Source organism: Littorina saxatilis, linkage group LG12 (genome assembly GCF_037325665.1).
Source record: "Littorina saxatilis isolate snail1 linkage group LG12, US_GU_Lsax_2.0, whole genome shotgun sequence".
NCBI lineage: Eukaryota > Metazoa > Mollusca > Gastropoda > Littorinimorpha > Littorinidae > Littorina > Littorina saxatilis.
Genome location: NC_090256.1, coordinates 3,861,303 through 3,918,220, shown reverse-complemented (window position 1 = coordinate 3,918,220; position 56,918 = coordinate 3,861,303). Strand labels below are relative to the sequence as shown.

Below are 56,918 nucleotides of genomic sequence, written 5' to 3'. Positions count from 1 at the left end.
GGACACGACTGCTAATGGCCGATTTCGAAGAAAAAACTAGTCTCGGCCCGCTCAAAATAACAATGACCGAGACTTTCAGTAATTCCTTCGCGTGACGTCTAACCCTCTTACGCCATAATGTGACGTCTTCAAATGTTAAAGTTTCTACCACAGACATATACATACATACGCACGCACGCACGCACGCACGCACGCACGCACGCACGCACGCACAGACAGACAAAGTTTAGCATCGCATAGGCTACACTTACGTGAGCCAATGAGGGTGTAACAGTGCCGCCTCAACTTTTACAAAAAGCCGGATATGACGTCATCAAAAGTATTTATCGAAAATAAGAAAAAAACGTCCGGGGATATCATTCCCAGGAACTCTCATGTAAAATTTCATAAAGATCGGTCCAGTAGTTTGGTCTGAATCGCTCTACACACACACACGCACAGACAGACACACACACACACACATACACCACGACCCTCGTCTCGATTCCCCCTCTATGTTAAAACATTTAGTCAAAACTTGACTAAATGTAAACAAGTCGCGTAAGGCGAAAATACTACATTTAGTCAAGCTGACAGAATGAAACTGAACGCACTGTATTTTTTCACAATGACCGTAGTCCGCCGCTTGTGCATGACGGAGTGAAACTGACGAGCCTGTTCAGCGCGGTAGTGGTTTCGCTGTGCTGCATAGCACGCTTTTCTGTACCTCTCTTCGTTTTAACTTTCTGAGCGTGTTTTTAATCCAAACATATCATATCTATATGCTTTTGGAATCAGGAACCGACAAGGAATAAGATGAAATTGTTTTTAAATCGATTTCGGAAATTTAATTTTGATCATCATTTTTATATTTTTAATTTTCAGAACTTGTTTTTAATCCAAATATAACATATTTATATGTTTTTGGAATCAGAAAATGATGTAGAATAAGATGAAGATAAATTTGGATCGTTTTATATTAAAAAAAAATTATTACAATTTTCAGATTTTTAATGACCAAAGTCATTAATTAATTTTTAAGCCACCAAGCTGAAATGCAATACCGAAGTCCGGCCTTCGTCAAAGATTGCTTTACAAAAATTTCAATCAATTTGATTGAAAAATGAGGGTGTGACAGTGCCGCCTCAACTTTTACAAAAAGCCGGATATGACGTCATCAAAAGTATTTATCGGAAAAAAGACAAAAATGTCCGGGGATATCATTCCCAGGAACTCTCCTGTCAAATTTCATAAAGATCGGTCCAGTAGTTTGGTCTGAATCGCTCTACACACACACACACACGCACAGCCCAGACACACACACACATACACCACGACCCTAGTCTCGATTCCCCCTCTGTGTTAAAACATTTAGTCAAAACTTAACTAAATGTAAAAAGTGGTCCACACTAGGACCCCTTCCCTACTCTTATTTGCGCGGCGGTCACGTGGCCCCTGTAAAAGAAATGTTTGATCCGCCAAAAGTGTCCCAGATAGCCTCGTTGAGTGCCTTTCATGGCAGAGAAAGTTGGAATGAATTGACATGAGGATAAATGTTTTAGGTGAAATACGAAAATGTGTGCAATAACGATTTTGCAAGGTTTATTAAACCGAACTCTTTAACCTTTGGTAAACAGAGTGTTGTTAACGATAGACACACGCCGGATACAACTCGCGTACCTCTGGTTCGGAAATTTCGATATGACTTCAACAGGATAGAACATCGTGCACGGTATAGCGAGCAATGATATCATAGTGACTTGAACGAACACGCACTTCTATATTCTATTTCCTTGTTGAAAAGGAAGTCAGTTAGCTGTTCATATTTTAAAATGTTGTCTTTAAAACTGATCGAGTGGGACAAATCTAGTCAAATAATACTTTTAGGTCAGTGATAATTTTAGGGCCTAGCTAAGGCGGAGGAAGAAGTTTCAGACTAAAGTAAGAGAAACTGCCTCAGGGTAAACGGGAAATTTTTTTTAGCTTGCGAGTGTTTGTATTTTAAACTTCTGATTGAAGAACGGGAGAAGTTAAGTCGAGTAATACTTTTAAGTGCCGGGTGATAATTTTCAGGCCTAGTGGAGGTGTAAACAAAACTTTCAGTGCAAGACTGAATAGCTAGGCGCGGTACTGACAGTGTCGATGAACTGTCTCTAAATGTTAAAGGTATAGATAGACCTACAGGGTGACCCAAAACAAATGCAACCCTCAAATATGCTGATAACTTTTACATCTGTTGACCAAATCACTTTATATTTGGGAGACATAAACTTCAGCCTATGCATGACCTTTCCACAAAGTTCAAATGGTCTGATGATCTTTGTGCAACTCAACAAAATGAGGTCAGTTTGACATTGAGCGGTAGCAATACCTACCCAGGCTGATTTAAACCCTCCAGGCTTTTATCTTTACATTTAGTCAAGTTTTGACTAAATGTTTTAACATAGAGGGGGAATCGAGACGAGGGTCGTGGTGTATGTGTGTGTGTGTGTGTGTGTGTGTGTGTGTGTGTGTGTGTGTGTGTGTGTGTGTGTGTGTGTCTGTGCGTGTGTGTGTGTAGAGCGATTCAGACTAAACTACTGGACCGATCTTTATGATCCAAATTTACGTTCATCTTATTCTTCATCATTTCCTGATTCCCAAAACATATAAATATGTTATATTTGGATCAAGTTGCCATGAATATCCATAACAAACGACTAGATAGACTACTGGAAGTCAGTCAATGGCATGGAACGACAACAAGTATACGGGGATGGCAATTGCTTTTTCAGGGCAGCAAGCTTACACCTTGCCACTCGCGATCACTGTACTCTAAGGCAGGCACTGTGTGGCCACATGGAAAAAAACCGTTCTTTTCTACCTGGGATTTTTCAGCAACTGCCATTCAGCAAAGCAGGCTAGAAAAGCAATATCTTAGGGGGTAAAAATCAAGGGTCTGCCAAACCCGGCAAATGCAGAAGGCAGCCCAGAGATCCAAGAGTGGCTACTGTGATCATAACCCTCAGAATTTGTGAGGTACACATACAACCAAAACCTCAATCACTGAGAGGTACTTCAACTCAATCTGCCTCACATTAAGAGAGCAACAGCCCAACCAAGGGCAATATATACTCATCACCGACGGGCAAAACAGCCTTGACTACCGATCAGTCTCCACAATACGTTCACCTTCAGTGGGAACGCGCAGCCTTTACTATCAAAGCTACTGTGATCATAACCCTCAGAATTTGTGAGGTACACGTACAACGAAATCCTCAATCACTGAGAGATACTTCAATCTTCTCACCACCGACGGGCAAAACAGCCTTGACTACCGATTTCTACAATACGTTTACCCTCATTGGAAACGCTCAGCCTCTACTATCAAAGCTACTGTGATCATAACACTCAGATCTCGTGAGGTACACTACAAATCATACATAAACGATTATTTGTTTGTGGAAAAACAAAATAATGAGATGGGTTGAACAAACAACCACACCACTCTCCATACCTACCTGTACCATTAGTACACATAAAAATACGGATTCTGCATGTCAGGTTTATGTTCATGTTTTGTCAACTTTGATCCATATAATTATCAGTAAATTGCATGATTTTGCACACAAAACAAACAAAAAGATGTAAAACAATAACTGTATTTTTCGTTCATGTCATAGTTCTGGTACAAAAACTCAGATGTGATATTTTTTTAACCTAAAAATAAGTTAATCATGCTCACTACATTTTATTGTATTCTACCACAGCTTTCCCTTGAAATGCTCTGGCCTTGTACAATTATTTGTATGCCAAATTCACTTCAAACCACTACGCCATATCTTGCAGATGTAGGTTTGTAGCACAAATACACTAGCCGTGAGGGCTAAGTATGTTCATGCCACAACCCTACATCGTCATGGTGTCACTGAGGTTGTGGCAGGAATTACCTCCCTGTGGATGCCTCCACAGCCCCGGCCACAACCCTACATCTGTCACTGTATGGTTGTGGCCTCTGACTTTAAGAAGGGGTCAAGCAGTGTTTGTTTCGGCCACAACGGTCTATCAATTTTAAATCTGTTTTTCAAGTGTGGTTTTGAACTTTTTTCTTTTGTAAATACATGTACTTGTCAGGAATACAAAACTGCATGCTTGATGTGAAAATCGTTTCATTTGACAATAAAGCAGATTTACCCCGAGTGTGCAAACTTTTCAAGTGAGTTTTTCTGAAAGTGGGTTATTTCGCGATGTTTGGTTGTGGCTCTGAGTGGTGCTAGGAGATATATGGTTGTGGCTCTGAACAGACGTATTATCACTACCAACGCCTCCAGGACAGATTTGTGGTACACAATATCGTTTAAAAACGAGAAGGACGGTATCTTTAACGGGTCACAGTCATTGACATATAATTATGTTAACCAATGTCACGGTATGCCTTCGTGGTGTACAGTGGAAGAATACGCTGGTCTACGTCATGTTGCGTGATGTCTAAAGTTCGCTTAGTAGCAAGGAAGAGATAAACAGGCAACCAGAATGGGCTTAGGTCGACTGGCCTAAGCCCGTGCAATAACGTAATTCAGTAATCTTGTCAGCACAGATTATTGATCGATTTCTGCCGTCAGTAATTTTAAGATCCGTACAGTAATCAGCCTAGTGCCATGTCATCGTCCAAACACCCTTTTACGCAGTTTTCCATGACCCTCTCAGGTCAGCCGATTGATAAAATTGAAGAAGACCTGTTTCTAGGCAATTCATGTGAAGAGAATACAAGTATAAGAAATATCATTCTTGGATCAGTTACAGACTAGAGAGAGAGAGAGAGAGAGAGAGAGAGAGAGAGAGAGAGAGAGAGAGAGAGAGAGAGAGAGAGAGAGAGAGAGAGAGAGAGTGACAGAACTCAGAACTCAGAACTTTATTACATAAGGATAAAGGTTTTAGGCTTAGCCTAATCTTCCAACCTGTCCTTGGAACAGAGAGAGAGAGAAACTGAAACTGAAACTGAACTTTATTACCAAAGGATAGAGGTTTTAGGCAAAGCCTAATCTTACAACCTGTCCCTTATACAAACACTTAATACAGACGCACATAATATAGATAGTAAAATTGACAAGGTTATTGTTACTTACAGACGTACATAATGTAAATAGTAATAAGAAAGGGGTTATGGTTTTGTATACACATTCAAAAATGGGAAAATCAATATAGGGTGGAAATTGCAGCATAGTTGCAATAATGCATTGCATATAAACATCCAAAACAACTAATAACAAAAGGGAGAAAACAAATGTGGGGAGGAATTGTCCCAATCATTCGCATGTATATCATTATCAATACATACACATAAAGAACAAATCAAAATACAAACATAACTTGACTAAATGTAAAAAGCACTAAAATATCAGACATGAAAAGTGTTCTATTTACCCATTAAGCGGGAATGAAACTGGCGCCTAAACGTTTTCACAGAAGAGGCATTTCGGAGGGGTAGGGGTATGGAATTCCATAGAGACGCTCCTGAGAAGGCTAAACTTGACTTATACAAGTCTAGACGAGGGATGGGGGGAATCAGGTTCTGGGACCCATATCTTTTTGTGGCATGTCTGAAATGTGATTTTAAATATCCAGGAACATTATTGTTAATTACTTTGTACATAGAGAGAGAGAGAGAGAGAGAGAGAGAGAGAGAGAGAGAGAGAGAGAGAGAGAGAGAGAGAGAGAGAGAGAGAGAGAGAGAGAGAGAGAGAGAGAGAGAGAGAGAGAGAGAGAGAAAGAGAGAAAGAGAGAGAGAGAGTGACATTAGCAATTCTTTATTTAACGAGAGTAATAGAATAAGAAGTGATATGCTTTTTTGTACATTTGGCCCTCGCCCTTAAGAGGGACTAATCTACAATGGCTAAATAATAAACATACAGAGAAAACAATATTAATTAAGTGTAAACTGAAGTAAGAACCCATATTATTAGAGAGAGAGAGAGAGAGAGAGAGAGAGAGAGAGAGAGAGAGAGAGGGAGAGAGAGAGAGAGAGAGAGAGAGGACTGAGAGAGAGAGAGAGGGACTGAGAGAGAGAGAGAGACTGAGAGAGAGAGAGAGGGAGAGAGAGAGAGAGAGAGAGGGAGAGAGAGAGAGAGGGACTGAGAGAGAGAGAGAGAGAAAGAGAGAGAGAGAGAAAGAGAGAGAGAGAGAGGGTACATGTACGTGCAGGGACCTATATTATATAGGTCTATATGGTACGTGGGAGGGGGTGGGGGGTGGGGTGGTGGCCGTTAGGGGATGGACTTAATAATTCTAACTGACTAGAACACAAAAACGACGGTGACAACTTTTATGATGTTGAAACGGATTTATCTTATTTTAATTTGCACGGAAAGCTACCACGAATGCCTACTCATTTGATCGACAGTCAGTAGAGGCGCTAAATATTCGCAAATCAGTTCCTGATCTTTCGAGACAAGTTTGCTCATACGCTGTGTTGCCAACGGGGATTGGCGCTCAGCCAAGCGGGCGCAACCGCCCGAGTCATATAAAAGGGGATCTCCTAACTGGTGCATTACAGCCACTGACATTGACGAAGCTAGTATATGTGTGTGAATGTGTTGTTCGTCAGTGAGTGTAAGTTTCACAGTTTTCAATTGACTTGTTTCCACTGCGATTTGCGTTGTGACATTATTTGAGCCACAAAATAATCTCCACATATATTACAAAAATATATGTAAAAAAACATCGGTGTTTGGACTGGCAACTAAAAAAGAGGACTATTCACTGCTGAGACTGAACATATAATTAACATCACTGTGAAAGAAACAGCTACTGAGAGTGTTTCTTGGGGCGTCAAATTCAAGAGAAATCCTTTCGCCGGAGTAGTTTGGGCAGCATAACCGGGCAAAGTTCCTGAGGAAACCGAATTAGGAGACTAATCTTCAGTTTCCCCAGCAGAACTGTCCGATCGACCGCACGTTCGATTCCAGTTTCACTGAAAGAAAATGCCACCAAACCACACTCAGGTGAGAATTTGCGATTTGATGTCAATTAGTGTGTGTTGTATTATCAGGTGTTCTTGAATAATTATGTATCATTCACGGACAAAAAACCACTTCTGGACCTAAATAGGATATCTTGCTATTATCATTGTACAATATGATATATATTTATGTGATGTATGTTTAACAAAAAAAATTGTTGTCTGAGTGTTTTTATTGACACAAGCTTATTGTTTGAGCTCTTTATTTTTTTATTATTATTTTTTTTTATTATTAATGGTCTTATGCAAGTTATGGTAGGTTTCACGACAGTGGGAAAGGGATCGCCATGTCACTCATGACTTTAATTTACTCAGCTAATTATATTTTGATCGGAAAAAGTAAAATGCACTAAAACAAACACCTTACTTAATTTGTTTAAAAAGAAATGTATAAATACTGGTCTTATGAAACGCAAGAGGAAGGTAATTCTGTGTTAACGGCCGATTCGTCATTACATAAACGCCTGCTGAGGAAGAAATTGTACTAATACTGGAAATTCCAAAACTATAAATAGAAATTCTACCTTTTCGGATATTTCCGCTACTATTTTACCTCTTCGGATATTCCCGTTACTATTTTAAGATAAATACGTCACTGCAGAAATATGCATTGTGGGAAGTAAAGGATTGGCTGTTCCGCCATCTTGACTGTGATAGGATTCTTACTGGCAATGGTAAGAATTGGGGTTTAGTCAAATATTTGTTTCCAGAAACATGCAAGCCTACTTTTATACTTACTATCGATTCTTTATTTAAATATGTGCCAGTTATTTAATCAATATAGGCCAGCGTTTTCGGTTATAACTGGGATCTTCTGCAGCCTGGAATCTGACGATGTCTGGTGTTCATATCATTTCAGCTCACGATGAACCACTGCGAGGTGCCCCACGGGCCTATGAATCACAAAGACATCAGCCCACCCTCCAGTCCTCGAGTTTGTGGACATTCGTTTGAGGAGAGCTGGTCAAAACCTGTCGATTCGTTGGAAACGATGAAAGACGCAGGTTATGACTCGCTCTCCAGTCTTTCATCTACATCTTCTGACGAGGAGGACCAACAAGATAGCTTCTCAAGAAATGTTTCAGGTTGGTAGATTGATAATGCTGAGTGTGAAGGGATTTATCTCATGTTCTTACCTCTTCTTGAAATATCTGTTGCTGTCTAAAAAAGAAAAGAACATCAACATTCAGCACACTTTTTCATTCAATTCTCTGACTGTGTTCTTCATATTTTAAATATTTTGCTGTTTATTTGTGTGATCCTGTCTTTTGATGTCTAAATTGATTTGTTCAGTTGGTATGTTTTGTTATAACTTTTGGCAGTGCAGAATGTAGATCACCTTCACTGGCTTCAGTAAATTTATGTACAACTCTGCTGGTGTATTTGTTTTATAACTTAGTTTAATAATAAAATACATTGGTGGATGGAATCCATAGTATTGTAAAAAGTAACTACTTTGTAACAAATGGTTTAATGTGAATTGGAACTTTGCTTGCAGATGCATCCTTCAACGTCAGCATCGCAAAAGAAACGGTCTGTCAAATGGGCATCCCCGAGCATCTGGTTCAGCAAGTTATCGAAAACCAGCGGTTAGATTGTGGCAGAGAATTCACCACTACAATGGAGCTCTTCCTTGCAGCTGATGAAATTGCACAAAGCCCAGAGAAGCAGGCTCAGTTAGCAAGGAAACTGTACTTAGCTGAAGAGTTATTAGAGAAAGAAAAGCGAGCAAAAGAAGTTGTTCCGCCAAAAAATGGTCACTGCTGCGTCAGTCCTGAGTCTGCGAGGCTTTCTGCAGAGATGCCGAGGGTCGCAGCGCCTACCAAGGTCATGGACAAGTGCCAGCTGAAGGATCGGGTGCGACTCTTGGCCAGAGAAAACCAGAAGCTGAAAGACCGCAAGCTTTGCCGAGCCTGCAAAAAGGTTGAGCTTGCTACAAGTGGTATCACTTTCTTGCCGTGTGGACACTTTATCACCTGTGAGAAATGCTCGGAAATGTTTGATGATTGCTTGGCTTGCGGCAAGAATATCATGGGTACAGTCCGTACCTTCCTGTCATAAACATCTGTCATATTTTCCTCTGAGGTTTAAGCATTGCAGAGATAGCATCTCTGTGCTGGCTAAGGGCTCATTGTTATGTGATATAAATTTTTTCTATTTCTAGATCAACGCAGGAGTTTATCAGAAAATTTGACTAAGTTTAAAGCACAAATCAACATAATGCAGGAGTTGCACTTGAGCTCAGTAAAAGGGAAACAACTCACCGTCTGTAACAATACCCTCTCTACTTTTCACCAAAAGAGAAGCAGCCAGGCTTACATAGCAAGGCTTAAATGCATCCTGTTTTGAGTTGACCGTCGAAAGATCTTTTTCTCAGCTGGATGTGCTGTTTAAGTCTAGTTGCTAGTCTTGGTCAGAAGTTGCTAGTCTTGGTCAGAAGTAGCTAGTCTTGGTCAGAAGTAGCTAAGCCACTTATTGTAGGATCACACCCATGCAGACACATTGGTGGCATTTAAACTCTTATATTTTTCTGATAGAGCGCATACAGTTGACGGCATGTTCTAGGTTAACAGTCAAATCTTGCTTTTTCTGAGAAGTCAATCATGACATGGCTGTGAACAAATTTATTCCATATCATTTACAAGCAGACGAGCGTACAGCAGAAGAGTGTTTATGTTTCCGAAAGGTCTGAATAAACACTTATTTTGCTCTGTTGGTAGAAGTACTCGGGGCCTTTGCACCCTTCCTAACTACAGCATGCATGATATATATATTGAAGAAAGTTGGGTTTGTTTCTTAATCTAAAGATCAGAAATGGTTGTTTTTTTCCGAAAAGTCAGACTTCACAATTACCTTAGGTTGGTAGCAGTACACAGGGTCCTAGCACTAACTTTTTTATGAATGTTATGATTTTACGCTTCGAAGGCTCATTCATTGTGCTTGGAATCAGAACTGCCCCTACACAGTTGTTCACACAGTTGAATGAACTTTTTTTTCAGAGATGTTAGAAGGGGAAGCAATATGTGTGAACAAATGTGTTGGTGACAGATCAAATTCCAAGCACAAAGCTTAGACGCCTCAAGTCTTTGAAGTCAGAAAAGAATCAAAAGCCTGAAAGTTCACATTTGTTCTCTCCCCTCAGGCAGCACATTGTGGGGGATAAGCAGGGACATCTAAGTGGAAAGAAGTGGCTTTCTTCATGGAGAAAATAACAAGATAACCACTACTTTCTGTTAAGATTGGTGCTCAGCTTTCATTGCTTGTCGAAAGGCAGGGTAATTGAAAAACTGTGAACTGACATCAGACTACCTGTTAGTGTTAATGCACTCACTGATTGGGTAAATGTGTGTACACTGTACTTGAGAATGAGTAGAAGATTAACATTTGTACGATAAAGAACAAAGAATAAGTATACATTGTCAACTCAATTTCTTACAACCTACAGGTGGGATGGGGGAGGATATGTTTACTACAGGTAATTCAGAGTATGCTGTTACATTGGCACTTTTCCTCTGGTCTTGGAAGGAGGACAGGGGCACAATCAGTACGTCGGCAGAGATGTCTGTATCTGGTTGCCCAATTTTCTATGCTGTTGTTCGGTAGTGTCTCATACTGCCTAGTTTGTCCTGTTAGCATCTACTGATCTAGACCTCGCCAGAGGCAAATTCCCTTATTCTGGGTTGTTTCCCTTTTATGAGCTGTGCAGACTGACTCCTCAACATAGTACTTAGAATAATTAAAGTTCAGAGTAAAATTTACTTGAACTTAGCCTTTACTCAGTTGTGTTAAAATTCGTTTTATTAATTTTTTATTTTTTTTAAATGGACAGACATTTCTCTTTTTTCTCTGTATGGTTGAAATGCTTGGGAGTCTAGTTCTACAGTATTATGTTTTTGCAATGCAGTAATGAAACCGCTGCTCTTATACTAGATTCTTAGAATTAGTCTTACAAGATGCTATTGTTAGCAGACAATTTGATCAAAGAAGTGTAAGTTACATGTATTTATTCAGGGGATAACTGCTTATGTAGTATTCTTTCATGCTTCATCATGTAAAACAACTCATGGTATGATATGCCTATAGATGGTAGGAACATGTGCTACACAACATGGCATGGCTACCTTCCGTAGAATTGGCACTTGGGCAGAAATGTGCGTTTGTCATTTTGCTTAGGTTTCCTGAGTAAGCAAAAAAAATTCAATCATACCTAAATTGTTTCATTTTCACACTTGGTTTTTGCGAACCTTCATTATCTATTTGCTTTAAAGAGACTTGCACTTTCAGCATTGTTCTGGATGATGAAATTGCCTGCCGCGTGGTTCAGAGATGTTCTGCAATGACGGCTAGCAATTTATAGGGTTCGGATTGATTCCAATTACCATCCATTTAAATTCAGAGATGTTCTGCAATGACGGCTAGCAATTTATAGGGTTCGGATTGATTCCAATTATCATCCATTTAAATTCAAACAAGTTTGTCCAGCTAAGTGCAGTTAGAACTGCTTTTGCGGAAGTTGCAGTCTTCTGTGGGTCAGAGATGATCTGCAAATAATCTACAATGTAGCATTTGATGGGTAGTACACTTGCCACCAACAGCAATTTCCAACTAAAGTGTATTTTACGTTTTTGTTTGTTTCTTTGTGTGTTTGTTTGATTTTATTTTACAGTGCATAAACGCACTAAAATGCATTGTGCGTACGGGACAGAAATGTTCCTTTAAGGTGCGCGTTATTTCATTATATTTCTTTCTTATTTCTTTATTTCTTTATTTGAAATTGTGTGTTCAGACAAAAAATAATAAAGCAGTCACAGACTGCTACATTATTTTAAGCGAGACATAAATTTCAAAGAATATCAAGTACTTTTTGTTTGTGTGGTTGTTATTAGATGTGTGTCTGTTAAATACAAATATGGAAGAGGGTGGAAGGGTGTGTGGAGAGAGAATGGATGGTGTGTGCAGAGAAAGATGTCTGTATTTAAGGATCTTTTCAGTTTGGATTTGATCCAATGCATGCATATTTCTCTCTCTCTCTCTCTCTCTCTCTCTCTCTCTCTCTCTCTCTCTCTCTCTCTCTCTCTCTCTCTCTCTCTCTCTCTCTCTCTCTCTCTCTCTCTCTCTCTCTCTCTCTCTCTCTCTCTCCCCTTCCCAACACATGCATAAAAAGGTACACACTCTGAAATCAATATGGACTACATTTAATTACCATATTTTGAGCACAAATGACAGTAAAGGTCATCACATTCAACATCATTGTTGATTCACAGACCAAGGGCCATAGATTTCCCTCAGAAGTAACAGAGAGGGAAAAACATCTTGAAACATTCTCCAAGAACACAGCATGGCCCTTCACAGGTAAGATAATATTATACAATGCAATCAATATGTCCAACAACCTATTTCACTCCTTCACAGCAGTTGCACAAGACACACAGAGTCTGCCACAGAATAAGACTTAAAAAACCCAAAAAGTCAGACAAAAAAGCATAGTAAGTCATTCTGTTTGATGATGCCATCCTGAGCCATGTGGTGTTAGATTCAGATGGCAGAAATAAATTATTGGCATACTTCAAAATGCAACAACACATGAAGGAATTGAGTCCTAAACTAACATGAAGAGGAAAAGGCTTAATCACTTTATTTAAGATCAACACAAAACTAAGACACAAACTCCTTCCATACTTGCAAGAAACAAGATTCAACAACAATGTACAAATGCCAACATTTCTCATCTCTAATTATCAGGAACAGGTGAGAGGGTATTAAAAACAACAAAGCACAAAACAAATGGCATGAAAACCAGAATAGGGCTCTTAACACTACCGCTACATCTACAATATATTCATGAGAATAGGGCTCTTAACACTACCGCTACATCTACAATATATTCATGAGAATAGGGCTCTTAACACTACCGCTACATCTACAAAATATTCATGAGGAATGCACAGGAACACTACTATAACATACAACAGAACATTGAACCATAAAGAAAAAATACATCCTTTCACACAAAGAACAACAGAAGAGGCGATTCTTCAAGAAAGAAGTTATTCAACCTATCACTTCTCTCACCGGAGTTAGATAAAAGTTGATAAAATGCGCAAATGCCATTGATAAAAACTGCTGAACAGACTAAACTGAGAGATATTATAAGAGGGAAGGGGCAAACTGATGTCAGCATAAATGTTACTAATGTATCAGTCACAAGAGGTTGTGTAGAAAGGCTAGCATGTTTATGAGACAGTGCAACTCTAGCAAAACATGAAATGGGACTTGACTCGGTGAAAACCAACGTACAAATCAGTCTTTCTTTCTTTCTTTATTTGGTGTTTAACGTCGTTTTCAACCACGAAGGTTATATCGCGACGGGGAAAGGGGGGAGATGGGATAGAGCCACTTGTCAATTGTTTCTTGTTCACAAAAGCACTAATCAAAAATTTGCTCCAGGGGCTTGCAACGTAGTACAATGTATTACCTTACTGGGAGAATGCAAGTTTCCAGTACAAAGGACTTAACATTTCTTATATACTGCTTGACTAAAATCTTTACAAAAATTGACTATATTCTATACAAGAAACACTTAACAAGGGTAAAAAGAGAAACAGAATCCCTTGGTCGCCTCTTACGACATGCTGGGGAGCATCGCCATCGGGTAAAACATTGTGACATGGTATGGTACCACAAATGTTAAAAACAAAGCTAAACTCCACCGCATTGTTGCGACGGCTAGCAAGCTTGTTGGGCAACCCCAACGACAGCTGACCAGTCTCTACGAAGCTGCCATTAAGCGGAAAGCTCTCAAAATTGTCCGTGATCCGATCCATCCTCTCAACCCCTGTTTCGAAATTCTCCCTTCAGGTAAACGTTATAAGGTCCCTTTGGCACGCAAAAACCAGTTTAAAAAGTCATTCCTGCCTTCTGCAGTCACCATTTTAAATTCTTCTCGCATCACGTAGAGGCTGGTCGGCTGGGAAAAAAACAAACAATGTGTACATGTGAAGGTGTGTGTGAAATATTTGTAATGTGATTACTCTGCTGTGAAACCCAACTCCTGTGATATGAGAGGGTAAATTCACATAGTGCAATATCATATTTGATTGTATCCCTTTTATGTTTTATGTTTTATGTGTGTCGTCCTATACAATTGTTGTTATAATCGTTTACAGGCAGGCAGGGTGTGCCGAAGAAAAATTTCCATTTTTATGTAATATTTTAATGGACAATTAAGTGCTGTTATTGTTATTGTTATTGTTAAATTCTTCCCCCTAACCCGCGGGGGGTCCAACTGCACGTACATATTGGTGGTCACAGTCTGTCTGCAGAACATATACATGTACCTGAAACCTTTAACTTTCACCCTCTCTTTGTCATGCTGTTCTCTCTGTCTGTCAAGCTTGTTTGTCAATCTAGCTTACAATAGAAAACCTTTGGAAAAGGTACAAAACCGGAGCACTTGTACAGTCCAATTTGAACAAAAGTAGAATATTTCATTCAACAGCTACTGATTTCCTCTGAAGTGTGAAAAGTGCTTATGGACAGATTGTGTGTGTGTACTATACAAACAAACAAAAATCTAAAAGAAAGAAGAAAAGACTCAGGGTTTGATGACTTGAATGTGAAAGTCTTCTTTGTTTATCTCAGACAGGAACCACGCACAGACTACTGCAAGCTGGAGGTTTACCAGGGAACCACGCACAGACTACTGCAAGCTGGAGGTTTACCAGGGAACCACGCACAGACTACTGCAAGCTGGAGGTTTACCAGGGAACCATGCACAGACTACTGCAAGCTGGAGGTTTACCAGGGAACCACGCACAGACTACTGCAAGCTGGAGGTTTACCAGGGAACCACGCACAGACTACTGCAAGCTGGAGGTTTACCAGGGAACCACGCACAGACTACTGCAACCTGGAGGTTTACCAGGGAACCACGCACAGACTACTGCAAGCTGGAGGTTTACCAGGGAACCACGCACAGACTACTGCAAGCTGGAGGTTTACCAGGGAACCACGCACAGACTACTGCAAGCTGGAGGTTTACCAGGGAACCACGCACAGACTACTGCAAGCTGGAGGTTTACCAGGGAACCAAAGAGATCTCCACCCACCACATCCCATCAGTGTGCTTGGCTTCTCTTCTCACGCGCCAATGTGTTTCAGTCTTGAATGACGTATAGTTGAACCCCCGATTTCAGCCATTAAAATGGCAATGCAAGTTTCCAGTACAAAGGTAATGGCTGAAATCGGGGGTTCAACTATACGTCATTCAACATTTCTTACATACTGCTTGACTAAAATCTTCACAACAATTGACTATATTCTATACAAGAAACACTTAACAAGGGTAAAAAGAGAAACAGAATCCGTTAGTCGCCTCTTACGACATGCTGGGGAGCATCGGGTAAACTCTTCCCCCTAACCCGCGGGGGGGGGTGTATTAAAAACTGGGGGTAAATTTACCGATGTTATGCGCAGAAAATCTGAGAAAAAAATAAGGAGGGAGTCGGAGTCTTAAAATCAGGGAGTCTTAACCCTTACACTGGTGCAATTCTGTAACACATGTTACATAGCCACTGGTGAATTAACAGAGAAAAATAAAGAAAAACGGTCATATAGGTTTTCGCATCCATGGGAGGTAATCGGAACCGACCAAACAGACTGAGCCAGTAGCGCGACATATGTCGCGACAACCAGGTGACAGTATACGTAAAGTAGCGCAACATATGTCGCGACAACCAGGTGACAGTATACGTAAAGTAGCGCAACATATGTCGCGACAACCAGCCTAAGGTTACAAGGCGCATTCTACTGTACAATGAGAGCCCAGCAGGCTACCATATGAGCAAAGAGCCAAATGATGATGCTGATCCTGCCGATGATGAAGATGTTGATAAAATGTGACAAAATACTTTCAGAAGATAATCAAAGAATTGTTATTAAGAGGAAGGATGACAGATCAAAGAACAGAGTAGAGGTAGTCACGACAGGGAAACAGGTAAAGGGAAGTAACCCTTCACAGTCACAATGTAAGATATGCAACATGTCTTTTCTCATAATCACTGAAAATATATTATGAAAATTAGCAACAAGAAAAGTTTGTTTGTTTATTTGTTGCTTAACGTCCAGCCGACTACGCAGAGCCATATCAGGACGAGGAAGGGGGGGAATGAAGGGGGCCACTTGTCAAGCGATTCCTGTTTACAAATGCACTAACCCATTACTTGTGTCCCAGCAGGCTTTAGTAAAACTAAATTAATACCTACTGGAAGATTACCAGTTTCCAGTATGTTAAAATAGGCTTAACCTATATACTGCTGGACTTACATCAGAACACTAACAGATTAAACTATACATGAATCGCGAGACAAGCGGCAAGAGAAGAGATTTTTGGAGAAAATACAGGTGAATGAGCAAGAAGGCAGAAAAAAGAAAAGAATTCATGAAGAAAAAGAGAGCATGACAGGAAAGAGGAACCAAAAATCTACCTAACAGCAAACTAGAAAGCTCCTGCGGTTCCAAAAACAGGAGGGGCTTTTAATTTCATAACCGCAGTGCCCCACTGCGGGAATCTACAAGAAAAGAGAAAAGCTTATTTTTATTAACTCTACCATAATCATAAACATAATAACTAAATTATTAAACACCACTGGTTACGATTCAAACATTCTTCACCATTTTCACACATTACATTTACATGCATTAAATCTAACGCAACAGGTAACAGGTGTAATAAGCATAAGCTATGAGGAAACACATATAAGACAACATTTTCATGAAACAGTAACGATTTCACCTGCACATGAATGAAGAGTTTTCATGTACTCATAAGGCAGTTATTTTCGTCCAATTGGGACATGTAACAAGCATATATATATATGGAATTAACCGTTTCGTTTGTCACTTTAACAAAGGTAAAATAGGTGAGCAAAGTCAAAGCGTGCACCACTAAACCATTTTCTTGTCAATTTTAATTAAACAGCAGATTAAAAGTGTTATTTTTATTTATAACATCAACTAACCCCTCTCTTCCAAGACAAACCCCAGGCTAATCTATCATTAACAAATGTTACAAACAGGTTGTGTTACTATAGAAGGCATCCAAGTATTTTCCAACATCACATCTGCTTTTCAAGGACAATTGTTTTGGTTGAATTTTGACCTGTTTGTGGAGGTCAGCCTGACACTCCAGCTTTCATTCATGGCAAAGAACTGAATACAGATCATAGACCAAATAGCCTGGACCGCCAACTCGTCACGTGACCCTTCGAGGTTACGACTCTTGACTTTCAGGGGCGCGTCGCGTCCGGTTTGAAAGGCCAGCGATTCGAAGACAGTGAAAAGAAAGCACGCTCCAGTTATTTGTGACAATGGGAGGTGACAATGAACTGGATTTTCCAAAACTCCAAACTAAACTTAACAAAACTCATCGAAAAACATGTTCCATATGCACTTTTGCTGAGTTTATTTTAGCATTTTCAGAACTTACCTCGGCAACTTCAATTGACTATATTCTATACAAGAGGGGGGGGGAGGGGGGGGAGGGGGGGGGAGGGGGGGGAGGGGGGAGGGGGGGAGGGGGGAGGGGGGGAGGGGGGGGGGAAGGGAGGGGGGGGATGGGATAGAGCCACTTGTTAATTGTTTCTTGTTCACAAAAGCACTAATCAAAAAATTGCTCCAGGGGCTTGCAACGTAGTACAATATATGACCTTACTGGGAGAATGCAAGTCTCCAGTACAAAGGAATTAACATTTCTTACATACTGCTTGACTAAAATCTTTACAAACATTGACTATATTCTATACAAGAAACACTTAACAAGGGTAAAAGGAGAAACAGAATCCGTTAGTCGCCTCTTACGACATGCTGGGGAGCATCGGGTAGATTCTTCCCCCTAACCCGCGGGGGATAGTCGTTCAAATCAGATGAACACTTAATGGTTATCTAATAGTACTGCAGCAAAATGTAATCAAACAGACAATAGTCTTACCGAGAGATCTTCAACAACAAAACTATTAATTCAAATTTAAAACAAAATCAAATTAAAAATCGTCCTCTGACTTGAACATGACATGCTTGCAGAAAAAGCCAAAGGGCTGATATACACAATGTAGTTCTATACGTTATTCTATCACTTGTTCTTTTCAACAAATGCTGAACACCAATATTAAATTAAAAAAATAATAATAATGTGTTTCAACAAATAAACATTTTTGTTTACTATTTTTATTTCATTCTGCATTACTAATGCTGATGGGGTCTATGTCGACCAAAAGAGTGGGATTCCTGTAGAGGGATTTCCTGTATACAGGGAATCCCACAGGGTCTAGTTTCAGTAGTGTTTCGCTGATATCGCTGAAAGTCACGTGATGCTTAGCGACATCAGTAGAATTTGATATTTTTCGATCTTTAGTAATAATTCTTAGAAATTCGAGTATGGTTTGCAAGTTTTATTGACAAACTCTAACCAGGGAATCCCTCTACAGGGAATCCCTCTACAGGAACTCCACCTACAGGGAATCCCACTCTTTTGGTCGACATAGACCCCATCAGCATTACTAATGGTAATAATTTTTCATTTCACCAAACCGAACACATGCAACCACAGTGCAAACTGCTGATCTAACAAAGGAAATGAAAACCCTGACACAAATGGTATTCGTGTATTAAGATGGTGGTTTTGTTTTTGTGGGTTTTTTCTCTTTACTTGTAAATGATTTTTAAATTTCTACTTCTTGTTATATATTGCTACATTTAACGCACCATCTACAAAAACCACAGTTAATTTTGTTTATTTTGCTTAACGCCCAGCCGACCACGAAGGGCCATATCAGGGCGGTGCTGCTTTGACATATATAACGTGCGCCACACACAAGACAGAAGTCGCAGCACAGGCTTCATGTCTCACCCAGTCACATTATTCTGACACCGGACCAACCAGTCCTAGCACTAACCCCATAATGCCAGACGCCAGGCGGAGCAGCCACTAGATTGCCAATTTTAAAGTCTTAGGTATGACCCGGCCGGGGTTCGAACCCACGACCTCCCGATCACGGGGCGGACGCCTTACCACTAGGCCAACCGTGCCGGTCACAGTTAATTAGGGATCAAATTTGTAAACTGGTAAAGGTATATGTGTTACAAACAATACAGACAAAACAGATCTAACAAAAACAACGTAGTTTGGTTAGGATAACTTTAATAACAGTGATCACTCAGCTTGTTAAGGAAAATACTGTCACATAGAATTGACACGGTATGACTAACAAGATGATGACATCATGTTCAGTATTTTGAAATAAACAAAGGTAACATATTGAAAAATTCTGGTTAATGCACACATTGTTAATTTAAGGTTCAATAAATCCAGTTTAACTTTATGACAATAGGAAAGATGAGGTTAAAGTTTAAGGATTTCAATTTTGACCAATCAAAATTGGATGTTTCTGTTCACCGTAAACATTCTAATTGAAGAATTGTCTGCAAGGCGAAAAAGAGCAATCAATGTAAACACTGGTGCAGGATATATATACATGTATTTATATATATTTATGTTTGGGTATATTTGGGTAATCTTGATTGATAACCAGTTTCACCGATATTATGTTCAAAAGCTTCCCAAGAAGAACAAAAATCTCCTGAATTGGGCATGGGAATCGTTTGCTGCAGTATACAGAGCAATTTCACCGGGGGTAGCTCACAGGGGTAACCAACAAATGTGTGAAACTTCAGAGGTCATCAAAACAATCATTTCTTTTGGTGCTGCAATACATTTTCATCTCCTGGAGCACAGTACTGATTGAAATAGTGCCGCAAGAGGCAGCATTTCAACAGCACATGCCTACAAGTACAGTGGTACCTGTGATCAAAGTACCAGCCTAAAGTCTCAGCATCCCAGCTAGCTTGTCATGACAGGTATATCTGAGTCAAAATAAAAGACAAAGGGAAAAACAGGTGTCCTTTAATTAAGAGTGTCCTCTCACTGTAGGGGTTTCATGTTGTTGGTACCACTGTACAATGATACATACATCCACCATATTAGTTCACTCCAATCAGAGAACACCTCTCTGAAAAGGCCGGGCACCTGTGTAGTATTTGTTTATCAACTTTTTCCAAGTACACCTGTCTTGAAAAGACACTTCTGATTAGCTTCCCCTGCATTGTACCACTGTAGCAGTGTGTCTTCAAACCATTTGCTTGCTTCAACTTCATGCCAACGTATGCTACAGTTTAGGTGTAGGTAAAACTTACATCTTCTACATGTCTGGCCGGTGTGTTGCTGCTGCCTAGACATGCAGTTTATTAGACTTCAGTGTACAATATATATATAAAGACTTCAAATAAAACCGCAACGGTTAATAAGGAATTGTATATTCAGCCTTGGATGGTAGTGTCAAACAAGACAAACTGAGACAAGGACACAGACACCAAGAGAGAGATGCAAAGGCTCGCACAGTCTAAGCTTTATGAAAAAAATGGCAGATATAGCTGGGAAAAAACCTAAAATTGTAAATTTCTGCACACAAACAAGCTTAGAACAATGGTTGGAAGTCACTCCAGAAATAACAAAGGGAATGGAAAAAGCGAGATCACAGCAAATGAGAATCCTGAGCATTGTTATAGTTTAGCAAATTTATTGTGGTTGTTTCCATTTAATTTTTTTATATTACACCAACTTTCCAACCCAAACAAACCTCTTGTTTTGATCAGAATATTCAATATAAAAAACCAGTACATTGTGCCAAATGTTGGGATTATGCTGATGTATGCAAACAAGTAGTCAGGATGAAATTCAAATTAAATTTAATGTAATGAAATGTACAAATACATTTCCCCTTGCGATACACCTGATGCGTGTTTCTTTCAGGTGAGATGTTCGTGGAGCTAGGAGAGTGTATATGAAACGGTTTGGTGGCCAGCTACGCAAGAATTAAACACCATTGGTTGATACCGAAAAGATCGTCTGCACTGGTCGGTAAACAGCCACGGACAGCCAATCGGATTGGCAGCTGCGTGGCCGCCATCTTTCCTCGCTTAGCGAACAAGCCCAAAGCTACCTAGCAAACTGTCGTCAGATCCTAGCGTTCCTCGCGGCGAGAAGTGCCCAAGAAACGGTACTTCCTCACTTCACTCGCCAAGTCTCGCCTTAAAGAAACGGGGGACAGAATACACCTGTTTTCGTCTGTCTTTTTCCTATGTTTCTGTTTGGTCTTTTCTATTGTTCTGATCATATAAACCTGCTTTCTTTCTTTATTTGGTGTTTAACGTCGTTGTCAACCGTTCATGGTTATATCACGACGGGGAAAGGGGGGGGGGGGGGATGGGATAGAGCCACTTGTTAATTGTTTCTTGTTCACAAAAGCACTAATAAAAAAATTGCTCCAGGAGCTTGCAACGTAGTACAATATATGACCTTACTGGGAGAATGCAAGTTTCCAGTACAAAGGACTTAACATTTCTTACATACTGCTTGACTAAAATCTTTACAAACAGACTATATTCTATACAAGAAGCACTTAACAAGGGTAAAAGGAGAAACAGAATCCGTTAGTCGCCTCTTACGACATGCTGGGGAGCATCGGGTAAATTCTTCCCCCTAACCCGCGGGTGGAATATAAACCTGCTAAAGCACTACTTCAATGACAAATGTTCAAAACTGGCATATAGATATTTGCGAATGTTATAATCAGACCACACCAGGCACAATCAAAATTCACGTAAGATGCACACACACCATAGTACCATCAGCACAGAACAAAATTAAGTTCAGAGACGAACAAGACTGATACAATTTAACATAATAACATCAAATCACAGACCCAAACATGTATTCATTTACTTCTGATGAAATAATGTTATTACACATTTTCCCCACACAACTTCTTAAAAACAAGGTAAAAATGAAAATGTGCAATGCATATCATAACTAATGTAACGTCACACGAACTTAAGGCAGCCACAAGAAACAAATAAACAGAAGCACACAACAAAATCCACGCTGTCTTTTCTTACTTGCCAACAAGCAACAGCCCCATCCCTCCAATTCTACTTATCTTACTTCATTCTTTCATTTTGTAAGACAACAGTGTATCATTTGTAATATGTAATATATGTAATGTTCTCAATCATTTCACCTGGTAGTTTCTGTATGTTCTTTCTTTATTTGGTGTTTAACGTTGTTTTCAACCACGAAGGTTATATCGCGTCGGGGAAAGGGGGGAGATGGGATAGAGCCACTTGTCAATTGTTTCTTGTTCACAAAAGCACTAATCAAAAATTTGCTCCAGGGGCTTGCAACGTAGTACAATGTATTACCTTACTGGGAGAATGCAAGTTTCCAGTACAAAGGATACTGCTTGACTAAAAATCTTTGCAAAAATTGACTATATTCTATACAAGAAACACTTAACAAGGGTAAAAGGAGAAACAGAATCCGTTAGTCGCCTCTTACGACATGCTGGGGAGCATCGGGTACATTCTTCCCCCTAACCCGCCGGGGGTGTTTCTGTATGTGCGTGTGTGTGTTTTTAATTAAAAGAGTAAGCTTTATGTATAATGAATATTCTTATTTATGAATGCGCGCACACGAGCGTGCATGTGTGTGTGTGTGTGTGTGTTTAATGAAGAGTTTAAGCTTTATGTATGATTAATTTTTTTTTTATGAATGCGCGCACACGAGCGTGCATGTGTGTGTGTGTGTGTGTGTGTGTTTAATGAAGAGTTTAAGCTTTATGTATGATGAATATTTTTATTTATGAATGCGCGCACACTAGTGTGCATGTGTTTGTGTGTGCGTGTGTATATGTGTTTGGAAGCCATAGGGGTTGAGCTATTTAAATAATAAATATTTTTTTCTTCCTGTGTGATGCTATGTATTTTGAAATTCATGTATGTGTGTAGAGAATTTTGTAAATTTTGTATTAGTTTACTTTGGTGTATATAACTATTTGATTTGGCATTGTGTACATAATCATTTCCTTGTGTATATTTTTTTGAGGCGCTTAGAACTACTTTAGGATTTGCGCTATATAATTATCTTCATTATTACTATTCTTATTTTTAAAATTGATAACTGAACCAGCAAAGTCAACAATGTTTGCCATTGGCAAAAGTAAATGAATATATATATACTTTAAACCGTCTGTATAGGCAACATGTGGAGGCAAGAAGAAGCATTTTATTCTTCCTAGCAGTAATACTTACTTTCTGCTGCACATATCACCCAGATTCAGCAGCAATGTTTAAAACTCTTTTTTTAAATGTTATTGTTGCACATCCCTCAAATGTAAGGCTTATGCAAGAAAAAAATAAAGGTAAGTGATATACTGTGCCAGTAGAAAACATAATATTTGCGATTTTTTTAAACATTATTACAGACAGATACCTGATTGTATAGTTGTCTTACATGTACCCCCCTCCCCCCCCCCCCCCCCCCCCCCCCCCCACTCAAAAAAGATGTCTAAGATTTTTTTCATTTCTGTCCCTCTGTGTAACATAAGGCCTTCTGGCCAACAAAGTATATGGGTTATTCTCCAGAGCTGGGTTACCATTTTGTGACAGTCCTCAGTCCTTAAAATGATTATAACATATATATCAAATGGTAACTAGAATATATTCTCTTTACTTTTTCATTAATACTCCAGGTATATAATGATACTGACATTCAACAAAAACCATAGTACACATTTTTGTCTTTAAAAAAAAATTGTTAGTATTAAAATCCCTGTCACATGCTCTGATTTCCATGTTAAGGTATGAGTGATGTACTTTAGAATGTTTGTAATTTACTGAACATAGAAACACAAAATGTGCAAGTGTTTTCAATTCTTTCTCGGCAGGCCAAGATCGATATATGGAACCAGTAATTACTGAAATCAATTTGTATGGTTCAAATTTCTCATGAAATGAAATCGTTTTTCATAATGAGGATGAAAGTCGCTTGTTTATTTCAATGCTTGTTATTCTCTCAGGTGCCAGGAGAATGGTTCCGAACAACTCTCATTTACTCCATTACACATGTCATATGCATTTAGAGCGCTTACTTCCCTTTGGTTATCAGATCATATTATTTCTCAGTTAAAAGATATATCACCTTAATAATAATAATAATAAAGTGTATTTATATTGCGCCTATCCCTTACAAAAAACAAAAATATTTGGCTCTAAGCGCATTACAACATGTGAAGGACTTGGTACAATCAAGTCTGACAAATACAACAGCACAATATACAGTCGGTCTCTTAGGTAAAAGCAGCTTCGACAGTTAAACACTTCTACTAAAAGATCCTCTAACAATTTACAAACATAGTTAAAGAACATCGAGTTAATAGGAATTAAAAAAAAAAAAGGTTCTTATAATAAAACTATCTAGCGAACGACGAAGAAGAAGAAGAATAAAACTATCAATGTCAATGTATAACAAGTCATTCAACGTAAATGGCCAAAGAACAACAATAAAACAATGGTGATAAAACAGTTATACTCAATGGCTAATAACGAGGCAGAGTTAAATAGTATCGACACAAGATTAAAACAAAACATATTTCAGGAGACGAATTAACAACAATAAAGCAATGGTGATAAAACAGTTTTACTCAATGGCTAATAGCGAGGCAGAATTAAATAGTATCGACACAAGATTTAAACTAAACATATTCCTGGAGACGCATTTAATAATTATACATGTATCAAATAATCAATGTACAAAATACAGCCCTCGCAAGCAACCCGCCCCCAGCCGGCCCACAGCGCGCTACGATGGCAAGCGACCCCTCTCCTCAATGTGGCAAATACTGAACAGTGCACACAACCAATTACTCGCATATACTCGTGTCGCTCACTCGCACACACACACAATGTATAACATAGTTTCCACTGGTACACAGCTCGGGAGAATAACTCATAATTATGTTCATGTTTTAATTCAATGTATATTTCTACAGGTTTGTATACATTGTCTTTTTTTGCTGATTAAACAGGAACATACTGCTCTCCTGTTTTTTTCCAAACTTAAAAAAAAAGCCCAAACAGCCACTAAATGTCCACCTATGATAATTTTGTTGTTGGCATGGCAATATCCCTGAATTACCTCCACCTAGTATACAAGACACCTAATAGGACACTACCAGTGGAAGAACGTTCACCTCCTATTGTCAGCACTTAATTTAGTCAAATAAACTGGGCAGGTTGAACTTTTCTATTGTGATTTTATTCATCTTCTTTTTTGTTTGATCATCTTCTAATTGATGGTCGTCATATGATAGGCCTCACTTTCACTTTGCTGATTTAAGGTAAACAAAGACACACACAGTATGCAATTTAGATGTCGTCTAACTGATGGCCGTCCTCGTATGATAATTACGTCATACATGTACTTTCAATTTGCAGATAAAAAAACAAAACAATTTTCAATGATGCCCATAAACATTTTGTTTAGTCTTCCTCCGATGTTTACGGTCCTGATATGATTAGTCTCACTTTCACTTAGCTGATATGAAGGGAAACATAATTTTCAATGACTCACATCAGTATGCAAGGTTTTGCTTTAAAAATCTACACATACGCGTGAGGTACATGTATTAACAGTGCTTAATCCAGAAAAGCTGTAAAACAAATACAGATACTGGTACAATACACTGACAAGGCAATTAACAGTCTGGTTGGGATACAAACGGTACTGGCCAACAGTCGTGATCAAGATCAACAATAAACAAGACAAAAAAGAACTTTGAATGGTTAGATGCTTACAGTTACACTCTCATTTCCTGTCCCCCATTTCACTGACAACCTGCATCCTACACGCAAACAGACAAAATGAGCATTGAGTCTACCATGACTCTAGGACAATAATATTGTTTAAGTCTTTGTACTGTTGAATGTAGTGATGACAACGAATGTTGTGTGTTTTTTCAATCGTTATCTGCACAGCAGGCTGTACTAGCACTGAGAGAAATGAATTACATCTACAACCAGGAGGTATTTCAATTAGAAAACAATGAGGTAATAGGATTTTGTTGTAGTACATGCATGAAGAATACACATGTGCATGCAGAGTAAACACTTCATAAGAAAAACACAACCAATAACCAACACGTGTGATCGACACTTTCAAGTCCAACTGCTGCATATAGATACAAATTAAAAAAAATGTTGTATGCCATTTCATTCAAGAAAAAAATTAAATCACTTTTGAGGGGGGGGGGGGGGGGGGAGGGGGCGGCGGGCAATGGAGAGAGCTGACTGTTGCTCCCCGTTCACTTTCTGCTGATTTCCCTTTCAAAATAATGAACGGTGCAATTATCAAAAAAATAATTTAAATCACTGTAGTGTGCATCAAGTCACATTAGTTTTCCGTTCATGATGAAGATCAGCTCTTCTCTCCACTTAAGGAATGCACTTTATTGCCTGATCTGTGGCACATCACCGGGACGACCAGTTTTCTTGCTACACAACTGTGTAAAATAATTAAAGTTCAGAACAAAATCTTGACAACATAATTCTAATACAGATATAGATCTTTGATTCAGTATGTGACTCACTGTTCTTGTTGTTTTACAGTTTGCTTCTTAGTTTGTTTGTTTGAGAAGTCTGTGAGTAATTCTTCTCTGTATTTGGTTTTCAAAGTGTGTACCAGATAGAGCATTGTTCTGGATCTTCATACAGTATATGCCAGTCATATTACACTTAACTAACAAATAACTTCAGGCTGGATCTTCATACAGTATATAATGCCAGTCATATTACACTTAACTAACAAATAACCTCAGTCACTCAAATGGAGGAGGGGTGAGAAAAATGTTTAGCCTTTAGCAAACAATTCATACATCAATTAGCTGGAATAAACAAACTCAGGGTTTTTCTCTTCTGATAGAAGAAATCAAAGATAAACATCAGCAAATTGCTTCGTTTGCACTGTGATCAACCTTAAAGGTCTTCCAGAATCACACTTTTCTGTTCTTGTTAGAAAACAAACCATGGCAGCAAGCAAACTGATTAGTTGGTGCAGTTATAGACCTCTTTTTCATTAAAACATCTAAATTGCTTAGAATGATCTCAGAGTCAAAGGGCAAGAATCCCATAATTATATATAGACAGTGTCTCCGTGTCCAGCTGACATGAAGGCTAATTAACTGACTGGTGACAACAACCCCTGATTTCAGATTACGTAATCAGCATGCACTGTTCACAGAGTTCAAATAACAGATCCCATAACTGAAACACTGTTCACACTGATCTGATACATAACTGAAACACTGTTCACATAGATCTGCTGTCAGTCAAAAAACCCAGAACTTAACCATACCAGTTGCAACCTGTTTTAGAAGGACTGAAAAACAAAGCAAGCAAGGCAACTTCAAGTCAAAGAGAAGCTGGAACTTGATTTTCACACAGTCCTCCCCGCATCTCCCACAATGGAGGCATTGCTGAGGATTTTTGTTGTATGATAGAGAAATTCAAAGTGATCAGAGTGAAGGATGCATGCAGGTTATCCTTATGTATGCACACACATTCTAGTTCAGAATGTATCACAAGAAATCAAACATTCCGCTGTTCACCGAGGTACTACTGAATGTTTCCTTCCAGTTCAACGCAGACCTGTGTCAGTATGTCAAGCCAACACATCACTAGAAGACAGTTGCTCACTCAAGTAGCTTTCATACGATAGCTGCTCTGTAGACAACAGGACGCTGGCTCTCTCCTGAAGGGAGAAGAGTGAATTTCTTTTAAAGTGAGTCTTTCTGAGTCAGCCAGCACAGATAAGAAGTTTTCATAGTTAACTGCTCTGCAGACAGCAGATACTGGCTCTCTTCTGAAGGGAGAAAAGTGAATTTTGAGTCATTCTGAGTCAGCCAGCACAGATAAGCATTTTTTATACGTTAACTGCTCTGCAGACAACAGGATACTGGCTCTCTCCTGAAGGGAGAAGAGTGGATTTTGAGTCATTTGGAGTCAGCCAGCACAGATACACAGCTTCCATACTTTAACTCCTCTGAAGACCAAAGAAGACTAAATCTCTCCTGCAGGGAAAAAAGTGAATTCTGAGTTGGGCAGTAGAAATGGAGACGGCAGTTTCCTCTCAAATAGCTCTCCTGTTAATGCTGGGGTAGCAGAGCCTTGATACATGAACACAGACAGATCCATACTCCTGTTATTCGCCGCAAGCATCACAATATCCAGACCCATGATCAGCTCTTCATTCAGCCACAGATCTCCTGCAAAAAGATGCTGCAGTCATGAGATCTGAATGTCTGTCAGGTGGTCATTAATGAGTTCACTCAAGGTCAGCAAGGAAACGTGGAGGCACACAGTCTATGCTCGTCGCCGTTTCAAGGTCACTGCACAAGAAGTCTCAGACTTTTTTTGCGTATGCATTAATGAACAAAGTCGCAAATTAAATACTTTGGGTGAAATGAAAAGTCACTCGGGTTGAATCTTATATTAACTAGTGGTATAGTGAATTTGTTGCTTTGCTTGAATAAAGTGTACATACTACTTCAGCTCTCTTCCAGGAGTGTTTCATTCAAGTTAATAATATCAAGCCATTTTAACATCTCTATATCATGTGAAAATCGTCTTTGCTGTACTGTGACAAAGTTTGCCACTTCAGCTGGTACCACCACCACGAGTGCTTCCAATCCAGGTGAACGCACATCAGGTTTGGCTTTTGGCTTTAACATGTCCAAATAAAGTGACAAAGCTTCTATGCTGTCTGCTACCACCATGACAGTTTTCATACAAGTGAAAAACTGAGTCAGGTGTGGCTGAAACATCTCCATATTAAGACTGAAATCTGAACCAAGTCGTACGGGGGTGCTTCCATTTCAAGCCCATTTGCAGTCAAGCATGGCTTTAGCTTCACATAATCTCCACATAAATTGAAAGTCAGACATTTCGCGGGGCTCAAATGCACCTGGCTGCTTGCTCTCACAAAAACCCGAGCTTCAGGTTGGAACAATCTCCAAGGGAGGTAAAGGTCACTTTTTGAGGTCAAAGACCTCAACCAACAGAGGTTCAAGCCGGCCAATGTCCAGGCTTGAGGCTAGCTGAGAACTGGCCTCCCCGAGACTGCGGACGTTAATCAGCTGCATGAGGAGCTTTGGGTAGAGGAAGCGGGCGTGGCCCACGTTGAACTGGGACTCCAAGTAGCAGCGCAGCCACATGGAGAACTTCTCCTGGGCCTGCGACACCAGGGCCACATTGCCCAGGTTGGGCCGGTCAGCGCACATCAGGTCGATGACGAAGAGCAGCATGAGGATGGTGCGGTCGCCGCCCGTCAGCTCGTGGATGGTGCGCACGAAGGTCACGTGGTCCATGTACATCTTGGAGCCCAGGGTGGATTGCACGGACCGCGTGTCCACCTTGCCCTCCGACACGTCCCCTTCCGGCTGCTGCGCCTTGTACTTCCACATACCTTTCTGCAGGTCGAAGCTCATTGCCGAGCGCAGCACAAACATCTCCATGATCCCGCCCTGCAATACACACACACACAGCATTGTCAGTGCATGAGTAACACCCACTGATCTAGCAAGAACTGGTCAGTCATCAAGATTCACTCACTGGTTTGGCAAGGGACTTTCAGTTATCAAGCCTATAGTGAAGTAAATGAATCATATCAGTAACCAACCTTTGCAAGCAAAAACTACAAATTTGTCTTTAGCTGTACAGGGCCGGACTACCGGGGGGGTTATGGGGGTTGCGCAAACCCCCCCCCCCCCCCCCCCCAGCCTAAACATGTACCTCACTTATTCAAAATTTTTTTTTACTATTGTTTATTTTATGCCGTTTCATGCAAGGAGCGACCATTTTCCTATCTCAGAATATGACCTACCCATGACCTACTCCACAAGGGGCTCTGCCCCTTGACCCCGCCCCCCCTGGACCACCACTTACAACCCCCCCCCCCCCCCCCCCCCTCCTCTTAGCCTAGTCCGGCCCTGCTGTATGTGTCATCCCGACAAAAACTTTAATTGAGATATGACAAAGAAACACCTGGAGGGGGGAGGAGAGAAGGGTGAATAACAGTGTCTGATCAAATGAACGCAACCAGCAACCACTTCACTGCAGAAAGAATGTGAAACATTGTTGAATCTTTCAGCTGTCAAAATTCATGATGATTGCTTTTAAAAAAAACGTTCAGATGGCTTCCAACATGGTAGTTGAAGCCATAACATGCAACACCCCACCTCCCCCACCTCCTATCCTAACTACATTCCTGACAATCCCAAGAGTTATGCAGATGTACATGTAATCAATTTCATTTCTACTTTCTTTGATCTCCTGCTTAATATTTATTCAGAATGGGAACAACACTGCATAGCATGAGATGGATGTGCGCTCTCCGTAGTGATTAGTTTGTTTATTCTTGTTCAAGGTAGCGGTAATGATAAGTTCTCATTGCCTGTGGCATATTAGCAAAACATACATCTAATTTGCCACTGCTGGCACTGAGAACGTTAAATCTCAATTTTATCATCATCATCTTTACAGTTCCCTTTGAGCCGGTGAAGAATGACCTTTTTTTCTCTTGTTTAATCTTCTGCAAGCAAGACATTAATTAGTTCATTAAATCAAATTCATACGGCTTTCAGAACTAAATCAATACTGCATGACTGTGCTAACAGCGCACCTCTTTGGTGGTCAAACGACACCCCCACACAAAATCTTTATGATCCTGCTCTGTGGGGGGCCACATAATCATGCTACTCATAAGCTTACAATGATCAGTTATAACATAAGCTGCAGTACTTTTAAGTTACTGTGCTTGACACTTCCAGGTGCACGGAGCTCCTTGGGTTTTTAGTCATGCCTCAGGCATCTATCCATTTGAAATTATACCAAGTTTCAACGGGCGCATTGGCAGAGTGGGTAAGACATCAGCCTCCTACGTGGAAGGTAGCAGGTTTGAATCCCAGCTGCGCCCGTTAGGAATTCATTTGCACGGCTTCCTGGCAAGGGGGCGAAAACTGAATTCCATCAAGATAAGTTTATTGTGATATTTGTTTGTCTGTTCACCTAAAAGACCGTTGGCTCAACATATTTGTGACTGTTACATAACTTTGTCAATAACAACGTTCCAACAACTTACCTTTCTTGGTTTTTTTATTCTGAATTTTGGAACGTTGGCAGTCTCTTTGTTTTTGGATTTACCTTTACGAAATAACACAGCGAGGTCTAGTACCTTTAATAAATGGATCTGGTCTTCCTGCTTGAGCCCTTTGAACTCTGGGATACACTTGGCGAACTTGATGAGCCTGCGGATGAAAATGTCGGTCATGTTGAAGAGGTCGTTGGAGGAGCCAGGGTTCTCCTGCAGCTTGCGCGACTGTTCCGTGCTGTAGGTGGCCTCGAAGATGTCGTTGTAGGTCGTGCGCATCATCTCCAGGTTCTCCCTGATGTCCTCTTGCAGGGGAATGCTGATGCTGAGGTCCTCTTCCAGGGGCTCCTCCTGGTCCAGAGGAAGAGGAATAAGCACGGGTTCATGACATATAAAAAAAACTAATTTTTAAATTCAAAACATACTCTGCTTACTCCAATCCCCCTGGAAAAGTTTTGAAAATATGATGCAAAACCATGCAAAAAAAATCAATGTGCAATCTAAGGATCTCAAGAATGATCTCCAGACCTTTGGAAATGCTGGATTAACACCCTGGTCTGTCCCCCACCTGGAAGTTACCCCCCAGGGATTCTGTCAGTTACCCAAAGTGTGCCCTGGGGTAGCATCAGTATCAACAATCTAGTATTATCAATCTGTCCCCCAGGCGACAATTTTGGACTACAAAGTGTCCCCCAGTTGGCCAACATGGGTTGTCCCCCACATCCTACAGTTGTCCTCAACCCCATGGATGGTTGGAGAGTTCTTCTTGTTTGTTGGTTTAAACATACAACTTTACAAAGCTATGGAATGTACAATGTATTGTTTGTTCTGCAAGTGAGGGCACATGTGTGTGTGTGGGGGTGTGTGTGTGTGTGTGTGTGTGTGTGTGTGTGTGTGTGTGTGTGTGTGTGTGTGTGTGTGTGTGTGTGTGTGCAAGTGCATGCATGTGTGTTTCTTTGTGTTTGTGCTTTGGTTGAATGCTTGTGTGCATGTGTGTCCATATGTGCAAGTATACAATGTTTTATTCAGTGCTTACCTTGATTTGCAGGGAGTCTGGGGACAAGGGTATTGCCAGATACTGTGGAGAGTGCGTCTCATCCATGGGTTGCGAACTGCTGCTGATCTCACTGCATGGCGACTCCTGCTCGGACAGGGAGCAACTGCTTGTTGCCGACCGAACTCGCAAGCGTGATCGTCGCTTGGCCAGCTGGTCATTATCTGCGATGTGATCAGTTTGATGTTACAGTATGAGCACATCTGGGAACACAACATTTCGTTGATCGTGCCTGGGTATAGTTCCTTGAGCACTCAAGCCAACAGTGCAACCCCTTTTTAAGACATCCAAAAATCTGCGAAAATCAGGTCTTAAAAGGGAGGTTGTTCTAAAATGGAAGTAAAATGACAGACGTTTTCAACAGAAATCTAGAAAACTAGAGTCTTAAAAGGGAGGTTGCCTTAAAAATGAGGGTCTTAATATAGAGGTTCTACTGTGTGAGCACACCTGGAAAACAAAACATGTTTTGCTTAAACATATAACTTCAAGAGTGATACTGCCAGAACAACTTATCCCACCAAGCTGCAAGCTTGAAATGTCCGGGAGCGATTTGTTCTCCTATACGACTGGAGTGATTGTGTTCCTACCAAGGGCTAATACGTCATGAAGGTAAAATGTCCGGCAGCAATTCGTTCTACCCTGCTGCATGTGTGAAATGCCCAGGAGTAGTTTGTTCAGTACCATACCACAGCAGTGATTTTTTGTTTTATACTATAATACAAGGGCGAAATGTCCAAGAGTAGTTTGTTCAGTACCATACCACAGCAGTGATTGTTTGTTTTATACTATAATACAAGGGCGAAATGTCCAAGAGTAGTTTGTTCAGTACCATACCACAGCAGTGATTTTTTGTTTTATACTATAATACAAGGGCGAAATGTCCAAGAGTAGTTTGTTCAGTACCATACCACAGCAGTGATTGTTTGTTTTATACTATAATACAAGGGCGAAATGTCCAAGAGTAGTTTGTTCAGTACCATACCACAGCAGTGATTGTTTGTTTTATACTATAATACAAGGGCGAAATGTCCAAGAGTAGTTTGTTCAGTACCATACCACAGCAGTGATTGTTTGTTTTATACTATAATACAAGGGCGAAATGTCCAAGAGTAGTTTGTTCAGTACCATACCACAGCAGTGATTGTTTGTTTTATACTATAATACAAGGGCGAAATGTCCAAGAGTAGTTTGTTCAGTACCATACCACAGCAGTGATTGTTTGTTTTATACTATAATACAAGGGCGAAATGTCCAAGAGTAGTTTGTTCAGTACCATACCACAGCAGTGATTGTTTGTTTTATACTATAATACAAGGGCGAAATGTCCAAGAGTAGTTTGTTCAGTACCATACCACAGCAGTGATTGTTTGTTTTATACTATAATACAAGGGCGAAATGTCCAAGAGTAGTTTGTTCAGTACCATACCACAGCAGTGATTGTTTGTTTTATACTATAATACAAGGGCGAAATGTCCAAGAGTAGTTTGTTCAGTACCATACCACAGCAGTGATTGTTTGTTTTATACTATAATACAAGGGCGAAATGTCCAAGAGTAGTTTGTTCAGTACCATACCACAGCAGTGATTGTTTGTTTTATACTATAATACAAGGGCGAAATGTCCAAGAGTAGTTTGTTCAGTACCATACCACAGCAGTGATTGTTTGTTTTATACTATAATACAAGGGCGAAATGTCCAAGAGTAGTTTGTTCAGTACCATACCACAGCAGTGATTGTTTGTTTTATACTATAATACAAGGGCGAAATGTCCAAGAGTAGTTTGTTCAGTACCATACCACAGCAGTGATTGTTTGTTTTATACTATAATACAAGGGCGAAATGTCCAAGAGTAGTTTGTTCAGTACCATACCACAGCAGTGATTGTTTGTTTTATACTATAATACAAGGGCGAAATGTCCAAGAGTAGTTTGTTCAGTACCATACCACAGCAGTGATTGTTTGTTTTATACTATAATACAAGGGCGAAATGTCCAAGAGTAGTTTGTTCAGTACCATACCACAGCAGTGATTGTTTGTTTTATACTATAATACAAGGGCGAAATGTCCAAGAGTAGTTTGTTCAGTACCATACCACAGCAGTGATTGTTTGTTTTATACTATATGCTACAAGGGCGAAATGTCCAAGAGTAGTTTGTTCAGTACCATACCACAGCAGTGATTGTTTGTTTTATACTATATGCTACAAGGGCGAAATGTCCAAGAGTAGTTTGTTCAGTACCATACCACAGCAGTGATTGTTTGTTTTATACTATATGCTACAAGGGCGAAATGTCCAAGAGTAGTTTGTTCAGTACCATACCACAGCAGTGATTGTTTGTTTTATACTATAATACAAGGGCGAAATGTCCAAGAGTAGTTTGTTCAGTACCATACCACAGCAGTGATTGTTTGTTTTATACTATAATACAAGGGCGAAATGTCCAAGAGTAGTTTGTTCAGTACCATACCACAGCAGTGATTTTTTGTTTTATACTATATGCTACAAGGGCGAAATGTCCAAGAGTAATATGTCCCACTACAGTGGAACCCCCCTTTTAAGACCCCATAATTTAAGACTCCCTCCCTTTTGAGACCTTGTTTTCTCAGACTTCCTGTCCATATAAGCTCTGTATATCTACCCCCATTTTAAGACTCCCTCCTTTTTAAGACCTGCTTTTCTCAGATTTTTGGAGGTTTTATAAAGGGGGATTCCACTGTATATTTCTCTCACAGAAGTTATTTGTCCTACCATGCTGCGAGGGTGAAATGTCCAGGAATGATATGTCTTACTATATCTCACAGGAGTCATTTGTCCTACCATGCTGCGAGGGTGAAATGTCCAGGAGTGATATGTCCTACTATATCACACAGAAGTGATTTGTCCTACCATGCTGCAAGGGTGAAATGTCCAGGAATGATATGTATTTACTATATCTCACAGGAGTCTTTTGTCCTACCATACTGCAAGCGTGAAATGTCCAGGAGTGATATGTCCCAATCTATCTCACAGGAGTGATATGTCCTACTATATCTCACAGGAATCTTTTGTCCTACCATACTGCAAGTGTGAAATGTCCAGGAATGATATGTCCTACTATATCTCACAGAAGTGATTTGTCCTACCATACTGCAAGAGTGAAATGTCCAGGAGTGATATATGTCCCGCTATATCTCACAGGAGTGATATGTCCTACTATATCTCACAGGAGTGATATGTCCTACTATATCTCACAGGAGTGATATGTCCCACCATACTGCAAGAGTGAAATGTCCAGGAGTGATATGTCCTACTATATCTCACAGGAGTGATATGTCCTACTATATCTCACAGGAGTCTTTTGTCCTACCATACTGCAAGAGTGAAATGTCCAGGAGTGATTGACCCCTGCGTCTTGTATAAGGAAGCGCAGAAAAAATCAAAGAGACCGCCTGAGTACCAGTCAAACAACTTGTGATAATGCATGTTTCAGCTACTGGGTACTACCCTGGCCAAGTTTCCTCTCAAGACATCAAAGAGACCGCCCCATAGGTTAAACTCGGTCACTGACCCCGGTGCAGGAAGTGTTTCCTCTCTCAGATCTATGACAGGGGAACCACCTCTCATAGCAAAAACTGGGTCATTGACCCCTGGGAAAAAGGTCAGTGTCTAAACAAGGCAACCCAGCTATCACAATGGGCCTGCCTTTGATCTCGTCGCACACACAGAGCACACATATTTCCTTTGATGTGCGGCTTATTTTCATTCTTCGACCGTTTGTTACCTGTATACTTTTTCAATTTTGGTGCGCCCTATCGGCCCCCTGCGCCCAATGGGTGACTGGATTACAATTTTGTTTAAAAAGAAGGGGGTGCGCCTTATGCGCTGTAGCGCCTTGTAACCCGGAAAATACGGTATATCTCACAGGAGTCTTTTGTCCTACCATACTGCAAGAGTGAAATGTCCAGGAGTGACAAGGGTGGATCAATTCACTTTGGAGGGGGGGTTACAAAATGACTGCGAAGATACAAGTTGACGGAGCCGAAGGCGCCTAAGCCTTTAGGGGGGTCCGGGGGCATGCCCCCCCGGAAATTTTTTTTATCCAAAGAAGCAAAATAGAGCTATCTGGTGCATCCTGAGCCAATAAATTACCTCTTTTTTGGGGGGGTGGGGGGGTTACGTAACCCGTGTAACCCCCCCCCAGATCCGCCCTTGAGTGATATGTCCCACTATATCCCACAGGAGTGATTTGTCCTTCATGTACTACCATGTCTCACAGGTTGTTTTGTTTTATCTACCATGCTACAAGGGTGAAATGTCCAAGAGTGATTTGTCCCACAAGGCTGAAATTTCCGGACCGATCTGTCATACCTATTTGTTGTAAGGAAATGTTTTAAAGTGAATAGTTGTATCTTTTGTTGTGACATCATTTTAGTAAGCAAATGTCATCTACAGCTCACTTAGGCTGTATGAAATATGGTGGAAAGGGATAACGTTAGGTTTTACTTTTACCTCATGTTTGAATCTTCAGCTGCACTAGAAATTACAAAATTCAACTGCTGTTACAAGACATCAGGATCACCTCATACATTTATACAGTAATCAATTTAAGAGGAAAGATTAGGAGGCGTGGTTTGATGAATAAATAATTTGTTCAGGTCTGCAACACGTCCTTTTACCTCTCTGAAATTGGGCATGACTTTTTCTTCTTAGGCGTTCATGGGCTGCAACTACCATGTACACTTGTATTCATAGCATGAGTGTCGTCGCTTTTTACATGTATGACCGGTTTTTTCCCTCAACATTTAGGCAGCCATACCCCGTTTTGGGGGGATGGCATGCTTGGTATTTTCGTATTCAAATAACCCACCACTCTCACATGGATTAGAGTATTGTTTTCATGTATACTTTGTGTTGTGGTAGCATGTACACAAGAAGGGATACTGGCACGGTTGGCCTAGTGGTAAGGCGTCCGCCCTGTGATCGGGAGGTCGTGGGTTCGAACCCCGGCCGGGTCATACCTAAGACTTTAAAATTGGCAATCTAGTGGCTGCTCCGCCTGGCGTCCGGCATTATGGGGTTAGTGCTAGGACTGGTTGGTCCGGTGTCAGAATAATGTGACTGGGTGAGACATGAAGCCTGTGCTGCGACTTCTGTCTTGTGTGTGGCGCACGTTAAATGTCAAAGCAGCACCGCCCTGATATGGCCCTTCGTGGTCGGCTGGGCGTTAAGCAAACAAACAAACACAAGAAGGGAGAGAGGATATCATGATTTTTAAAGTATGAGAGCATGCCTCTCATATATCATTCCTGAAAAGAGAGAGAGAGAGAGAGGTGTCAGATGCATACCATGAAATTGTAAAAAAGTGTGAGAGCATGCCTCCCCCCCCCCCCCCCAAAAAAAAAAGAGAAAAGATGAAAATTGTGCAAGAAGGATCTCTGGTCAAATGGCGGAAAATTCTCATACCTAAAAAATAAATTGAAACAAAACTATGCCTCATCAACTCATTCATCATATCATCGAGTTAATTTTAATTCATCTTTCTCTCATTAAATCTGACGTTAACCTTGAACCCCCCCCCCCCCCCCCCCCCCCCCCCCCCCCCCCGAACTTCCTTCCCTTGCTCCTTCATATTTCACTCCATCAATGCACCTCCCTTACAAGGCCTAAAAAAAAAATAGGTGTGGTTACGGTAACCCGACCTACCCTATTTTTTTGGGCCGACCCTATAACTTTTTATTACATTTGTCAAAAAAATACCAAAAGAAACCAAGTAAACGAGTGCAGAAAACGCAATGAAAGTGAAAGCGCCCGAGTCGCACACTTATTTCCCTGTCAAGTAGGTTTAATTTGTACACATTAGAAAAAAAAGTAAAAACAAAACAAAAAAGTGATTGCCTACTTTCCTACCCTATTTTTTTGGCTATGTTACCGTAACCACACCTATTATTTTTTTTGGCCTAACTACTCTTCTCAGTTCTTCTGCCTCCATTTTGTTGGCCTAGTGGTCTTTGCTGTCTGTTGTTGAAATTGTTCATGCTCCTTTTCTCTTTGTGTCTCCTTCAGTTACATGTTCTGCTTGCTGTTGTTGCTTCCTCCAACAGCACTCTGCTACCATGCCATAAACATTCGTCTGGAGACAGCACCCTGAACATTCTTGCTTGATGTACTGTGCAAATGGTTAAAGCACAGTTCTTCCTGTGAAACCAGTTCTGCTTGATGTATTGTGCAAATGGTTAAAGCCCAGTTCTTCCTGTGAAACCAGTTCTGCTTGATGTATTGTGCAAATGGTTAAAGCACAGTTCTTCCCGTGAAACCAGTTCTGCTTGATGTATTGTGAAAATGGTTAAAGCACAGTTCTTCCCGTGAAACCAGTTCTGCTTGATGTATTGTGCAAATGGTTAAAGCACAGTTCTTCCTGTGAAACCAGTTCTGCTTGATGTATTGTGCAAATGGTTAAAGCACAGTTCTTCCTGTGAAACCAGTTCTGCTTGATGTATTGTGCAAATGGTTAAAGCACAGTTCTTCCTGTGAAACCAGTTCTACTTGATGTATTGTGCAAATGGTTAAAGCCCAGTTCTTACCGTGAAACCAGTTCTGCTTGATGTATTGTGCAAATGGTTAAAGCACAGTTCTTCCTGTGAAACCAGTTCTACTTGATGTATTGTGCAAATGGTTAAAGCCCAGTTCTTACCGTGAAACCAGTTCTACTTGATGTATTGTGCAAATGGTTAAAGCACAGTTCTTACCGTGAAACCAGTTCTACTTGATGTATTGTGCAAATGGTTAAAGCCCAGTTCTTCCTGTGAAACCAGTTCTGCTTGATGTATCGTGCAAATGGTTAAAGCACAGTTCTTCCCGTGAAACCAGCTCTGCTCACCATCTCAGATCTGCCAAGGCTTTTCTTTGACATGGAATGTAAGGTCACCATCACTCCATTTGGACACATACCAAAAATCAACACCCTGACTGCCTCTTGTGCAGAGTAGAATTTTTGTATGAATTAATTTTGCAGACTGACACTAGCTTAGTGGCTTTTAAGAAATTAGTTCAAAAACAAAATTCCACTCTGCACAGAAAGCATACGTTAAGGCTATTGATTTTCCCTATCTGTTCAAGTAGAAGGATAGCAGTATCCCAAGTAAAAGCCTGGCCAGATGTGAGATGGCAAGGAAAGGGTTTACATGGAGAGGACACTAGCTGCCTTTAAAAACTAATCACAGAGGAGGGGTGAAAATGAAGGGCTTACAGCCATCCAAGGCTACACGAATGTTGCAAGCTGTCTGCACGTGCTGGGAATGTCAGAAACACAAGTCAAAGTGTGACACACACCCTACCTCACAGCCTATGTTGCGCACTTGGCGCAATACTGTTTGGATGCAAGCTGTGCTGGTGGTAGACAATACAGTGGTACCCACACTAAAAAGACCCCTTTGGGACAAACCAAAGTGTCCCTACATTGCAAGTGGCCTTTCACCACAGGTCATTTTTGGTCAAGATAACAAAGGGACAACAGAAGGTGTCCTTTATTGGGTAGTGTGCCGTCGTCACAAGGCCCTAAAATCACAGGTACCACTTAAGCTGGCCCAATAACTACTGGTAACAGCTATTGTGTACCAGTTTGCTTTACATATGAGTCAGCACCACACACACACACACACAAATAATTTGAGAGGCTTACATACTTCTTTGCTATGGGTGTCCAAAGAGTTTAGGATGGAACAAAGAAAAGTACTCCATACAAGACACAAGACAGGCACTTAGGGGGAAAGCTGAAGCCCAAAGGATTCTAAACCCTGTGATGACACGATTTATAAAGGGAAGTTTGCAGTGGAATATTCTTCACAGTAATGTGCCTGTCATTGTAAATAGGATTAAAATGTCATCTGACGGATGCACAAAACAAAAATAACATTCTAGACAGACTTTATGTTGGCATTCAAAAATAAAGAAATAAAAAACCACAAGAAATAGTAGGTAATGGAGAGTTTAATAATTGAAAAAGAGAAAACCTTAATTTTATCACGGATCAAACCATTCAGAAAAGTTATAAACTCAATCTCAACGATCCTCATCATATACTACACGCACGTACGCACGCACAAACACACATATGACCAAAACTTACTCAGAATCCAATCTTTCTTCATTCCTATGGCAAAGCATTTCTTTAGCCGACATCCAGAGCAGAACTTGCGTGTGTGAGGGTCCAGCTTACAGTTGCCATCAAAACTGCACGAGAAACTCTGAAACAAATACAAAAACACAAGCCATGATATTTTCTGTTTCTTTCAGTTCGTCCGTCTTTCTTTTTGTCTGTCTGCTTGCCTATGATTCAGAATCAAAAACCTAGAACGGTTGTTGGAACGTTTGTTATTGACAACACAATACATTCACAGATATATTGACCCAACGGTCTTTACAGTGCACAGACAAACAATGAGTAGTGAGAACTTGGCTTGATCGAATGTTTTGGCCGCTTTTTGGGAAAGTACTACCAAGCGAATGAATGACAACAAGCGGCCGAAACATTCGATCAAGCTATAAGTTCTCGTTACTCATTGTTTGTCTGTGCGCTTTAAAGACTGTTGGGTCGATATATTTGTGAATGTATTGTTTTGTCAATAATAATAATAATAATAATAATAATAATAATAAATGAGCATTTATATAGCGCAACATCATAACTTTACAATTATGCTCTTTGCGCTTGACACATTTAAAATTAAAACACAGTTATACAAGCATTTACATCTACATTCATAGTCAGCAACGCTTAATTAAAAGCATACACCATCAAACACACATTACAAAAGATTCTTCCACTAACTAAATAATAAAAACATGAATAAAATAGGTAGTGAAAACAAGGAAATACCAGCTGAATACCCTTAATCAAACAGAACCTGTTATCAACAATACTGAAAAACAGCCCTAGATGTTTATATACATTATCACATTATCACTAAAACAACAAATGACAAACGTTCCAACAACCTACCTTGTGATGTAATGTATAATGTGTTGTAAAAAAAAACCAGGAAAAAAAAATATTAAAGAAAAAAAAAACAATTTTGCCGTCACCCCTCCCATAGGGTGACGTATTTCAGACAAAAAAAAAACAAAAAAAAACCTACCTTTCTTTCTTGTTTTTTGATTCTGAATTATGGAACGTTGGCAGTCTCTTGGTTTGTGGATTTGTATATGATTTGATTTTGATTTTTTGCTTTGGACAAAAGTGAAAGATCTAGCTCAGAAGCTAGCATGTTTGGTTGGAAAAACAACTTTAAGTGACTTCTGTTGTAAATAATTCCTGGTTTCAGCAAGGGAATTGTTTCTCAAAATGAAATTTCTGGCCCAGACAATATGGCACTGGTCACTGTCCACACACTCCTGTTTTGACCTACGTGCTGAATAAAACAAATCTCTGGTGTACAGTACAGTCAAAATGAAATGGCTTAGAAAACGGAAAAAGCAGGCTCTATGGAACAGGAAATAGATAGATAAGTCTGACGCTAAACACAGCACAATTTTTCTGTGACAGTACTGTATTCCACAAGGAAATCCACAAAGTTAAAACAAGTACATACAATGGAACCTAAATTAAATAAAACGCCCACCACCACCCTCCCGATTGTAGATCACCAGGGTATTGCATTTTACTGGGCCAGTCTGGGCACCTATAGGGTCATTACTGAATTAAAAACTTAAACCAAATGTGATGTGGAAAAGCCAGTGCTTTCTGGCAGAAGCAGACCCGCCAACCCTTGTGACCCTCAACTGCTCAAGTGCAAAATGTAGAATGTTTTCATCAGGTAAAATAATACATTATGGAAGCTTTCTTTCTTTATTTGGTGTTTAACGTCGTTTTCAACCATTCAAGGTTATATCGCGACGGAGGGAAGGGGGGAGATGGGATAGAGCCACTTGTCAATTGTTTCTTGTTCACAAAAGCACTAATCAAAAATTTGCTCCAGGGGCTTGCAACGTAGTACAATATATGACCTTACTGTGAGAATGCAAGTTTCCAGTACAAAGGACTTAACATTTCTTACATACTGCTTGACTAAAATCTTTACAAACATTGACTATATTCTATACAAGAAACACTTAACAAGGGTAAAAGGAGAAACAGAATCCGTTAGTCGCCTCTTACGACATGCTGGGGAGCATCGGGTAAATTCTTTCTCGTCCCAACCAATATGGGACTCCCCCTAACCCGCGGGGGGCATTATGGAAGCTGAATAATTATACTTAAAATAGGGATGGAAAGGGAGTAAAGAAGGAAACAGAAGTCGTTCTGGTAAATAAATCATGGAAGCTGAATTATTTATACATGTACCGTAAAATCCCCAGCATAAGCCCACCATTTAGCAAACGCCCACCCCCCACTTTGGGCCAAAAGTTGTGCACAGGGGTAACTACCTAGCAAACGCCCACCCTGGTTTTTCAAAGAGAATTAATAGGCTCACTTTCACTAGGATTTGTGCAGACTGTTCTAAAAGTCATCTTTTTCCCCTTCTTTACCTTTTCGTGTTTCTAAATTTCCTTTTTTCTTATTCTTTGTCCCCTCTCCTCACTCCCAGTCCCACCCATCCCCGACAAAGTGAATTAAAATTACGTCATGCTTTTCCACAGACGTCTTTTGTCTGTCAGTTACGTACGGGTACTTTGACGAGCTTCCTGGTGGCCTGAAGTTTGTTCTTGAATCTCTGTGTGCCATTTTTGCAAAATGCCGGAGCGACAGTCTTACACTGTGTCTTTCTCTGTCTGTCTGTCTGTCTGTCTGTCGGCCTCTCTCTCCTCTATCTCCCCTCTCACTCTGTCTGATTGTCTGTCTGTCTGTCTGTCTGTCTGTCTGTCTCTCTGTCTCTCTCTCTCTCTCTCTCATGATTGTCCTCGTTGGCCTTCTTTGCCTCAAAGTCCCTTTTTTTTCCCTTTTCCTCCACTTCTACTCACACGACCTAACTTACATGCTTTCTGGGTTTGTATTCACTCAATTACACGGTTGAGCACAAAACTTACTTTGTGCAAAGGGGTCTATCCCTAGCAAATGCCCACCCCCCAATGTTGCCCTAAATCTGTGCACAGGGGGGGTGGGCTTATGCTAGGGATTTTACGGTACTTGACTTAAAAAAAAAAAAAATATGGGGGTGTATTAAGCGAAACCTTTTTATGATGAAGATTATTATCACGACTAACTGAATATTATTTCTGGTCGAGACTTTTAGGCGCCGCGTGAAAAAAAAGTGTGAGTGGTCGTGTGTGTGTGTCTGTGTCTGTGTGTGTGTGTGTGCAGTGTGTATACATGTGTGTGCATGCGATATGTGTGTACGTGTGTGCGCGCGTGCGTGAATTACAAGTAATTGTGAATCATATTTTGGCAGAAAGTCAGCTTCTGTTTCCACATACTTTCATAGCGTCACAGGTAGAGCTTGTAATGTAGAGCTTGTGGTGTCGTTGTGGTAAGTGAGTGGATGTTATTCAGTCAACCACCTTGAGACGGAGCTAGCTGCATGTGTACCCAGTCCCCATCCCTAGGGTGCTATGCAGTTGGTTATCACAGAGACAGAGAGAGAGACAGAGAGAGAGAGAGAGAGAGAGAGAGAGAGAGAGAGAGAGAGAGAGAGAGAGAGAGAGAGAGAGAGAGAGAGAGAAGTTTGATAGCACCATGTCCCTTAGAGAGAGACAGAGAGAGAGAGAGAGAGAGAGAGAGAGAGAGAGAGAGAGAGAGAGAGAGAGAGAGAGAGAGAGAGAGAAAGAGAGAAAGAGAGAAAGAGAGAGAGAACTCGAACTCGAACTCGAAAACTTTATTACCGAGGGATGATAGCATTAGGTCCATATGGGGAGCATCGGGTAAATTCTTTCTCGTCCCAACCAATATGGGACTCCCCCTAACCCGCGGGGGGGGCATTATGGAAGCTGAATAATTATACTTAAAATAGGGATGGAAAGGGAGTAAAGAAGGAAACAGAAGTCGTTCTGGTAAATAAATCATGGAAGCTGAATTATTTATACATGTACTTGACTTCAAAAAAAATAAATATGGGGGTGTATTAAGCGAAACCTTTTTATGATGAAGATTATTATCACGACTAACTGAATATTATTCCTGGTCGAGACTTTTAGAACTCGAACTCGAAAACTTTATTACCGAGGGATGATAGCATTAGAGAGAGAGAGAGAGAGAGAGAGAGAGAGAGAGAGAGAGAGAGAGAGAGAGAGAGAGAGAGAGAGAGAGAGAGAGAGAGAGAGAGAGAGAGAGAGAGAGAGAGAGAGAGAGAGAGAGAGAGAGAAGTTTGATAGCACCAAATGTCCCTTAGAGAGAGACAGAGAGATATACGATACGATACGATACGATAGTTTAATTGCTTATAGGCCGTCGGCCCCTTGCAATGGGGAAGTTACAGAATTTACGCGCGACAAAGGTACGATACAAAAACTTGACTAAATGTAAAAAAGGGTGGAAACCAACCCCTTCAATTTTTTCAACTTGGTCACATCCAAGTCGAAAGTGTCTTTAGTCTGTGACCAGTGTCAATGTGTTCAATCGCGTTGCTGAATAACGACGCTGCTATTTAGACGACACAAAGGCAGCCACATTCACAGTCTTTCTCCAGTCTCGAGGAATGTTCGTATGATACGCACATAGTCATGTAGATCCGTGGTTAGTTGCTCAGTTTCTTCTTTGAAGCGGACCCAGTTCACCTGCTGCCCTCTCCGTAGGGAGAGCATGTCCCGTCGCATGTCCTCCGAAGCTGTTTCTGCTGCATCTGGTATCACGTCATACGTTCTGGTTTCACACATTTCACAATCAAACACCAGCAAACAATCGTCACTTTCAGCAAGCAGCGTTTTCTTGCCACCTTTGGACTGGCGCACCATTTTCTTCAACCTTATGTTCCTGAATGTAGATTTCAGCTGTGTTTTCTTATTCTCGGGCAGCTCTGAAAGTATGTCGAACAACGGAGCTTCTGTCACGGCATCTTGGTTGTCTGTGTCCATGGTTTCCTTCACACAAGACTTGCTTGCTTGTTTGTTGATACACAGCGTGCTATCTGGGCCAGGTGTGTCGTCATTCATGCGTGAATCTCGCTCTGCATCCAGAGGGGTGATCATAGGCACATTGGAATGTGGTTGGGTGGACAAGCCACGGTCACTGGCACGTGCTTCCCGGTGACAAGTGACAAGTGACATGAACGTGCGTGCTTTTGCTGGCTTGACCTACATCAGGCTTATTGACATGACACTGGTTATTATTTGACTCGGTCTGACGGCATGATCATAGGGTGATCATAGGCACATTGGAATGTGGTTGGGTGGACAAGCCACGGTCACTGGCACGTGCTTCACGGTGACAAGTGACATGAACGTGCGTGCTTTTGCTGGCTTGACCTACATCAGGCTTATTGACATGACACTGGTTATTATTTGACTCGGTCTGACGGCATGCGTGACTGTCAACTGTGCATTGAACATTGTCTCTCTTCATTCCTACCTTGGCACTGTTCTGTTCTGCTCTTCTTTGGTCTCTTCTTTGCTGGTCTCTTCTTTGCTGGGCTGGTGGTTTGCGTCTCCATGCACCGGTCGGTGCAGGTGTCATGGCGAAAGCACGGTCGTCCCGGTCACACTTCAAGCGGAGTACGTACGAATACTGTTCCTTCTTCTGTTCCGGCCACTTTCCACGATGTCACCGTATGTTTACACAGTAGGGTGGACAAGATGTCTTCTGCAGCAGTAGGGAGTCCTACGACTGGCATTTTGGTGTCAGAAAGTTTGATAGCACCAAATGTCCCTTAGAGAGAGAGAGAGAGAGAGAGAGAGAGAGAGAGAGAGAGAGAGAGAGAGAGAGAGAGAGAGAGAGAGAGAGAGAGAGAGAGAAAGAGAGAGAGAGAGAGAGAGAGAGAGAGAGAGAGAGAGAGAGAGAGAGAGACAATGACAATGACAATGACAAATCTTTATTTTTCGAGGGTGACAAGAATAAGCATAGATATGTTTTTGGCATCTGGCCCTCGCCCTAAAGAGGGACTAAACTATTTTACTATAACTATGACTAGGGGAGAAAAAAAACAACAACAAAAAACAAACAAAAAAAACATTAATGGTAGAACATATAAGTTCATGTAGTCATGAAGCGCATTATGTAGAAGCGCAGAGAAGTTTGATAGCACCAAATGAGAGAGAAGTTTGATAGCACCAAATTAGAGAGAAGTTTGATCGAGAGAGAGAGAGAGAGAGAGAGAGAGAAGTTTGATAGCACCAAATGTCCCTTAGAGAGAGAGAGAGAGAGAGAGAGAGAGAGAGAGAGAGAGAGAGAGAGAGAGAGAGAGAGAGAGAGAGAGAAAGAGAGAGAGAGAGAAGTTTGATAGCACCAAATGTCCCTTAGACAGACAGAGAGAGAGAGAACTCGAACTCGAAAACTTTATTACCGAGGGATGATAGCATTAGGTCCATATGGTCCTTTCTTACAGCTAGTCCCTACTATAATACACACATGAAACAAAGAACAAATATGAAGAATGAAAACATTTAAACAAAAAATCAAATAAAACAAAATTATGTGGGGAAAAGTATAACAAAATAAAAATAAAAAATTCAAAAGTGTGCTTGTTAATGGAAGCATACTATACACTTTCTCTTTCACACACACTCGCACAAATTGTACACCGACTTAGTCGTTAGAGAGGTGCTTTCGGAGCTGTCTTTTAAAAGAAGATAATGACAGACATGACTTGATATTTACAGGTAGTGAATTCCAAAGGAACGCACCAGAATAAGAAAAACTAGTTTTAAACAAATCGATGCGGGGCCTTGACAAGGCAAGGTTATTTCGAGTGTTTGAATAATATGACGGAGATGATTTGAAGAGTTGTATAAGATATGTTGGGGCGTCCTTATAGACGACTTTATACATAAATGAACATTTATTATACAAAAGCTGCTTTTTTAAGCTTAACATCCCAATACTTTTCATCTTTTCCTTTGTAGAAAGAGATGGACTGGGCAGAACTAGTTTAGCAGCTCTACGCTGGAGCGAGTTCAGCTTCTTCAAGTGAACTTCACTACACCCGTCCCATACTATGGAAGCATAATCAATATGGGGTTTTATGTGGGCATTGTAAAATAGTTTCCTTGTGTCTAGATTAATAATGCTTTGTAACTTTGACAAAAGAAACAGGTTTTTAGCAATTTTTTTGCAGATTCCATTGATGTGAGTCTGCCATTTGAGATTATTATCAACAGTAAGTCCCAGTAAACGGTGCTCAGCTACTTGCTCAATGGAGTGCTCATTTAGGGACAGACTCAGAGTCATTTCTGAAAGTTGATGTTTTTGGCGAGTGCTGATTATCATAGACTTTGTTTTAACTGGATTAATAAGCATACGATTTGCAGAACACCACTCAGAAACATCGTTTAGGCTCTGTTGTAATTTGTCTTGAATTTGTGCAGGGCTTTTCCCTGTTGCATGTAAGGTAGTATCATCTGCTAACATATGACACTCAACAGATTCGGACTGTAGGTACAAGGGCAAATCATTTATATACATGCAAAATAATAAAAAGAGAGAGAGAGAGAGAGGGGGAGAGAGAAAGAGAGAGAGAGAGAGAAGTTTGATAGCACCATGTCCCTTAGAGAGAGACAGAGAGAGAGAGAGAGAGAGAGAGAGAGAGAGAGAGAGAGAGAGAGAGAGAGAGAGAGAGAGAGAGAGAGAGAGAGAGAGAGAGAGAGAGAGAGAGAGAGAGAGAGAGAGAGAGAAAGAGAGAGAAAGAGAGACGTTTGATAGCACCAAATGTCCCTTAGAGAGAGAGGGAACTCAGAACTCAGAACTCAGAATTTTTATTGTAAACCACACTGTTGTGTTTGTACAAGGGGGGAGTAGAGTTTCCATTTCAATGTATACTCTCTCAGAAACAAGTAAGAACAAGTGCATATATTGTGCTAAGGGTTGAAACATATCGATCGGAAATCATTTACACACATTCATTTTAGCCTAGCAGTTGCTGTCGATGCCTGAATGCATAAAATGTATACCGGGAGAGTGCCCACAACCTACTTTTGTTTTGTGTTAGTAGTATCTGCATTGACGAGTTTTCGAGTTGACCAATTTCAAAGACATTTCCCAAGTAAGTTTCTCTTATATCAGAGTATACTGGGCACTTAAAAAGAAAGTGGTGCTCGTTTTCGTGAGGGTATCTGCAAAGTGGGCAAACATGGGAACCGTTTGCAGAGTATCTCTGTTTGTTGCACATGGCGGGGATATAGCTCAGTTGGTAGCGCGCTGGATTTGTATTCAGTTGGCCGCTGTCAGCGTGAGTTCGATCCCAGGTTCGGCGGAAATTTATTACAGTCAACTTTGTGTGCAGACTCTCTTCGGTGTCCGAACCCTCCCCCCGTGTACACTACATTGGGTGTGCACGTTAAAGATCCCACGATTGACAAAAGGGTCTTTCCTGGCAAAATTGCTTAGGCACAGTTAATAATTGTCTACCTATACCCGTGTGACTTGGAATAATAGGCCGTGAAAGGTAAATATGCGCCGAAATGGCTGCAATCTACTGGCCGTATAAAATCTCATCTCACACGGCATCACTGCAGAGCGCCTAGAACTGTACCCACGGAATATGCGCGATATAAGCGTCATTGATTGATTGATTGATTGAAGGGTGAAACCCCAAGTCTGAATTTTGTGAACACTTTTTGAATATATGGATTGTCTATTTGGTCAAGGTACCTTTCTCTTCCAAAGTCAGGTTTAAACAATTTGTATGTGTCATACCTCTCACTGTCTTCTAGCTTACTATGCCAGTTCTGGGTAAAGCAGTCTTTTAGGCGTTGTTGAAAAGCCTTGATAAAGTGTTTTTCGTTGCCGACATAGCCGTACGTCCACACATGTCCAAACCCATTTTCACATAGGAGGTTCCTGACCCTAGCGGACCAATTGTCTGTCCCTCTGTCTGCCATGTTCCTCATCATCACATGGGCCATTTTTACATATCTTGTGTTGGGGAGGCGATTTAGCCGCAACCAGTATTTAACGCATCTGGTAGCAGCGAGAACTGATAGGGGAAATCTACTGAGTTCTCCGTATACCATGAAGTTGGGACTTTGGGGAGAAACACCTATTATACGATTGTATGCGAACATGTGTACCTTTTCAATGTTAGAGCAATCAAAACAACCCCACATTTCTGAACCGTATAGCAATATGGGGGTAATCTGTGTATCAAAGAGTGTGAAAAAAAAGGTTTAGATCATAACATCCAATATTCCACAGAACTCTAAAAATGTCGATAACACCACGCTTAGCTCGTACAATAGAGTCTTCAAAGCATCGTTGGATGGAAACTTTGGTGGTCAAGGTTAAGCCGAGATATTTATACGAGTTGGTAACGTACATGTTGTCGTGACCAAATGTCCAGGCTTCGTTTTCCCCCAAGTATCCACCGTTGCGAAATACCAACACTTTTGTTTTTTCTTTGTTTACCTTTAAACCTAATCTGTTGGCAACTTCATGCAATATATTTAACTGGTTTTGTAGTCCCACCGGTGTCACTGAGAGCAATGCTATGTCGTCAGCAAACATCATGATAAATAGTTCAATTTCACCCGGAAGAAGTTGAATTCCATGCCTCCCTTTTAGAATCATTTCAGACGCAAGTTCGTTAATCAAAAAAGAGAACAGGCTTGGGCTTGCCAAGCATCCTTGTTTGAGACCTTGCATACACTCAAAAAAGGCCGTGTAGTCAGAGTTACACCGAACACAAGATAATACGTTTGAGTACATTGCTCTGAGTGTTTGAAGCATTTTGCCCCCAATGCCGATCTTGAGCAGTACATTCCATAGTACATCTCTTTTGACGGTGTCGAACGCCTTTTGGAAGTCCACAAAGGCCACATACAGTTTCTTGTGTTGTTTAAGTTGCTTGCTTACAGCTGCATATAACATGAACATATGGTCCACTGTCGTATACCCTTTTCTGAACCCAGCTTGGGACTCAGACATGACCGGCACGGTTGGCTTAGTGGTAAGGCGTCCGCCCCGTGATCGGGAGGTCGTGGGTTCGAACCCCGGCCGGGTCATACCTAAGACTTTAAAATTGGCAACCTAGTGGCTGCTCCGCCTGGCGTCTGGCATTATGGGGTTAGTGCTAGGACTGGTTGGTCCGGTGTCAGAATAATGTGACTGGGTGAGACATGAAGCCTGTGCTGCGACTTCTGTCTTGTGTGTGGCGCACGTTATATGTCAAAGCAGCACCGCCCTGATATGGCCCTTCGTGGTCGGCTGGGCGTTAAGCAAACAAACAAACAAACAAAGACTCAGACATGACATTGTTCATTTCAGCCCACTTAGTCAATCTATTGTTAATGATGGCAGTATACAGTTTACTGACACAGCTTAGCAGCGACACGCCCCTGTAATTGTCAGGGTTCTCATCGTTGCCTTTTTTGAAGATTGGGTGAATAATGGCTTTGGCCCACTCAGCTGGGTATGTTCCTGTGCGGAACAGTTTGTTAAAAAGCTCTACCAGGTAAGTAGTAACATCATCACCTGCGATGCGAAGCAACTCGTTTGGGATTTCATCTATACCGGTTGCTTTGCCTTTTTTCAGGTGATGATGTTACTACTTACGCGACTTGTATCTGTTCTCTTCTCCATGTCAAGAGCTGTCTTGTTTTTCTTGTACCTTCGAAGAGCTTTTCGTGTCAACCTTTTTTGCTGTTGACATTCAAAGTCAAACCATTTGTTTTTCTCACCGACCGAAACAAAACCATTCTTAACAGTAATTTCCATTGGCTTAGTTACCTCCTTAAGGGCACGGGTTTGACAGCACCAAATGAGAGAGAAGTTTGACAGCACCAAATGAGAGAGAAGTTTGACAGCACCAAATGAGAGAGAGGTTTGACAGCACCAAATGAGAGAGAAGTTTGATAGCACCAAATGAGAGAGAGGTTTGACAGCACCATTTGACAGCACCAAATGAGAGAGAAGTTTGACAGCACCAAATGAGAGAGAAGTTTGACAGCACCAAATGAGAGAGAGGTTTGATAGCACCAAATGAGAGAGAGGTTTGACAGCACCAAATGAGAGAGAAGTTTGATAGCACCAAATGAGAGAGAGGTTTGACAGCACCATTTGACAGCACCAAATGAGAGAGAGGTTTGACAGCACCAAATGAGAGAGAGGTTTGACAGCACCAAATGAGAGAGAGGTTTGACAGCACCAAATGAGAGAGAGGTTTGACAGCACCATTTGACAGCACCAAATGAGAGAGAAGTTTGACAGCACCAAATGAGAGAGAAGTTTGATAGCACCATTTGACAGCACCAAATGAGAGAGAAGTTTGACAGCACCAAATGAGAGAGAAGTTTGACAGCACCAAATTGAGAGAGAAGTTTGACAGCACCAAATGAGAGAGAAGTTTGACAGCACCAAATGAGAGAGAAGTTTGACAGCACCAAATGAGAGAGAAGTTTGACAGCACCAAATGAGAGAGAAGTTTGACAGCACCAAATGAGAGAGAGGTTTGACAGCACCAAATGAGAGAGAAGTTTGACAGCACCAAATGAGAGAGAAGTTTGACAGCACCAAATGAGAGAGAAGTTTGACAGCACCAAATGAGAGAGAAGTTTGACAGCACCAAATGAGAGAGAAGTTTGATAGCACCAAATGAGAGAGAAGTTTGACAGCACCAAATGAGAGAGAAGTTTGACAGCACCAAATGAGAGAGAGGTTTGACAGCACCAAATGAGAGAGAAGTTTGACAGCACCAAATGAGAGAGAAGTTTGACAGCACCAATGAGAGAGAAGTTTGACAGCACCAAATGAGAGAGAAGTTTGACAGCACCAAATGAGAGAGAAGTTTGACAGCACCAAATGAGAGAAGTTTGACAGCACCAAATGAGAGAGAAGTTTGACAGCACCAAATGAGAGAGAGGTTTGATAGCACCAAATGAGAGAGAAGTTTGACAGCACCAATTGAGAGAGAAGTTTGACAGCACCAAATGAGAGAGAAGTTTGACAGCACCAAATGAGAGAGAAGTTTGATAGCACCAAATGAGAGAGAAGTTTGACAGCACCAAATGAGAGAGAAGTTTGACAGCACCAAATGAGAGAGAAGGTTTGACAGCACCAAATGAGAGAGAGGTTTGACAGCACCATTTGACAGCACCAAATGAGAGAGAAGTTTGACAGCACCAAATGAGAGAGAAGTTTGACAGCACCAAATGAGAGAGAGGTTTGACAGCACCAAATGAGAGAGAAGTTTGACAGCACCAAATGAGAGAGAAGTTTGACAGCACCAAATGAGAGAGAGGTTTGACAGCACCAAATGAGAGAGAAGTTTGACAGCACCAAATGAGAGAGAAGTTTGATAGCACCAAATGAGAGAGAAGTTTGATAGCACCAAATGAGAGAGAGGTTTGACAGCACCAAATGAGAGAGAAGTTTGACAGCACCAAATGAGAGAGAGGTTTGACAGCACCAAATGAGAGAGAGGTTTGACAGCACCAAATGAGAGAGAAGTTTGACAGCACCAAATGAGAGAGAAGTTTGATAGCACCAAATGAGAGAGAAGTTTGACAGCACCAAATGAGAGAGAAGTTTGACAGCACCAAATGAGAGAGAGGTTTGACAGCACCAAATGAGAGAGAAGTTTGACAGCACCAAATGAGAGAGAAGTTTGACAGCACCAAATGAGAGAGAAGTTTGACAGCACCAAATGAGAGAGAAGTTTGACAGCACCAAATGAGAGAGAGGTTTGACAGCACCAAATGAGAGAGAAGTTTGACAGCACCAAATGAGAGAGAAGTTTGACAGCACCAAATGAGAGAGAAGTTTGATAGCACCAAATGAGAGAGAAGGTTTGACAGCACCAAATGAGAGAGAGGTTTGACAGCACCAAATGAGAGAGAGGTTTGACAGCACCAAATGAGAGAGAGGTTTGACAGCACCAAATGAGAGAGAGGTTTGACAGCACCAAATGAGAGAGAGGTTTGACAGCACCAAATGAGAGAGAAGTTTGACAGCACCAAATGAGAGAGAGGTTTGACAGCACCAAATGAGAGAGAGAGTTTGACAGCACCAAATGAGAGAGAGGTTTTGACAGCACCATTTGACAGCACCAAATGAGAGAGAGGTTTGACAGCACCAAATGAGAGAGAAGTTTGACAGCACCAAATGAGAGAGAAGTTTGACAGCACCAAATGAGAGAAGTTTGACAGCACCAAATGAGAGAGAAGTTTGACAGCACCAAATGAGAGAGAGGTTTGACAGCACCAAATGAGAGAGAAGTTTGACAGCACCAAATGAGAGAGAAGTTTGATAGCACCAAATGAGAGAGAAGTTTGATAGCACCAAATGAGAGAGAAGTTTGATAGCACCAAATGAGAGAGAGGTTTGACAGCACCAAATGAGAGAGAGGTTTGACAGCACCAAATGAGAGAGAGTTTGACAGCACCAAATGAGAGAGAGGTTTGACAGCACCAAATGAGAGAGAAGTTTGACAGCACCATTTGACAGCACCAAATGAGAGAGAAGTTTGACAGCACCAAATGAGAGAGAGGTTTGACAGCACCAAATGAGAGAGAGGTTTGACAGCACCATTTGACAGCACCAAATGAGAGAGAAGTTTGACAGCACCAAATGAGAGAGAAGTTTGACAGCACCAAATGAGAGAGAAGTTTGACAGCACCAAATGAGAGAGAAGTTTGACAGCACCAAATGAGAGAGAAGTTTGACAGCACCAAATGAGAGAGAGGTTTGACAGCACCAAATGAGAGAGAAGTTTGACAGCACCAAATGAAAGAGAAGTTTGATAGCACCAAATGAGAGAGAAGTTTGATAGCACCAAATGAGAGAGAAGTTTGATAGCACCAAATGAGAGAGAGGTTTGACAGCACCAAATGAGAGAGAGTTTGACAGCACCAAATGAGAGAGAGGTTTGACAGCACCAAATGAGAGAGAGGTTTGACAGCACCAAATGAGAGAGAGGTTTGACAGCACCAAATGAGAGAGAGGTTTGACAGCACCATTTGACAGCACCAAATGAGAGAGAAGTTTGACAGCACCAAATGAGAGAGAAGTTTGATAGCACCATTTGACAGCACCAAATGAGAGAGAAGTTTGACAGCACCAAATGAGAGAGAAGTTTGACAGCACCAAATGAGAGAGAGGTTTGACAGCACCAAATGAGAGAGAAGTTTGACAGCACCAAATGAGAGAGAGGTTTGACAGCACCAAATGAGAGAGAAGTTTGACAGCACCAAATGAGAGAGAGTTTGACAGCACCAAATGAGAGAGAAGTTTGACAGCACCAAATGAGAGAGAAGGTTTGACAGCACCAAATGAGAGAGAGGTTTGACAGCACCAAATGAGAGAGAAGTTTGACAGCACCAAATGAGAGAGAAGTTTGATAGCACCAAATGAGAGAGAAGTTTGACAGCACCAAATGAGAGAGAAGTTTGACAGCACCAAATGAGAGAGAGGTTTGACAGCACCAAATGAGAGAGAGGTTTGACAGCACCAAATGAGAGAGAAGGTTTGACAGCACCAAATGAGAGAGAAGTTTGATAGCACCAAATGAGAGAGAAGTTTGACAGCACCAAATGAGAGAGAGAGAAGTTTGACAGCACCAAATGAGAGAGAAGTTTGACAGCACCAAATGAGAGAGAGGTTTGATAGCACCAAATGAGAGAGAAGTTTGACAGCACCAAATGAGAGAGAAGTTTGACAGCACCAAATGAGAGAGAGGTTTGACAGCACCAAATGAGAGAGAAGGTTTGACAGCACCAAATGAGAGAGAGGTTTGACAGCACCAAATGAGAGAGAGGTTTGACAGCACCAAATGAGAGAGAAGTTTGACAGCACCAAATGAGAGAGAGGTTTGACAGCACCAAATGAGAGAGAGGTTTGACAGCACCAAATGAGAGAGAGGTTTGACAGCACCATTTGACAGCACCAAATGAGAGAGAGTTTGACAGCACCAAATGAGAGAGAAGTTTGACAGCACCAAATGAGAGAGAAGTTTGACAGCACCAAATGAGAGAAGTTTGACAGCACCAAATGAGAGAGAAGTTTGACAGCACCAAATGAGAGAGAAGTTTGACAGCACCAAATGAGAGAGAAGTTTGACAGCACCAAATGAGAGAGAAGTTTGATAGCACCAAATGAGAGAGAAGTTTGATAGCACCAAATGAGAGAGAAGTTTGATAGCACCAAATGAGAGAGAGTTTGACAGCACCAAATGAGAGAGAGAGTTTGACAGCACCAAATGAGAGAGAGTTTGACAGCACCAAATGAGAGAGAGAGTTTGACAGCACCAAATGAGAGAGAGGTTTGACAGCACCATTTGACAGCACCAAATGAGAGAGAAGTTTGACAGCACCAAATGAGAGAGAGGTTTGACAGCACCAAATGAGAGAGAGGTTTGACAGCACCATTTGACAGCACCAAATGAGAGAGAGGTTTGACAGCACCAAATGAGAGAGAAGTTTGACAGCACCAAATGAGAGAGAAGTTTGACAGCACCAAATGAGAGAGAAGTTTGACAGCACCAAATGAGAGAGAAGTTTGACAGCACCAAATGAGAGAGAGGTTTGACAGCACCAAATGAGAGAGAAGTTTGACAGCACCAAATAAAAGAGAAGTTTGATAGCACCAAATGAGAGAGAAGTTTGATAGCACCAAATGAGAGAGAAGTTTGATAGCACCAAATGAGAGAGAGGTTTGACAGCACCAAATGAGAGAGAGGTTTGACAGCACTAAATGAGAGAGAGGTTTGACAGCACCAAATGAGAGAGAGGTTTGACAGCACCAAATGAGAGAGAAGTTTGACAGCACCAAATGAGAGAGAAGTTTGACAGCACCAATGAGAGAGAGGTTTGACAGCACCAAATGAGAGAGAGGTTTGACAGCACCAAATGAGAGAGAGGTTTGACAGCACCGAATGAGAGAGAGGTTTGACAGCACCAAATGAGAGAGAAGTTTGACAGCACCAAATGAGAGAGAGGTTTGACAGCACCAAATGAGAGAGAAGTTTGACAGCACCAAATGAGAGAGAAGTTTGACAGCACCAAATGAGAGAGAGGTTTGACAGCACCAAATGAGAGAGAAGTTTGACAGCACCAAATGAGAGAGAAGTTTGACAGCACCAATTGAGAGAGAAGTTTGATAGCACCAAATGAGAGAGAAGTTTGACAGCACCAAATGAGAGAGAAGTTTGACAGCACCAAATGAGAGAGAGGTTTGACAGCACCAAATGAGAGAGAAGTTTGACAGCACCAAATGAGAGAGAAGTTTGACAGCACCAATTGAGAGAGAAGTTTGACAGCACCAAATGAGAGAGAAGTTTGACAGCACCAAATGAGAGAGAAGTTTGATAGCACCAAATGAGACAAGTTTGACAGCACCAAATGAGAGAGAAGTTTGACAGCACCAAATGAGAGAGACGTTTGATAGCACCAAATGAGAGAGAAGTTTGACAGCACCAATTGAGAGAGAAGTTTGACAGCACCAAATGAGAGAGAAGTTTGACAGCACCAAATGAGAGAGAAGTTTGATAGCACCAAATGAGAGAGAAGTTTGACAGCACCAAATGAGAGAGAAGTTTGACAGCACCAAATGAGAGAGAGGTTTGACAGCACCAAATGAGAGAGAGGTTTGACAGCACCATTTGACAGCACCAAATGAGAGAGAAGTTTGACAGCACCAAATGAGAGAGAAGTTTGACAGCACCAAATGAGAGAGAGGTTTGACAGCACCAAATGAGAGAGAAGTTTGACAGCACCAAATGAGAGAGAGGTTTGACAGCACCAAATGAGA

At 41.0% G+C, this 56,918-nt stretch overlaps 2 protein-coding genes and 1 long non-coding RNA gene across 3 annotated transcripts; 1 reads left to right on the top strand and 2 right to left on the bottom strand.

The window, feature by feature from the left end:
* Positions 1–6,495: 6,495 nt before the first annotated feature.
* Positions 6,496–11,833, top strand: LOC138981089 (death-associated inhibitor of apoptosis 2-like). The gene is made up of 3 exons (XM_070353923.1): positions 6,496–6,959; positions 7,836–8,061; positions 8,475–11,833. The coding sequence occupies exons 1-3, from the start codon at positions 6,939–6,941 to the stop codon at positions 9,035–9,037; spliced, it is 810 nt and encodes a 269-aa protein (XP_070210024.1). The 5' UTR covers positions 6,496–6,938; the 3' UTR covers positions 9,038–11,833.
* Positions 11,834–19,155: 7,322 nt separating this feature from the next.
* Positions 19,156–23,404, bottom strand: LOC138981090 (uncharacterized). The gene is made up of 2 exons (XR_011460551.1): positions 21,594–23,404; positions 19,156–21,210 (listed from the first exon to the last, which is right to left on the bottom strand). It is a non-coding gene; the product is annotated as an uncharacterized lncRNA (long non-coding RNA).
* Positions 23,405–24,296: 892 nt separating this feature from the next.
* Positions 24,297–40,363, bottom strand: LOC138981087 (nuclear hormone receptor HR96-like). The gene is made up of 4 exons (XM_070353919.1): positions 40,227–40,363; positions 32,104–32,285; positions 31,152–31,418; positions 24,297–29,442 (listed from the first exon to the last, which is right to left on the bottom strand). The coding sequence occupies exons 1-4, from the start codon at positions 40,246–40,248 to the stop codon at positions 28,948–28,950; spliced, it is 966 nt and encodes a 321-aa protein (XP_070210020.1). The 5' UTR covers positions 40,249–40,363; the 3' UTR covers positions 24,297–28,947.
* Positions 40,364–56,918: the final 16,555 nt, after the last annotated feature.

Bases quoted from the DNA above. Each gene is read 5' to 3' on its own strand.
- LOC138981089 (XM_070353923.1), top strand. From the start codon at position 6,939: ATGCCACCAAACCACACTCAG. The intron at 6,960-7,835 runs GTGAGAATTTGC...ATATCATTTCAG, and splicing joins TGCCACCAAACCACACTCAG to CTCACGATGAACCACTGCGA. The intron at 8,062-8,474 runs GTTGGTAGATTG...CTTTGCTTGCAG, and splicing joins CTTCTCAAGAAATGTTTCAG to ATGCATCCTTCAACGTCAGC.
- LOC138981087 (XM_070353919.1), bottom strand. From the start codon at position 40,248: ATGAAGAAAGATTGGATTCTGA. The intron at 32,286-40,226 runs GTAAGTTTTGGT...ATCACATCGCAG, and splicing joins GAAGAAAGATTGGATTCTGA to ATAATGACCAGCTGGCCAAG. The intron at 29,443-31,151 runs GTACTAGACCTC...TGTGTATTGCAG, and splicing joins ACCAGATCCATTTATTAAAG to GGCGGGATCATGGAGATGTT.